This window comes from Alosa pseudoharengus, unplaced genomic scaffold, assembly GCF_046254945.1.
Source record: "Alosa pseudoharengus isolate Yale_2024_CS ecotype anadromous, Long Island Sound unplaced genomic scaffold, YU_APseudo_1.1 YU_APseudo_1.1_scf_6, whole genome shotgun sequence".
Classification (NCBI taxonomy): Eukaryota; Metazoa; Chordata; class Actinopteri; order Clupeiformes; family Clupeidae; genus Alosa; species Alosa pseudoharengus.
Genome location: NW_027468848.1, coordinates 4,893,629 through 4,965,132, shown reverse-complemented (window position 1 = coordinate 4,965,132; position 71,504 = coordinate 4,893,629). Strand labels below are relative to the sequence as shown.

Below are 71,504 nucleotides of genomic sequence, written 5' to 3'. Positions count from 1 at the left end.
TGGACAAGATCTACAGTCTACTTGAAAAACACAGGCTGGAAAGATTTTACAAACCATTCCTTGATATAGGGGTGAAGGATGAGAGTGACATTCTTGATATATCTGATGAAGACTTGAACAATATGGGTAAATCAAGTGTTTTATAGCCTATTGTTTGGCCGCCTCAAACGAAACGCATGCCTCTCAATAGAACGCACATAAGAAATAAAGGCCTAACCCGAATACAAGCCTGCCCCAAATAAAGGCCTGTGCTTTGCACAATTAAATAAAAGATCCCGGCCATAATTTGAAGATGTATGATAGTCTGTCTTCTTAACATTCCTCACCTGTTATCCAGACATGCATGAAAACATTTGAAAACAAAACTCAGCAATAGGTTATTTTGAGAATGATGACTTTCTCATCAGCATTACTAACCGTTAAAACAAGGCAGATATGATGAGACATTGCAACAATGTTTAAAGAGATACACTGTAAGGTTGGCTGCAAAGATTATGCAGACTGTTACGATTGACTGACACACATGTGTACGCACACACATTATCGAAATCACACGGCGTACACTTTATGCTATATAGTCTTTCTACATGGGTTTAGTTAATGATCAGCCTATAATATAATAAGACCACACTTTAGTAGTGGTTGGGTAAACATTTTAACAATTTAGCATCCCGACAGGCTTTTGTCGGGACTCAGGACGTGCAACTCAAAATCGGGACTGTTCCGGTTAATCCGGGACGTCTGTGTGCTAGTTGAATAACTTGCCTTTCCAGATTAAATGTCCATACTGGTTAAGAAAGGAGGCCAAAACAGTCTCTAAAATAAGGGTGGCTTCCTTAGTATAGCGTCCTTGAAAGTTTGCATGTTCATTTAAACTTACATCTTTTTTTCTCTCTCGCTCTTTTGGAGGTAGCCTCCCGAGCGTTTGCTCTGCTACCAGCGAGTGCCTCGACATTACCCAAAATGCTTGATTGCATTGCATTCTCCACATCTCTAGCTAAATTTAATCAGCATTTTTGTTCAGTGAATCTTTTGTAAATTGCTTTACAATTACCGTCAGGCCCTCCTTGGCTGCCTTCGTTATCGCCCAGCTCGCCTCAGCTGGCCACCATTCGCTCCTTCGTCTTCATTAATCTTTTTGGCCTCTATGTGTCCAGTTACATACAGTAGTCTATCTGTTCTTGGTCTTGGTCCTGGTCCTCTTGATGCGACTTATAGTCCGGAAAATACAGTAATCGTTCCTGCCTTGAAACCTAGGTCTAGAATCGTTGTGGAGACATGGAGAGGCTTGGTAGGTATTATAATAACCATTTTGAGAGCTGTGATGGCAAATAAAGATGTTTCCATTGATTATTTAAAAAGGGTAGGAGTAATTTTGGACACACCATTTTTTCATAAAAATGTTAAAAAAGTTGAAAACTCTTCTTTTTCTGATTCCATGTTTCTACCACATTGTCTTGCAACCTTTTGGCAGTGTCATTTTCAGTCAGAACAAACATATTGAATCAACATTAAATCAATATTTGCCAGGGGTAAGAATAATTTTGATCTTAACTGTATATATATACTGTTTTTTTGTTTTTTTTACAAGGTTTAAGTCAAGTGGAGAAGAACCGGTTTAAAAGCATGCTGGACACTATTAAAAGACTTGGAAAAGGTGCCACCCCTCTAATGCATGAAATGCAAGTGACGAAGTCAGTGGACGGGTTCAACCTGTTTTATTCATTCCCCAAGTGTCCTGAGTGCAGAGAATTAAGGGGTATGTGTGTGCTCTCCCATAATCTTAATCATAGCCAGAGAGAGTTAAGGGGTATGTGTGTGCTGTCCCATAATCTTAATCATAGCCAGAGAGAGTTAAGGGGTATGTGTGTGCTCTCCCATAATCTTAATCATAGCCAGTTTTTACTTTTTTTTCTGCTTTGCCTTCTTCTCCATCATCTTCTGCTGTCTGCCTCTTCTGTCATTGGAGTCTATGGCAGCCCCAGAGCCATATCAAAGGTTGTGACATTTCAGTCACGGATTGGGGACAGTTCTCTGATTCATTTTGTAATATCTGTACTATAGCAACACCAATTGCTTTGGTAATGGTTGGAGGCATGTAACTTTTGAACCATGTAGTTCAAAATGAGGTTACTATATTACTTACATTTATTGTTAAAATGTTCTTATTTACATGCTGTCACTTGTGTATTTACCAACTAACAATGTGAAATGTAACAGCAATTTTCTAAGCAGATATACTCGGAGCTATATAATCATGTTGGCAAAGCACTGCTACTTGGGCAAAACTCCCAAAAAGCCCCATTGGCGTGTTCCTTTAGTAAGAAACTTATCTGTCTTCATAACATCAGACCTGCTGATGAGAAGATTATAGAATGAAGTTAATTAATTGCATTTATTCCACTGCTTGGTTGAATTTCCCTTTCATATTAACAAGAACGATATTTATTTATAGTTATCGTTATCGTTCTTGGTGTGAATGGGCCTTTACCCTTTTTACTTTACTCTGTGCCCCTAAGACTAGCGTTATAAGCTAATTAGTGGTTTGCGTTAAAACTGCTCACATTCCATTAGCATGAAAACAGATAGATAGATAGATAGATACTTTATTGATCCCCAAGGGGAAATTCAAAAACATATGTGTTATTAACTCCTAGGTTCATTTTGCATTGTCCTTTAAGTTGTCCAGTTTTTCTCTTTGAAAACAAATTGACTATAACTTTAAATTTGGCTTTTTTTGTTTTAAGACTTGGATCCAGCACAGAACACTGTGGAAGATCTTATGCTCCGAATTGGTTATCAGGAGGGTGTAGGTAACAATATGGGTGTTTGCCTTTTCACTGCCGAGGGAATGCCACTCACTGATGATCCCTTTTTCAACACATGTAAGTACATATTTTTACAATGCAGACCTTGATTTAGCCAGTTTAAAGCAAGAGTGTAAATACAGTACGTTGATTCCAAAACATTAGTTCTGAAAATGACTAATATTATAATTATACTGTTATATTATGTTATTGGTATTGCCAATGGTTGTTGGCCAAATAGTTATTTTACGGATCAATATCGACAGGCCCGGCTCTGGGTATTGGCAAATGCTAAGGGTGCTCCATCCACAGAGGACGCCCAAAATGACAGGGAACTATTTTTACACATAAAACGATTCGTTAACTGAAGTTAAAGTTAAAGTAAAATCTCGCCTAGGGCTCCAGTGCAGTCAGAGCCGGCTCTGAATATTGATATTGACCCAAAATTTTCCAATCGGTGCATCCCTGGTAAGGAATTACGATAGGTAAAGTAAATTCCAGACCTCACAAACACTTTGATTTTTTGTCTTATTTCCCTAGGTCTTTAACTAGAGCTCATCTACTGGTTCTAACTGATCTCTGATGCCATAGACGTTTCATTCAGGTTAAACTGAAAAACAAAAACAAAACATGTTAAGTTCACAACTTATTGGGGTGTTTTCTTTCTGGTTCTGGTTCTATTTCTGTTTGCTGCTGGAGTAAAGTGAAGAGAAAGACAAATCATATGGGGCATGCCACGACAAAATGAAACCAGTTCGACAAAATAATCAAAATGGGTTTATTGGATATTTATATTTATATTAAGGGGAACTTGGCAACTATTTCAACGTAATAAACCCGTTTAGAAATCATTTGGATGGTTAAATGACCGAATGCTGCGCATTAACTCATTTGGAATATTTGAAAGAGCTAGATATTCTGTCTTCTCATTTTGTAGACGAAAATTAAGACATTTTATCTTAGTTTTTTTTCCGTCAACAATAATGCATGTTAATATAGTTTTAGTCAGTGTTTCAGGACATTGGCGCAGTCTCGTCTTAGTCTTGTTTAAAACTACGACTATAAAGACAGCTAAAAACAGCAGACTTCAAACAACGTCGGGATTAAAATGCGCTTTCCGCCAGGTTTTGCGTCGCGAAAATAGGGCCCTATATCTCCATTAATGTTATTTAATTGTGCATTTCAGGTAATATCAATAAAATTCCAGTTGTGTTGGTTTGATTGAGTAAAGAGAAATAATCAAATAACAATACCCATTTACAGTTCTAATGAAATTACTTGGAGAACAAAATGTAAAACAACTTTGAAGAGTTTTGAACCAAAATCACCAAAGTATTTTAATATGCCTCTTCCTTTTGGAAGTTCCGGTTCCTTGTTCCGGGTCAGCAGTGGCACAACACACAAGACATTAAACACAAAACATTAAGCATGTCTACCAGGGTCCTGATTAGCTGATTTTGTTCATATTATTTAATTATTTGATTATTACCTTTTCAGGCTGATATTACCAAACAGTGATAATCATACTGAGCAGCAACATTAGCAAACATGGTATGTCTGTCTTTTTGAATTTCCACAGGGTCTTTAAATGACAGGCACTTAGAGAAAGGGGGTCATCTCTATGCCATATTCACACCCAAAGAGAATCTTCCACCACTGCAACCAGCTCAGCCAGTCACAGAACCCTCCGGGATGGACGCTGTGCGCTGTCACGTCATGCTGAGGGTATACAGACTTTAACACCTCTAATTTAAAGGAGTGATCCAGAGTTAAAAGAAACCCCAGTCTACAGGGTGGGTGGTAGCATAGTGGCTAAGGACCTGGGCTACCATGCAGTAACCTGAAAAGAAAAGTCCAATTCCCTGCCCTGGAGCAAGGCACTTAAAGGAACAGTATGTGAGAAATGTATTTCAATTAATCATAAAATGGCCCTGATATGTCACTAGACATTAAGAAATCATGTTCATTTCAAATACTCATATCACTGACAACAATAGTCCAGCCAGGATATTGTCATTTAGAAAGTGAGGTTGCAGCCCTCAACTGATGTTGATGTTGTGTTTTATCATGTCATGTGTTTTGGCCTGATGCGCCACCCTCTACCTATCGACTAATCACAAAGTCAGTTGTGTTTCGGCATCCGGGTTGGCAACCTCGAGTCAGGGGTGAAGGGGGAGGGGACATACCGCTCTACAGTAATTTGAAAGTGATTGCAGTACCAGTTTTGGCCACAATCTTACATATGGTTCCTTTAACCATAAGTTGCTCCAGGGACACTGGCCCTTGTAATATACTTGACATACTGTATGAGTTGCTTTGTATAAAACCGTCTGCTAAAGGAATAAATGCACATCTATTTGGTTCAATAGAGTTGAACCAAAGAGTTCAAACTTTTGTTTGGGAGCAAACATGTGTTAATTGGAGTACTTTTGAGCTAGAACATACACTCTTCATTTTTACCTTTAAACGTGCTATATGTAAGACATTTACTGTAATAAATCATAAAATGACCATAATATGCCATCAGAGATTAAGTAAACATGTTATTTGCAAATAGTGGCTTCACTGACAACAATGGTAGCGCCAGGATATTCACAATTCAAACTTTTATTGCAGCCTGCAAATACTGTTTTACTGTTTTATTGCAGCCTGCAAATAATGTTTTGAGTTTGTGTTTTGGCATGCTGCTCCACCCTCCGGCAATACCAATCAGTCGTAGCATTTAAACCTTTGGATTGCCAGATTAGCCTACTTAATGCTCTGAAATGTTTAGATTTTGGACTGCAATGTCCATTAGTGGTCGGTGTTTTGTCATGGGCATAGTCTTATGTGTATGTCTTTTCGGTGCAATCAAAAAGGTCCAATACAAGTGTCCAATAGTGTCCAGTAAAAGTGTCCAATAACATGTGTTAATAATTCAGGGTAATTATGAAGTTAAAGTAAACCTGGAAGACCATACATTGGCTGACCTGAAAAGAGGGCTGGCGTTTGAAAGTGGAATACCATCACATGTGCTTCAGTTAAGGTTTGTATCCTTAAATATTCATTCTTCATATTTATATTTGCACACACACACAGAGACATAAGTCAAATCAGTCATCAGGCACATCAGTGTGGCAAAGAGGAGTTCTGCAGTTTGATGATTCGAGAAATGCACCAAGGCGACTGAGAAAAACAAATAAGCTTGTTCAAGTCATTGCACTGTTCACACGCTCACCCCATATCTCCAGTTACAGTTTTTTCTCAGTCGCTTTGGTCCATTCCACGAATCATAATGCCCATTTGGCACAACAGTTAGTGCGTTTCTCAAAACAGTTAGTGCATTTCTCAAAACAGTTAGTGCAAACTGCACCATATAGAGGATAACCTGCAAAAGTGTGTACAATATCTTGCTCAGAATGCTTGCCAGATGAATTTCGTTCCGCCTAGCTCCACTCACATCCATCTGGGATCGGTTCCGTTGAGAGTGATTTCAGCACGGAATTGTATGGTAGAGCCAATCAGGACGCAGGGCGGGAGTTTCATAGATGTGACGTAGCGTAGAAGCGACTGTGAGACTGTTCTCAGCGTCACGGGTTGGCTTCGATGTGAGTGGTTGAAGTAGCACGTCAATGGTCCCAAATGGATGAGTGGAGCTAGGCGGAACGAAATTCATCTGGCAAGAGTCAGGTTACTTAGTTTATGCCTCAAATGAGAATATTTATGCCAATAAAACGGTGAGTTGAAGTGTAGAGGTGTACGCACATCTATATTGATTCTACAGGTGCTGAATACTAGAAATACTGAGTAAAACAAAAGAAAAGATATACTGTGTCTAAAGCTCCCAGTTTAATGGTGGGTGATACACAACATTTCAACCACTCAGGTCTTCGTCAGGTGTAAAAAGAATGATAATAAGTAAGTAAGTAATAATAAGTAATAAAACTGTGAGTGCCATCAAAATGACAAGTCATGATGCCATTGTTTGTGTCAAGATAGTCAAACTGTTTAGTGTTGTAGCAATGTAACAGTTTACTCTGTAAGTATTTTCTAATGAACAATGCACAAGGCAGCACTATTTTCTATTTAAAAACTACAAAGTTACACATTATGCATAAGGTGCTGCAATTTATTTAAAATGGGGAGAAACTGCTTCAATGATGAGCAGTGATAAGATGATATAGAGTTTGAACAAACAGTTTTGAGAATGACCTTTCTGATCTGAGAAATGTGCCAAAGCAACTGAGAAAAAACTGTAAATACCACAGACCTGTATCCAGACCTGCATTCTGCCTCCGGTTGCCTACCAATAGCTACGTCATCCAAACATATATGGAAGTGGCATATGTGCTATGATTTGTAGCTGACGTCCAATCTCTAATGGATGCATTAATACAATTTTTGACTGATGACGACCTCAATGTGTTTGCAACAGGGATCTACAATGGAGTAATGACACCTTGAAAGACATCGGGATAAATGAGGACTCTTTGGTGCATTTCTTCCTTTCTTCACTTAGTGAGGAGTGTCCGAATATTGAGCAGTTTCTCAAGGCGGACATCCAGCCCTCTGTGCAGCAGACTATGAAGGGCATGAGTTTCTTCTTTTCATCTTTATATTCCATCGTTAGTACTGTATTGCTTCATATTCCATCGTTAGCATTTTATTCCATCGTTAGTACTGTATTGCTTCATATTCCATCGTTAGTATTTTATTCCATCCTTAGTACTGTATTGCTTTTTATTCCATCGTTAGTACTGTATTGCTTCATATTCCATCGTTAGTATTTTATTCATCGTTAGTACTGTATTGCTTCATATTCCATCGTTAGTATTTTATTCATCGTTAGTACTGTATTGCTTTATATTCCATCGTTAGTACTGTATTGCAGCAGTTTTAGTCTACAGTACATGTTGATTTCAGTGGTAACATGTTAAGCCATATGTCATCTGTGTTGGCAGAGAATAAAACAAGTTGGAGGATTCCAGAATGTGGTGGCGTTTATCCGCAGACTCACTGGATGTCATGCACTGGCTCAGATTCTGTATCAGCTGATATGCAGGAATGAAATAGGGACCAAAGTGCAGAAGGTAATAAAATAACTAAGTAGTACTCTCTGTCAATATTTTGTATTGGGTATCAAGATATTATTATTAATATAATAATATAATTGCTAAATGCTTGTTATTGGTATGAAGTATTATTGAAAGGTGGCTCTTCTCTTCATTTTCCTGGTTAAATTTAACATGCTGGTATTTTAGCGGACTGGTGAGGCAGATTATACCAGGAATGCCATCAGTTTACCCCAGAGTGTCAAAAGATGTGTACCGGTACTCATTTGCCAGTGCAACTGAAAATGCACAATTCACTGATCAGCTAAATACACCTTTGTTTATATCAATGTAGTGCTGCTGCTATTGAATTACTGTTTAAAATTGTATGATTAATTGATTTTAAAACTGTATACTCTATCCATTTTAGATTGCTCTTGTGGAAGGGCTCTATATCCTCTTCAGAGAGCTATTACCAAATCGTTCGTCCAAATCATGTGATGTGATCATTGAAGATGGTGAAGTTTTTGAATACTCCCCTGAATGCTGGGGCTACTTGTTGTCTCAGTCTGAGGTAGGCTACTTGATTATATTAATATTAAATTATGTTTTTTAAACAAGGTTCGAGAGGAGCCCATAGGGTTGATTGACCCTCCCAGCCCCTCCCACCTCCTCCCCTGCTCCTCCCACCTCCTCCCCTGCTCCTCCCATGCTCCTCCCCTGCTCCTCCCACCTCCTCCCCTGCTCCTCCCACCTCCTCCCCTGCTCCTCCCCTGCTCCTCCCACCTCCTCCCCTGCTCCTCCCATCTCCTCCCCTGCTCCTCCCATATCCTCCCACTGCTCCTCCCATCTCCTCCCATGCTCCTCCCCTGCTCCTCCCACCTCCTCCCATCTCCTCCCCTGCTCCTCCCATCTCCTCCCATCTCCTCCCCTGCTCCTCCCACCTCCTCCCATCTCCTCCCACTGCTCCTCCCATCTCCTCCCATGCTCCTCCCACCTCCTCCCCTGTTCCTCCCACCTCCTCCCCTGCTCCTCCCATCTCCTCCCCTGCTCCGCCCACCTCCTCCCCTGCTCCTCCCATCTCCTCCCCTGCTCCTCCCACCTCCTCCCCTGCTCCTCCATTTCACTATCAGCTTTAAGCTCTAATTATCCCTTATCCATAGGGGGTGTCAGTGGACATCACTCGCATGTAATCTCCGCTATTACCATCCCAGGACTATGGCCAGCTAACAAGCCAAACTTGCTGCCAACTTGTGAACTGCAGCGCTTGGTGAAAAATTCATCACTGTTTTGGCTGTAAGATAACAAGGTGTAAGATAGGGCCCTATGTCTGTCACAACCATAGAATCAGCACAGAGTTTTCCGCGTTAACCCTCTCTGGTTTTCCCTCTCAAGACTACAGACGCCCAGGATTTGTGTGTATTTTAAACTCAGGGGTCATTTAGTGTGATTTCTTGCACAGAAAACTGCTATTTAGCTAACTAAATGATGTTCTTGTATTTGCATCTAGAGGGAGAGCATAGAGCATGAGAACTTTGCTCCAATGTCCTTGTGTTGTCTGAGCACAAGGATACGGTTTTCTGAACCTGTGCGGATTGCAAACCTTCCAGACATTTGTGAACGATCTACTGTTCTGCAGGCAGTAAACGGTAATATTTGTAACTTCAGTCCAATTTAATCTCTGCTCACTATTTGCTTCAGATTTGGAAAACAAACAAAACATTCCCTTCAGTTCACGCCTTAAATAAAAATATGAAATATAAATATAATATATAGGGCTGTCAAAATAACTGATTAATTTCGATTAATTAATTTGAGAAAAAATAACTGATTAAAAAAATTAGTGCAGATTAATCGATTCCGTATGACCTTTGACCCCGAGCCGTTCTAGTCAGTAAAAATTAGACTGTAAAATGAAGGAGAGAGAAGAAAACGTGCTGATTGGATCATTGATTGAACATTTACTCTTTAAAAAACGGCCTGATGGTGTTAAAGTGTTGAAAATAAAGTCCTCTGCAATGTCTGCAGCAAGGAATTTGCATATCACCGGAGTTCCTCAACTCTATAGTCGCACATCAATGCAAAGAAATAAGTGTTGACATTGAGGGGAGTGTTAATTTATTTTCATTGTGTCCCCTAGGTCAGGGGTCGGCAATTACGTTTGGACCCGGGCCAATTTTTTTTCAGACAATGGCATCGCGGGCCATAGCTTTTGTAATGGGGGGGGGGGGGGGGGGGGGGGGGGGTTATAGGCCTACTATTTAAATTATTAATTATTATATTATATTAAAATAAACATCATCTAACTTTTAAAATGCATTTAATTTAATTCCATTAAAAACGTTTATTTGCTTATGTGCGCTGTTTTTATGCCGCCTGCTGCATCTCCTGTCGTCTCTCATGAAACAGGCGACTTGCCTAGCAACTTGCCGTAACTAATGTGTAGGCTACAAATATTATTCTTTTGGATGACGTGTAAATGATTAGCTGAACATTGCTATATGCTAGTTATCGATGCAAAATGTCGTTGTCAAAAGCCTTGAAAAGAAAAATTGATTCAGAATGCAGGACCTACAAAGAAGAATGGAAGCAGAGGTATGTGTTGAGCCTGCCTGCATTTCTTAATGCCAAGCCTATTAATTTAACGTAACATAGGCTATTTTTGACCTTGCCCACTGGAAGAGGGAGACAGGACACTGTTGTTGTTTTTTTGCACAAGATTACGCGCACTCGCGTGCCAATACCGTTCCGACCTGTGCGTCATGGATAACTGCAAGGATGTTCCACCTGTTTTGTCACTTTAGTAGGACTATCATCTATACCTCAATAAATGTTTTGAAATTGATGGGATTGCTGTAGGCCTTTTTTTCTTTTTAAAAACATGGGGTTAAAAAAAAAATTCATTCAACAGCAAATTAACGTCATCTCGCGGGCCAGATAGAATAGATGGCGGGCCAAAATTGGCCCGCGGGCCACTATTTGCCGACCCCTGCCCTAGGTTATATCTGTGGCCTGAAATGCCTTGTATGTGAAAAAAAACGTCTTCCCGAAGCACTTTTGAACTTATTTCCTCAGCATATTAGGTCATATCATAGATTATTATGGCAATTATTTGAACAGTGAAAATAATAATAAAAGAGTTTTTGAACTTTAATGTCACTAATGCTGATTATTCAATGATTCATTTGAATTTAAATATGTAAAATACTTTCACAGCAAAACATATATATGTGATTAATTTAGATTAATTAATCACAGAGTATGTAATTAATTAGATTAATTTTTTTAATCGATTGACAGCCCTAATAATATAATGAATATCTATCAGAGCTATAGGGACCAGTTTGCCTGAATTTACATATGCTCATTCATATGATCAAGTCATTGCAAGACTTGGTTCGTGTTCTAATGAGATCAATCTCTCATGCATGTCTTTGCAGATGGGGAAAAAATGCCCAATTGCACACTTGAAGAAATGAGGAAGTCAATCAAGAAAGACACTTTCATGGAAAAAATCCTCCTCAGCATCCCACCCATGATGAAGACCTACCCGCTGTGGCTCTCCTATACACATGTGCCTGGCAGCAAGTAGGTTGATTGATCATTGATACACTCATGTGACTATTTTGTAGTCTATTTTGTAAGTTTGCAGATATTATATTTTGTAAAGACTGCAGATACTGCCCCAGTGAATAGTAAGGGACACAGTGCATTGCAGGAAATGCAACGAGTGGTGCTGAAACACTGGCATGTAATCCAGTCAGACCCTACATGCTCAAAAAGCCTTCAGGCCCCCTCAAGGATCATCTACAAGAGCTAGGCCACGCAACATCAGAGACTACTGTATGTAGTAAAAGCAGACTGCCCACCCGCAGCAACACCAAAACATCTCTTAAGCGATATTCCAGATGGAACTTACCCATGTAGATGCTGTGCACAGGACAGTTTCACACACAAATGTCACTCCTTTCTCACCATATAATTTTATATGGTAAAATCACATGTAGCACTACTAATGTGGTATATTTGTTCATTTTAACAAATTTAGACACCCACCCTCAACTCTGAGGTTCATAGGGATGGAACAGGTCAAAAACGGCCAAAGAGGAGGGAACATAGACAGTCAGCTTTTAAAAAGAGAGGCTTTTTGGATCTACTACCTGGGAACTTTGGCCCCAAGAGGGCTTAATGAAGATTTGATATCAGACCTTTTCTGTATTATAGACTGTGAACAGAAAGTCTAATAATGATTGAACTCTATTTTTTCAAATCTGCATTTGTGTAGGCCTATACTAGATATCTGTTTTTGTCTTGTATAAAGTTTTACTAATGTTTTTTAGTAATGTTTTTTCTAATGTTTTTCTTACATATTTGTTTGGCATTAGTCACGCCACAAGCTTGCCTGCCATACCTACAAGAGTTAATGACTGAGCTGGCTCCACCCCTGTAGGCCAGGTGATTTAGCCCATGTGCAATGCCTGTGTTTGCAGTGAATCTGAGGAAGACCAACAAGGTCGAAACGTAATTCTTGCCAAACCATGAGAAAAGAAAAGAAGTGTGCAGACTTTTCCCTAAAAAAAACGTTTGCATGTGTTTGTCCTGCACCTGGGACTGTGGACAAAATCTCTCTGCAAGTACACAAACCTTATTTCTGTTTATTTTGCAGCTTCAGGGTCCATCCAGAGAAGTCGTTTTCTCAGATGAAAGAGGATTTGGTGGCATATGCACACTTGCAGATTATTCCTCCATTGCAGCCATTACATGGTTTTGCCGAAGCACCGTGCTTGATGTATCTCTCGGAGAGTAAGTTGAACCTGCTGACTCCTCAGTTGGAGCTCAAGAATCTGATGAAAGTTATTAGCTGAATAAATGGTGATTTATCTTCACTGTATTAAAGGTTGGATTAGTGGTACTGCAGAAGTTAGTTGATATGTGAACTCAACAGCCAAACAGACTCCTACTTTTAATACTCCATGGGTTTGTGGGTGCGTACTAACGGCACTTGTCTCTGATTGGCTGCAATAGTGTTGTGTGTGTGTGTGAGTGCGCACTCTGTAGGAAAGGACAGTAAGGATGTATACTGAAAGGATCTCCACGTCCGGGGGTTGGGAGGGTGAGGCTGCTATTTCTAGTTTAGGTTTGATTTTTTTAATATTATGTACTAAAAATCCCACACATAGTTAGCCTGGCTAATGCCTGACCAGAGCCCATCATTGAGATGGGCTCTGAGAAGTACACATTAATTTTCTCGTATTTGATACGTGGTTTGCGAATGCCCAGAGCCGTTTATAAGGCGCTATAAATGTATATCAAATGAGTCTGTACGTAGCTCATAACCGCTTCGGTGTCATCATCGTCTTGCTGTCCCCCCTGCAAAAGTTTTGGGTTTGTGTATTTGTCATCTTCTACCTGCCATTGGTATGCTAAGAGGAAGTATTGGAGTATTCAAATATTCTTTTTCAAATAGTGATATCGGTTAAGATGGTTTTGGTTTGCTTAACATGGTATGCTGACAAATGAATACTACTTGTGTTATTTTGAAGGCATCATTTTTAAAATGTGCTTAAAATGTTTCAATATTTTGTATAACAAATGGGAAACATGCACTGATCGCTGATGTCTTCCATTTCCCGACACAGACAACCTTGGTGTGTATCCTCAGATCTCCAAGGGAGGCACGGTAGCTTTTCTTTTTAACAGTCTGACTGGGAAAGAAGAGGCAGTGAAGTTAAAGAAATTGGCAAAAGAGTAAGAATTAGATTTCTTTTTTCATAATTTTGTCTGTTGTAGTTGCCATATAATCATGAATCATTTGTTCAGTCAATCAAATATATTTAAAGATGTTATATTTAACTTTAATTTAAATGAACGTTTACTCAATATTTACTCCAATACCGCCTGTACTGTATGCAAGACGTGAATGCCTTAAACCATTTCCATAAAAACCCTTTAATAACATTTTCAGACTCGGGGATGTGAGGACGGACCTATCGGTGAGGACAACTAGAACCCCAAAAGAGGCAATCATGGTACTTTGGTATATGTCGTTTACTTGTGATATACTGCTGTACTGTAGTTGTGTGGAATATCATGTACAGAATGTAGAGGACGCATACTGTATGTCACTGTTCCCTCAGACACTGTAGGTTTAGATGGAAACTTAACCTTTAGTCTTTACTAAGACCTTCTGGGTAAACAAAGTAAGCAATACTCTGCATAAAATAAATTAAAAATAGAATGCATACATTTTTTTATGTCATCTCTCATATCACAATTATTAAAGGAGAATTCCATTCCTCATAGATGTTCAAAAGCCCCCATGTTTATACCCCCAGAGTGTAGCACTGTAGCTGCCATGTTTATACCCCCAGAGTGTAGCACTGCAGCAGCCCCAGAGTGTAGCACTGCAGCAGCCCCAGAGTGTAGCACTGCAGCAGCCCCAGAGTGTGTCACTGTAGCTGCCTGGCAGCTCTAGGTGTTGGCTGCAGCAACTCCAGTTAGGTAGCACCAATTGTTTTTGTTTTCTTTTCATTCCGACAGCACACAGGGAAACAGAGCTCTATGTGAAAAATTGCCGGAATTCTCCGTTAAATCAAACTTACAGTATGATTTGCATTAGGTTCTTTTGGATACAAGTCGTTCTATGAACGAAGAATGCTACTCGGACACCAAAATGAGAAAGCTTGATGCTGTGAAACAGCTGTTTGATGCTTTTGCAAACAGAAGCATGGCGTATGATTTCCCACATCTGATCAGTCTTGTGACTTTTGGGAGAGGAGTCAAAATCATGCACAGGTTTACAGAAAACCTGGAGAAGTTCAAGGTGAGCAACTTTTTGTCGGTTAAAGGGATCATAGAATGGATGAACGGAGTATTTTGTATTGTTCTGTTATGGTACCATAGAAGATATGCAATGATGGTACCATAGAAGGTATGCAATGACGGTACCAAAGAATTTATGCAATGATGGTACCATAAAAGGTATGCAATGATGGTACCATAGAAGAAATGATGGTACCATAGAAGGTATGCAATAATGGTCTTTAAAAAAACTGCTCAGATGTTATTTTACCAGCACATTTACAGCCCTATAATTAGGCTGGAGAATGAAACGGTCCGTTTTAGCGCCCCCTCATGGTTTTCTGGACATCCACATGAATAATTAATTGCCTTGCAGCCAATGACTAACCATTAGAGATCAACCAATTGATTGATCGGCTGATTTTTGGCGTTTTTTAATTAATTAGCATCGGTCGATGTCCGAGTGTAATAGGCAGATTAACAGTCAGACGCACCTGCGGACAGCCCAGTGTTGTTGCTGCTGTAGAACATGTGAGACCCAAGCTGCCCCTTGTGTCAACTAAATTATTATCAGATCCCATCCAGAACTTTTGGAAGAGTACACCAACGTTGTTCCTGGGAGAAAACGGCTTAAATTCGTATCTTTCAAAGCTCTAAATACTTAATTGGTTACCAATGCAATGTTTCTGTTCATAGAGAAAGAAAACGCAAATACAACCGTTGCTACTTTGGATAGGCTATTGATAGTGAGCCTTCAACCAGCTGTAGCTTAAAGGTAGGGATGGGTAGCCTATACCATCAACCACAGGGTTAGATTATTATAGACCATATTGATGAGCTCCGACATTGTCTATTCTGTTTTTGGTGTTAGACAATCTCTCTCCCAAGAATTACGAGTTTTAATGCTACTACATTAGGGTGACATAGACATACTGTATCTAGGCTATCTAGACATATCGAAGATACACAAAGTCTTAACTCTTAACTTGGGGTATAAGTGATACTACGTTATTTGACATATATGTAAAACTAGGCTTTCATCTCAGATCTGTGCGCATTCTTGGTGTTGGGATAATGTTGGCGAGTCGTGAAATGTGGAGACGCACAAGACCACCTATATTAAACGATTACTTCCGCATTTATGAGCGATAGCGTAATCTAGACTGCGGCCATTTTTAGTGTCTAGCCTATAATCATCATCAACATCAAATATATCGATTGTCATCACATGTTGTATGTTGCACGTCCATAGTGGCATATTTGCCCGCACAACACTGTGAAAGCGCCTGCGAGATCCAAAATGTTTGGAGAGGCGGAGCTCCACTTATATCACAGAATCTTAAAAGTGAGAACTTTTACACGATTAGTTTTACACGATTTGAGCTATAACTTAGCACATAACCTGTTCCCGACCAGGTTTGGTTGACAGCATAAGACACCAAGGTGATACATGGCGAACGCTAAAACAGAGCCACTTTCGTGTCACAGCATACCCTGGCTCAGAGCGTAACATACCTTGCAAACTCACTAATCAAGATTCGTAGTATAGGCTACAGATTTCCCAGAACTAAAACCGGGACACATACTGTACGTGCAAGCACATAGGTTTGCCATGAACATGTGCCACGTCAGACATAGACGTGGCACATCCACACGTCCACCACTCCCATTTAGTTTAGAGGATATTATAATGTGATTATTGCCGTCACAATGCTTTCAAATGCATTTCTCCCAACACTGGTTGCACATAATTAATATAATTAAAAAGATAAATGGTATTATTGGGTTATAATCATATGATTTGTGTAATGTTCTACTTTCTTTAGGCACATGTGCACAGTCTAAAGGCATCTGGGCCAACACCTCTATATGATGCATTGTCTCAAAGTGTTTCTGAGCTCAACAACATTAAAACAAAATTTCCTGAGTGCCGTCTACGTGTCATATGTTTAACAGATGGAAATGATGTTGGGTTAGTATTTATTTAGATGTTGTGAATCTTTTTCTAATGGGTCATTCCACGTCAATTCAACCAGGGCCCACGCACTTAGGTCTCAAAGAATTCTGAACCACAGGTTACTCTATACAACCACAGGTGGCACTGTGGTAACTTTATATAAAACATATTGAAAACATGGGGCTCAAAAAAAAGAGGCCGAACAAAATCGACACCCCCCTCCCCCTGTAAAACTGGCTGTATCTTGGAAAGTATTGATCTTACATAAAAGTAATTTTACAGTGTGTCTCCTGGGTAACATAGGTATCGTAACACCCCCAATTATCACCAACAATATGTTCAGAAATTCTAAAACAACGATATTTTTTAACACTTCAAAATAACATTTACTAACTGAACCTTACATTTTTCAGTAGCCATAGGTGTGTAGATTTGAACAAAATCTGGTTTGGTTCTTAACGGGAGCATTTACTGCCTGAAATATCCGATTTTGTTTACCACGCTCGGAGTTATAGTGCTGGCCTGATAGGTCGCCTATTTACACCATTTCAACGGCACATGAACGGTTAGACCGAGAATTCTCGTCATGAAATTCAAATTCCACTGGAGCTCCAAGCGGTTGTGTACACGCAGCCTTACAACACTGTTTACAGCTCTTCGAGTCACGGTAAAATGTCATTTTTGGTACATAGCTAATTTAGATACACCTATGTTGTGGGTGGTTGCGTTTCTTTAGGAGTCCGCTGTCTTGGTTTGTATAGAAATTGATATTACGTGACACATACACGCAAGACGGTGGAAATACGGGACCGGTGGAAATAGGGGGAGTTCCGATACACCTGGTAATTTTTTCAGAATTTTTTGAGACTTAAGTGCGTGGGCCCTGGTTGAATTGACGTGGAATGACCCTAATACAATTTCTAATACAATATTTACAATATTGTCATTGTGCTGAATTCTAAACATACATTTCTCATGATAGGTCAGAGACAACCCCTGTGTGTATTGCACGCATGTTGATGAGTGCCAACATCATTGTTGACAGCATCCTGGTCGGAAAAGCTGGTAACAACGTACTGCATGGGATCAGTAATGTAACAGGCCTGTATCCTGTCTTGTAAATCTGTGCAGTTTTCTCTCAAATTGTGTTTGAATGTTTGCTGTGTTCATAATGCATTAGGGAAGAGCTGTAATTTACCTTTCCCCTGTAGGAGGTTGCTGTTTTAAACCAGACACAAGTAAAACGGCTCTGAAACTCTTCGAAATGGAAACAGTCCTCTCTCTGGAAAGCAGAAAACTCAAGTATAAGTTACCACAATCCATCACATCTGTGGTAAATACCCTTTTGATCTGTTTAGAATATAGCATTAAGCTTTTAGGGAAATGGAACACACAATGGCCTCTGTGATCTTAAACAGAATCTAGAGAACATGGACATACTGTACATTAAATAGCATGTAACAATTGCAATAACAAGGGTAAATATGTAAAGTGCTAAAACTTTTTTGCAGAAGAAGTTGACAGGAATCTTTGCCACCCATGGCTACGATGTCACACCACAGGTGAAATTGCCCCCGGGAGTAGAGGATAAAGTGGTGGTGACTGAAGAGTAAGATCGTAGTTCATCTTTCTGTGATTCTGCTGTAACTGCTGTTAAATGTGGTGTGATGGCCTGCCTTAAACCTTCCTGCAAATCCCATGCTTATGCTGTAACTGCTGTTAAATGTGGTGTGATGGCCTGCCTTAAACCTTCCTGCAAATGCTATAACAGAACAAGTCAATAGTCCAGCATAGCTACTGTTCATTATTTTGTACGTCATTATTTTGTAATCGTAGTGCTCTGAAGAAAAAGATTCTGGAATCCAAAACGACACGCTTCATGGAGAAGGACCGACGCATCATGGAGGAGCTGAAAAGCCTGCACTGCGATCCCCATCCCTACTGTTCAGTCTTCCCCTCAGACACGGACTTCAGTAAGCCACGTTTAGATTCTTATCTTTCCCTCAGACAGACTTCAGTAAGCCACGTTTAGATTCTTATCTTCCCCTCAGACACGGACTTCAGTAAGCCACGTTTAGATTCTTATGTTTCCCTCACACACAGACTTCAGTAAGCCACGTTTAGATTCTTATCTTCCCCTCAGACAGACTTCAGTAAGCCACGTTTAGATTCTTATCTTCCCCTCAGACAGACTTCAGTAAGCCATGTTTAGATTCTTGCAAATAGGTGTATTGGACTCCACAAATCAAACATAAAAATATTGTCCTAATGCATAATTTTAGTTTCATACCAATTATGTGACCTCGCAGCGTTTTGGAAGATCCTGATGCAGGGCCCTCCTGACACTCCGTATGAGAACGGGGTTTTTGAACTCTACTGTCAGTTTGGTGACGCCTATCCAGTGAAACCACCTCTAGTGCGTTTCATCACACCTGTATCCTTCTTAGCAGCAGTCCTTTCTTCATGTCTGTCTGTTTATGTTTTTTTGTGTGTGTGTGTGTCAGAGCCGTGTTTTAGCGATCTGAAACGCCTGGCCAGAGACGAGACTCGAGGTTTAAGCTGTGTCCAGTCTAGTTATATGCGTGATGTGTGATCAGAGGCCAGGCGCATTGTTCAAAATGGTTGTTCTTTCCCCTTAACAGCAAGCAGCGCAACAACAAACAGCGCGTCAGTATTTTGACAGACATTTGAAGGAATCTGCTTGCACGGTTAGGTCTACTTTGTTTACAAATTTGTAAAACATTTTCTAGGCTTCAACTAGTGCTACAGCTGAAGGTAGAAAGAGCTGTTGGAGCCTATTGTAGCTGAGCTTAACAGCACCTAGGCTATAATATATCTGCCTAATGTAGCTTAACAGCACCTAGGCTATAATATACCTGCCTAATGTAGCTTAACAGCACCTAGGCTATAATATATCTGCCTAATGTAGCTTAAAGGAGAAGCTCGTTGTGATATTGACCTAAAGTGTGTTGAAACATGATACCGAGTGTGAACTTTTGTCTCATAGCTCATTTCGGCTTGTCCCCCGCACTCCGAAATCTGGCGCTAGTTAGCCGATGCTACCAACAGGTTTTCAATGGGGGTGCCTCGGGCATCTGGCTAGCCATGCAAATAAATCACTGTTTTACACCATTTACAAGGCTCAAAGTAGCTCCACAATTCATTGGTAGACTTCCGAGGGCCCTGACATTTAAAACAAGTTTACCGTTCACCGCCATCTTGAATTTAGTCACGATAAGTCGAGCGATGAGTACGAATGAACAGGTATGATAAGGGTATAATCATATGTTGACCAGATAAGTGGCTCAGATTCCAATAATAATTCTGTGGAAATGCATGGATTTCAGTTGCTTCCAGTAGCAGCAACTGGAATCCATGCATTTCCAAGGAATTATTTTTGGAATGTAATTTAGCCACAGAGCCACCTCACTGCTCTGGGTTAGTGTGTGCTTCACCTCACTGTGTGTTCACTGTGTGCTGTGAATGTTTCACTAATTCACGGATTGGGATAAATGCAGAGACCAAATTTCCCTCACGGGATCAAAAGGTATATATATACTTATAGACAAAGGAGGGTTCTCCGCGCTTCTGTCGTTTGACGACAATCCGGTGCAACCAGGCCAGGACAGATATTTTGGAGAAAAGGAGAGACGCTGGTGCAACTCAGATGTCTTCTTAATTTTCTTTATTCTTTTAGTAAAAGGTGCAAAACATCATTAACTTAGGACTCTGATGAAGATGTGACTACATCGAAACGTTAGCCATATATATACTTATACTTAGAAGGAACTAGCTATGGCAATTTAAAAACCATATAGTGATTAACGAGATGGTGAGCCCAGAAAGACAAATAAAAAATGCAGTCATAATCAAAATCCATGGTCCTAAAAGCGGCCGCTTCCATCAGATTGACACTTGATTGGTTATGGTTTGTTTATTGATCTACTTGGTCTGAAGGCATGCACACAAGATGCCACTCAAATGTCCTTAACAACTTTAAAGGTGTACCACTGCAATGTGAACAATGTTGGACGAATCTGCCACAACATATTTGATCGTAACTACTCTGCTAACATCACCATGAGGGAGATCCTGAATGCAGTGTACGGCCTCCTCATAGCACCAGAGCCTGATGATCCTTTAGACAGGTGAGTCCTCATAGCCCCAGAGCCCGATGATCCTTTAGACAGGTGAGTCCTCATAGCACCAGAGCCTGATGATCCTTTAGACAGGTGAGTCCTCATAGCCCCAGAGCCCGATGATCCTTTAGACAGGTGAGTCCTCATAGCCCCAGTGATCCTTTAGACAGGTGAATCCTCACAGCCCCAGAGATCCTTTAGACAGGTGAGTCCTCATATAGCCCCAGTGATCCTTTAGACAGGTGAGTCCTCATAGCCCCAGAGCTCGATGATCCTTTAGACAGGTGAGTACAGTTGGACACTCTGGTCACATTACAATAACACAATAACCAGTTTTCATAAATCTATTCACAAAATGTTGGTAGGTTTATCAATGGGATAGTTAAAGTAGAGCATAGATAGTACAGTACAGTACAGTATAGCACCAAAGGATATCTAATCACGCTAAAAACCATACATAACTGATTGTACTCAGTAGCCCCTTTTACACGGACACGTTTAATCTGATTCCAAATAGAGTAATGGCTCAATCGGAATAAAAATGCCTGTAGCGGTTACTTCACAAAGATAGAATGTTGACCCTCTGGCAGGAAAGACCGAATCAGTAACCTGCCAGCTTAGTTTGACACAACACTGCCCATCGGCGGATTCCCGCTCCACCAACCCGCTACCAAAACATACTAATGTATGGAGAATAAATCATTTCAGATGAATATACGCGTGAGTCACAAAATCTGACTTCACTTCATCTGTGAACATAGCAAAGCAAAAACATTGTGTGACAGGACAGCGAGGGGAGAACACACACAAGCCTAGGCTATGCTGTGAGTGTGGCGCTGATAGGAGACCAATGCATTTAGCTACGAAATGCATACATTTCTAATATTAGAAATGTTTAGTGGCATTTTGTGTTTTTTAAATGTTCCAACAGTAGGCCTAGTTTTTATACCATTGAAATGGGTCTGTTTGCCACATTTTACGACTGACAATTCTGGCCAATGTAACACTCTAGCCTTTCTAGTTGTCATTATAAGCAAAGCAATAAACATTACATTATGCATCACTGACGATGGACCTAACAGTGAGGTACGATTACTTGCGGTACGGTACTCAGACGAGGTTTGGGGGCGTGCCGTCATGTCATTTTGCTTAACTTGTTTTTTGGTCATCTTACTACTCTTAAAGCTGCAGTCGCCAAGTCTGACAGATTGAGGGGAAATTTTGAATGTTTACAACTCTCATGCCCCTCCCCCACTACCACGAGCACCCTCTCATGCCCCTCCCCCACTACCACGAGCACCCTCTCATGCCCCTCCCCCACTACCACCCTCTCATGCCCCTCCCCCACTACCACCCTCTCATGCCCCTCCCCCACTACCACGAGCACCCTCTCATGCCCCTCCCCCACTACCACGAACACCTCTCATGCCCCTCCCCCACTACCACGAGCACCCTCTCATGCCCCTCCCCCACTACCACGAGCACCCTCTCATGCCCCTCCCCCACTACCACCCTCTCATGCCCCTCCCCCACTACCACCCTCTCATGCCCCTCCCCCACTACCACCCTCTCATGCCCCTCCCCCACTGTACTCGTCAGTGTGCTCCAGACTTCACCAGACTGTGATTGACAGTCCGATCTCACACAGTCCTGCTCTGATTGGACCAGAAGAACCGGGAGCTGTGGATTTTTGCAAAACAAATAACAGGCTGTAGGTGGAAGTAGAAGTGCAGGTTTTTTTCTAAAACCGGTGAATATGATCAAAAAATCTTGCTAACTGCAGCTTTAACAAGATCCCTTTGGACAACTGGATCGCACCATTAGCTGACTTATAACATGTAGTAGGCTTGGAGTAGAGAGGTGGGGTGTTGATTAACACCTGTTGATGTCGACGAAGAGTTCAAAGTCCCCCTGGTAGTCTTATATCTCCTTCTTCACCTCTGATTTACATTACTAGTTACATAATCTCAGACGAAGCCTATTTTATACAGTCTATGGACGAAACACTGTGTCAATTTATGTAAAAAAATGAGTTTCCATTGCAGCAATACAACTAGGAGCTTCTAAATGATGAAATGCTTGTTCCGTGTAAACGCAGATTAAATGCAAATCAGATTATTTACCGGTCAGATTAATTTCAATCTGATTGAAATAAAAACATCCATGCAAATGTGGCTAGTGTAGGCTCTGAGGGGTAATTTGTTCACATCTTTGAATAATTTAGTGGTATGCATGATTAACTGAAAGAGATGTAATATCTTAAATTAACATTGTTGTTTCAGTGTCTTAGCAGAAGAATTCATTACCAGCCCCGACACATACAAAGAAAAGGCCCAGAAAAACACAGAAGCTATTGCAAAAGCAACAATGTATGACATGGAAAAGGTAAACATTGCATTCTCGCCCCACAGAATAAGTGTATAGCCATGTGTAGCAGGTATTTGGTGAGGATATATTTACTCTCTACAAACTGGACATCTTGAGACATTTTCATATTCTTATCCTAAATACGTCTGCAAACTCTCTCCTGTATCTCAAGAACCCTCTATTGTGTATGTTTTTACATTTTTCAATTGGCCCTTCCACCAGCACTTCTAAAATAGACTATAGACCCTTTCAAGAGAGTTCCATTATCAGCATCATAGTTGGCCCCACAAGACTTACTTTTTAACATTCCATATGTTATCTTAATGCAGAGGAAGTAGATTGGGGCCCAAATAGAATGTTCAAGCATTGTTTTTGTTTACCTTGTTGAAAGGGTCTATTCTTTGCTTACTTTTTGATACTTTTGGTTATGAGAGCTGCAGTGTGAATGTTTAACGTAACTAAATGTCTTTTAGAAATTGCTGGGAGCAGATACTCAAAGGGCATGTGTGCCTCCTTACTTCATATGCCCACTGACTAAGAAGATGTTTATTGAGCCAGTAAAGACAACACATGGGCAAATCTATGAGCGACGAGCAATAGAAGATCACCTGAAGCAGTAAGTTGGATACATCAAGTCACGTGTAACTGTTTTTAATTAATAACCAGATAATGTAAAGTATTTGTATGTGTGTTTTTAACAGAACCAGAACTGATCCACAATCTGGTGCCCCTCTTGATGAATCAGGCCTGAAGCCAGATAAAGACCTGAAACGCCTGCTGAAAAAGTATCGAGCTGAACAACTTAAGGAGACATGAAAAACCAATACTGTTGATGGTCATTTAAGGGTCATCCCAATAATAATAACAGAAAATAAGTGCCTTTAACTTACATTCACATTCAACATGAATAATGAAAACCCTAAACTTAGAGCTGACATTTATACACATTTAACACAAATAAACAAAAATGTGATAATTTAATCACACATACAAATGGTGATAACTGAACACATGGATCATAATAACTTGTTTGTCAGCATTCTTGGGTAGTGTGGTAGACACATGTATGACATTCATTGAATCTGTAACTTTACTTACCGTTTGCCAGTTCTCTTATGAAAGAAAAAATGCCTTTATATTTTCTTCCACTTTTCCCTTTTTTAATTACAGTGTGAAGTAGCCTGTAGTGACCTATAGAATTACCAGTTTTGCAATGACCTTATTGCATAATCTTGCAGTTTGCGATTGATATATATAAATCATCTATATATACTTTATATTCTTAAAAGTGTTTTTCTAAAAGACGCTGCAGGCTATTGGAGTGACTAGTCAGAGAGTTTGATAGACTTTATGCTTTCCCGTGTAGGTTAGATTCTGAACTTGAATTCCTTAAATGGTGGTTTAAGACATGTAGATTGCAGATTGTTATTTACATTATTGTTTTACCTTTTTGACAACATTGGGTGGTGGGAAGTATAAGCTTGTAGCAGACATAGGGTTAAGATTGTATATGTGCCTGTGTTGTTCACTTTTCCACATAGACCCCTATGGGACATATGGCTGCAGCATGCCTGTGTTGTTAGCGTTCCCCAATTCTCTGAAAAAAAAATTTAACAAGTTTTTTACACCTTTCCTGTTTTAAAACTTTGCCTAATTGTGATGACCTTGTTGGGAAGTAGGAATGCAGTTAATTGCAGTTGCAGCGAGCTGCTTGCACAATCTTTACGCAAATAAAAATAGTTAAATTGGATCATCATTAGTCATCATAAATCATTAGTCACATAATATTTACAGACATCTTCCAAAAGTAATTTTCTGCATGACACTGCAGGCCAGTTCACTGCCCAGCCAAAGAGCTTGCCAAACATGCTTTTGTATTGTTAATCCTGTAGATTCTGAATCTTAATTCGTTAAATGGTGGTTTGGGATACAATATGTAGAAAAGGATTTGCATTTATCTAGCCTAGAAGTTTACCTTTTTTGTAAGCCTAATTTTTTTTCCACATTCGTATTAACCAAAAAAATATAATTCTTTAATGAATGCTCAGCCTACTCAAATGATATTATGTGGTTGGGGACTTGTAATGTTTTGGTTAATGGAGATAAATAAATTCACTTTAATGCTAACATAATGAGTCATTTATGCCGCAGACAGTAAGGGTGACTTTTACATTATATTTTTTAAAATCTATTGTACAAAACAAAATGACTACAGATATGTAGTTTTCAACTTGGCCTGTTCACTGGTATTGGAAATATATCCAACAACCCTGTTCAGCATCCATGTTTTGCTACAATGGTGGAACAAATTTCCCTAACAGAGAAAGAAATGGCAAGGTGTAAACTGGTTCCTGTTTGTGACGAGCCACATAAGACCGACTGACTTCTAGAGACCAATGAGGAAGCATAAAACAAGACAGGATCAGTATTCACAGAGGTGATTTGTTTACACTAGTTAATGGGGTGATGGGTGTTCAGATCAATTATAATCAAAACTGAAAGGTACCGTCCACAACACTAGCAAAATGTGAATTTTAGCTCAACAGCCCATCTCTTTTCTGGGCTTCTGTAGCAAAGTGTTGACTGGCTGGAATTCTGGGTTTGGTCTGAGTCTGCTTGAGCCAGCGAGGGTTTTTCTCCAGTGCATTCACTGAATGGACAGCTAGAGCACTGTTAGGGGCAAATCTGAAACTGACCAGATGTGATATTAGTGGATAAAAAATCATGCACTGAACGTTTAAAAAGTTATGTTTGTGGGCTTTTTAACTTTTGTGTTGCTGCACTACGGCTCCCACCACAAACTGAACCTTTAACATTCTAGGTGTTTTGGTGTGTGTGTCTGATCACTCATCACACATCATGGCAAAGCGTTTCTGCAGGGCATCATAGCTGTGACCCATCTTGTCTGAGATGATGACCCAGTTTGTCCCATGCAGCATGCGCAGCTTCTTCAAGGCCTCGTTCTCATCTTCTGTAAACCTGGGTAGAGGATGAGAGACACAGAACCATTACACACATGAACCAAACTTCAGTTAACAGGATCCATGCAGCATAGCGTGCACACACACACACACACACACACACCTACTAAACCACACTGCTGCTCACAAGCTGGTGGGGCAACTTTAAGTCACCTGAGCCGATATTAAAATGTAGCCTATGTCTGAGCACATTTCAACAGAAATCGTCATTGAGTTGCTTTAAGCTTTAAAAAGAGTTGTGAAAAGCTGGTGGTTACCCCAGGTAATTATCCTCCTTGATGCACAACTTCCTGGCCTGTGAGAATATAGGCATCCAGGGAAAAGGTAGCCTACCCAGCACCTGTTCAGGTAATCAGGGAACTCTACTGCACTGCAAGCTGGACTGTTGTAGGCCTTTACAGAATGACAACTCAACAAGGCCTGCTGTTTTAATGTTCAATCTGCATGACAGCAGTGTGTACATTCTTACACAAACAAACACATGACTCTCAGAAAAGCAAGACACATTACATACATCCACATTAACTATGAATTGAAAAATCTTTACAAAGTCGCATCTTATCGCCACTTAACGGCCTGGAGGAGGTGTCGGTCATGTCACAGTCAGGATAATACTTTTAATTACTACGGCGTGTTTTTTAATTAGAGAGAATTTGGCCTTTGAACATTTTTAATCAGAAATATGGGACAGACACTTTGGATGGTGTTTAGGCCACAAACATTTAAAGGCAATCAATTTGCTTTTGGAGCACGGGACTACTTTTCAGATCAGTGCACGAGACGGGAGGGAGCACCAAGGCGCTGCTGAAGACTTTCATGAACCCCTCTGCATTTGTATTCTGGTGACATAAAGCTCTTGTGCATTTTCTCCATCTCACTTAAATACACCGATACGCCATTTTTAAGAACCTCAAGACCTCGAGCGAAGAAACGTGTGTGAAGCCAGTTTTTCCTGTAACGTTCACTGCAAAACAGCAAACTGCCTGAATCAGGTAAGAAAATATTCAATAGCCTACTACTATTTCCACAACGCCATAGTCAGACATATTAGATGTACACATATAAAGAGATTAAATCGTCTTTCAATAGACAAGCTTAATCAGAATTTGTTAAACTAACCTTAGGCTACCCAACCTAGCTGTATAAGGCCTATACTACTGCAATGTTTTACCACTGGGGCATAGCTAATGTAGCCTAACCTACAAAAGAATAACATGAAATAACTTACAATTTACTTTATTTTGCGAATACAGTCATTTCTTTGTGTATGTAGAAGCTATGAGTGATCGTTGACACATGCACTAATACTTTGAATATGCTATCGAAATTAGCCTAACATTACTCGTAGGCCTAACTTTGTTCTCGTGCTGTTACCATGAAGCAGAAAGGTAGCGCAACTTTTTACGACCTGTAGGCCTACCTGTAACGTTCCCAACCTGTGGCTGGGCTACTATTTCTATCTCGAAGTTTGATGGCTTCAGCCCATTTTTCTCAAACCAGGGAATGAGTGAAGAGCCTCGCTTGAGTTTCCGCCAAAGTGTTCTGCGTCCATGTTTCTGGAATCAATTATTGTCATTCACATGTTTCATAAATGATGACGACTATTGGTGCAAAAAAAGGATCTTAGTTGGAAAGAACAAGAAGGTCTACTAGGACCTACTACGAAGGTCACAATAAAGAGGTTCACAAATAAGGATGGATTTAGGCCATATGTTACTCATAGGATTGGATTTAGAAAGCTAATTTTAAGAATATTCAGGCAGAGAGGGTTAAAGCAGAGCTATTAGGGTCTAATCAAGGATCTTTGATTCAGGCTAGACGAATTGAGGGTACAGGTTGTTTGGGTCAAAGATCAAGGTTGCATAGGGTCATATAATTGCTCAAACACATTGTTTACGTAATATCTCCTAGAGATTTTTACTCCTATTGACGTACATATTCATCATACATTTTAAATGATTACTTAAGGTCAAAGGGTCACCTCACTGTACCATTTCCAGGAAATAAAAGTAACTGTTATGTCCACAGTATTTTTTATTTCTAAGACACCTTTTTTGTATATGAACTGGCCCAGTAGCTGGATCAAACTGTATTGAGGCAACATGCAGCTCTGCCACCCCTGCCCTACTGAATCCAACACGATTATAGGCACAAGCATGCACAACACCCCGTGTCTGTTTAAATTATGAACTAAATGTGTTGTAACCTGTTGTTTCTGTGGTATCAGGTGAACGAAGTCGGCTAATCCAGATGTTCTAAGTGCCAAGGTACAGTGTCAAAACACTGTTATCTACTCCCTCATTCACTCACTACTATACCTTAGACAAATCTGCTAGGCTCAGTAGAGGGAATCAAACATTGGCCTTATTCTAAAATGTGCACATGTCAATTTGTAGTGGATTTCAAAGTGCAGTTACAGTTGAATATTTGAACACATCCCACACATGAACAGATCCCATTCAGTGGATTTGAGGGTTTGGCTGCATTGTGGATTGTATCCACCTAAGAGGCAAAACTTTTGTATTGTTGCAGCTCTAATTTGTGAGAACTTTTTCAAATTGAAGAGCCTCAGACAGTCCATGGTATACCAGTGCCACACAAACTGATGGGCACCCTGACCCTGCATTTTTGCAAAAATAAATATATTTTTTCTTTTAGCCTTTTTTCATGTGCCTTTTATAACTGTATAATTTCTTTCAGATGGACAAGATTTACCGGCTACTGGAAAAGCATCGACTAGAAAGATTTTACAAACCATTCCTCGACTTAGGAGTGCAGGATGAAAGGGACTTCCTTGATGGGATCGGTGATGACGACCTAAACAGTATTGGTAAATCATTTAATCATTGTAAGAAACTGAAATGAGATGGCCTAATCAAAAAGCAAAGGAGAAGGATCAGAGAAAAATGACAAAAGCCAGCACTGGAAAAATATATAGCCTAATTGCATCTTTAAAAATGTCTTGTTTACCATCTCATGATTTCCTCCCTATATTTTTCACAAGGTTTAACTCAAGTGGAGAAAAACCGGTATCAAACCATGCTGGATGTCATTAAAAGGCTTGGAAACGGTGCAGAAATGACTGTCACAAAGTCAGTGGAAGGATTCAATCTGTTCTATTCATTTCCCAAGTGTCCCAAGGCCAGAGAGCTAAGCGGTATGTGCTTTCCCAGCCAGAGATGTTTTCATCAAGTAACCATTCCTGAGTTACCAGGCCAGGGGAGTATTCCAAGTATGTGGTTTAGTAACAAACCTGGTTAAGTTAACTCCAATTAAGTGGTAAACCTCCTAATAGAAGAGCTGTATGGCTTTATTCTCCCACAAAACAATGCCATAGGGCTCTTGTTGTTGGAGGTTTACCACTTACTCAGAGTTAACTTTGCTCAGGTTTCTCACTAAACCATGTACTTGGAATACACCCCAGAACTTTCTAAAGATCTAAACCTCCACTTTTCCACCGCCATCTACTGAAATGGCTGATGAAGCTCCTTTACAGAGGGTTAAAGATGCATTCAGTAGCACTATAGACTCATAAATAACACTATAAACTTTAAAGTTTTAAATACACTTTTCCTGATGGTGGAAAGTCTGTTATCTGAAACAATTTAATTAATGAAATTGTAGAAGTTAATGTAGATGTGATGGATGGAAGTCTCCAAACATTTTAATAACATGACAACTTGGTCCTACCATGACTTTAACCTTCACATATCTATTCATTTATTTATGTTCATGTAGACTTGGATCCAGCACAAAACACTGTGGAAGATCTTATGCTCCGAATTGGTTATCAGGAGGGTGTTGGTAACAATATGGGTGTTTGCCTTTTCACCGCCGAGGGAATGCCACTCACTGACGATCCCTTTTTCAACACATGTAAGAAGTGATTTTTCCATTGCTGCTCTTGGGTTTATTTAATTTAAAACAAACATAGCATAAATAAACAGCTCTGTTTTTCAAGTAACATTTATTCTGAATTGTGTGGAATACTTTTGATTCAATTTAAGAGAAAGATGTCATTATCAAGTTGGTAAAGGGGTTGTTTTAGGCCTGTTTGTGAGGCCTTTTCGGACTGTCTGATTTTAAAGTAGGTTTTTCAGAAACTAAAAAAAGTAATACACATTCTCTCCACTAAACATTGTCAAGCTTTGTGCCTGCCTGCCTAGCTTGCAAGCAAGTTCATTAAGGAGGGCACTGAGTCCTCTTCATTATGCGCACACACTCTAGGGGCAGACAGAACCTGTGAAAGCCTAACAAGACAAATAGTATATTATGCGCAAAGTGTGTACAACAAGCTGCAACAAATTCTTCTCTGCAGAGCCAGAGTCTTAAGCCTGGTTTGTTTTTTCAAACTTTTTGTTTGTCATTTGTCTGATTAGCATGATGAAATTGTGCCGTTGCAGCCCCTCCAGATGTTGGTGGCTGAGGGATTTTGATTTTTCAAATCCTTTAAAATCTACGTTCTGGCCTATATCAATTCTAAAGCAGATATCTTGTGATGAAAATGCCTAAACATATGATTCTGTATGGGTAATTCAGACATTAATTTGAAGAATGCTACACTTGGAGAATTCACCCTTCGCTAAGCCACACCCGAAAACCGCCACAGGCCAATCGTGGCTTAGCAACCCGTCACTAGGCACGGGAGGTCTGACAAGCTTTTCGAGTTTTGCCATGTTAACCTGTGGAGACTGAAGGCCTGTGGGTCATGAAGGGCTCTTATTTGGATGTGTGGTGCCCTAACCCACATAAAGACACAGTAAAATAACAAGTTACATTATAGAAACAAAATATAATTGGGAACACATCTTGTTCTAACTATTAAAAAATGGCATATTGCATGATATTTCCATAACCGCGAGATACACGCTTCACGATAACGGCAAGAAGTTGTTAACAGACGTTCACCAAGATGTATAGCCCATCAGCAATCTATTAAAGATAACACCTATTTAAACTACCATTCATGATATGTTGTCAAATATTGAAGTTGTGGGAAGTACATAGCTTAAATGGTATGTTTCTTTCGTCCCCCATGCCTGTTCCATTCATTCTGGCCAGGAGAGTCGAATGAAACAAAACGCACATTCGACTTCTGCTTAAATAACTCATGAACGGTTTTGTTCAGAGATGAAATTCCAACTGTATTTGACAGAGGACAGATGTAGGTTGCTAGTGACAAAATATTAGCTTTCAATGTGGTACGATGTCTTTGTAAATTACATTTAATTGAAAAGTCCCGATTCTCCCCCTATGTAATAGACGTGCAGGGTGCTAAAGCTTGTCAGGCATAGCAACAGTAACTAAGGAGGGCGGGACTTAGCGAAGGGTGAATTGTTGTCAGTAAGCAGTGCTTTAATCCTTCAAACTGCTAATTTGTTGTGAATTGTGTAAGCTGCTTGGACCCCGATGATTGCAGCTTGTAGCTATTTCTACAGTATTACAGTATTTCCTGCTTACTTATCTTAGTCATTGTTCCTGATGAGCAGGGGCACAAAAACATGTCTGCTTCCGCAACACTGTTTCCTTTTCACTTCGAGTGTGTGATTTCTGTTTGGCTGCTTTTTTGACCTGCTTAAAGGGTGTGTATGGACATCAATGCTCCAAAGTCCCAGAAGTTCTGCATACATACTCCTCTCGTATTCCAACAGGGTCATTACATGACCGGCACATAGAGAAAGGGAGTCATCTCTATGCCATATTCACACCCAAAGAGAATCTGAAGTCTCCATCACCGCAAACACAGCCAGCCTGGAACAGCACAGGGGTGGACACCGTGCGCTGTCACATTATGCTGAGGGTACATTCTTGATCTTCACATTTATTATAAAATAGAACTCTTATCAGGTCTGTATCTCCTTTATGTCAACATTATGTTTTACAAGCAGATCATTTGCTATTGATTCAGGGTAACTATGAAATCAGTGTAGACTTGGAAAGTCATACATTGGCCGATCTGAGAAATGGACTGGCTCACGCAAGTGGAATATCGCGTCATGTGCTGCATTTAAGGTGATTTCAATTTAACATTCCTTAAATGCCTTTACATTAATCCTTACTATGTGTCGTCACTCTTTTGTAAGTCTACATTTGCAATTATGTCCGTGCATCAAATGTTGTTATTTGTATTTTAAATAATTATTTTACTGATTTTGGAACAGGGATATACCATGGAGCTCTGACCCACTGAAAGACATTGGGATAAATGAGGACTCCCTGGTGCATTTTTCTCTATCCTCGTTTAGTCAGGATTGTCCAAGTTTTGATGATTTTTTCATGGCTGACATCGAGCCTTCTGTTCAGCAGACTACAAAGGGCATAAGTGTCTTCTTGTCAACTTTATACTCCGTTGTACGTAACCCACAAACATTTAACAATTTAAACTGACTTGAGATTGGCTTTTTTAAGCTTACATGTTCATTTTAGTGGTAATATGGTAAAGCATATATCACCTGTGTTTACAGAGGATGAAAGAACATGGAGGAAAAAACAAACATTTGGTGGCGTATATCCGCAGACTCACTGGATGTCATGCTTTGGCTCAGATTCTGCATCAGCTGATCTGCAGGAATGAGATAGGGACCAAAGTGCAGAAGGTAATAAATACAATATGGACTCCTTTCTCTGTGTATTTTGTATTGGGTGTAGATCAGCTGATCACACCTTTGTGTAGTTTAATGCAAAAGCTATACTAACGGCTCCCACACACAGCTGCGTTCCGTCAATGCATGCCAGTGGGTGTTCCCGACGGTAGCTATGCAAATGACTTGAAGTAAAACCGTAATGTGATTGGTTGGTGCCGTCCGTAGATTGGCTTGATTCAATCAAATTACGGTTATACTTCAAGTCATTTGCATAGCTACCGTCGGGAACACCCACTGGCATGCGTTGACGGAACGCAACTGTGTGTAGGTGCCCTTAGTAAAAGAAATGGTTAAATTATATGATTTAAAATCGGTATATCCCTTTTTAGATTGCCCTTGTGGAAGGACTGTACATCCTTTTCAGAGAGCTGTTACCCAGTCGCACGTCACAAGCATGCGACATGATCATTGAAGACTGTGAGGTTTTTGAGTACTCAGCTGAATGCTGGGGCTATCTCTTCTCCCAGTCCGAGGTACTCTTTCCCTCCGACACTGGGGCACTCACTCACACAGTCACCACGGACTTAACACACTGTTTTCCCTCATCATTCACCTTTCTGCATCTGTGTCTCAGGGTGTGTATTGGAGTGTCAGGGACCTCTAAATTGTGGAATAAAGGTGCCATTTATTGCATAAAAGCTGCTGAGTGCTTTTCTTTGTATTTGCATCTAGGAGGAGAGCATCGAGTACGAGAACTTTGCTCCGATCTTCTTGATTTGCTCCACCACAGGGAAACGGTTTTCTGAACCTGTGCGAATTGCAAACCTCCCAGACATCTGTGAACGATCTGCTGTTCTGCTGGCAATAGAAGGTAATGATAAAAGCAAATATAATCAAAATCAAAACATTCCTCCTCGCCTTTTAGAGCTCCATTGTATTCTAAACAGCTTCAAGGGCTCATGAACAAATGAAGATCACACCGTAAGCCAAAATACTCAGGTATGTTGGCAAAACGCATACGCAAGCATCAGGCTACATTTAAGCACAGTGTGGGAGAGACTGTCAGTCTTGTGTTGGCCTGTCACACCAATCGTAACACTAATAGAATCACCGTCCAGAGTGCAACTCCATAGTCTGTAGACTGACTGATGCCAAATGGAAATATGTATGACTGATGGCACATCAAGCAGCTAGGACGTCCCAGCACGTTAATTTGAGATCGTCGTTGGTGTTCTTAAAGTATATTTTTTTGGGGCTTTTTATGGCTTTAATGATAGGACAGTGGAGAATGACAGGAAGTGAGTGGGAGAGGGAGTCGGGGTGGGATCCGGAAAGGACCACGGGGCGGGAATTGAACCGAGGTCGTCGGCGTATGGTGCAGGTGCCCCAGCCAGTTGCGCCACAGCTGGGGCCATCGTTGATGTTCTTATCAGATCAATCTCTCTATGCATTTATCTCTTTACAGATGGGGAAAAAATGCCCAACTACAGTCTGGAGGACATGAGACAAGCAATCAAGAAAGACACTACGATGGAAAAAATCCTCCTCAGCATCCCACCCATGATGAGGACGTACCCGCTGTGGCTCTTGTTTGGACATGTGCCTGGCAGCAAGTAGGTTGATTTTGCTGTTTTGCATGGCCTTGTCTGTTTTGCAGACAGTGGATGGCTGTTAAAAAGATGAGATAAAGGATAGTATATAGTACAGCAGTCATCGGTTTTTATTTATGATTTATGATATTATGGTGTGGATGTATTTGACCATTGTAACAAGATCTGTGGTTTATTATAAGTGATCAAAGACCTTCTGTTGCAGCAAGTTGTGTGTAACAGACAGACACAAGGAGTTGCAGCTTTATTCAATGATCAGCAGTTGAAACTATGCTTAAAGACTATCTTGCATGATATTCTCAGGGTCCCTGCAATATAAATGGTACTGACGGTAGTTTTGAGAACATGCCGGGACCCAGTAAGCCTATGACATTCTCTATTCCTGTATTGACAAGAAATAGAAGACAAGTGCATCGAGCTTACAGGGTAAACCAGTCAAATCTCCTACCCATACTACAACAACCTCAGATTGCCCCCGTGGATCATATTTCCTCAACACTTACAGCAAAACTAGCACTTCTAAATATCAGTGTTTGCACAGGATCAGTGTTTGCATATTTAACATTTTTCATACTCCTTGCAACACCAACCTCCAAAACGCCAAAGCTGCTGTCATTATGTTCTGAGGACACAAGTTGCCTACTTTGTATCAACAACAGTCAATAACAGTTTAACTGATGTGTTAATGACTAAATTTCTTCCCTAACAATTTGACAACAGCTAGTTCTGGAGTAGGCTATTTAACTTGCCCGCTTGCTTGCGAGACTCAGTGGCTGCGCAGTTTGCACCCTCTTCCTTATTTGGGTTTTGGGTTGCAGGTTTTATGAAAAAAGGGTTGAAATTGAAAGTAGATGATTGTGTATGTGTAGCAGAGGTGGGACCAAGTCACTGTTTGGCAAGTCACAAGTAAGTCCCAAGTCTTAGCAGTCAAGTCCAAGTCAAGTCCCAAGTAAATACAGAGAAGGGCAAGTAGAGTCCAAGTCCAAGTCACATCAAAGCCAAGTCGAGTCCAAGTCCAAGTCCCAATCTTTTTCAAGTCCTGAACAAGTCATCAGGTACTCTTCACTTAATAATGCCATTATTAGACTATCGATCATAATTTTAGCACTTCCATCTAATCCACAGTAGTTTTTGTTTATAAATACAGATTAAAATATGTTCAATGTTTCCGTCTTGTAATCTTTTACGACATATGCATGTGCATACCTGTGTAATATACACATGTGCATACCTGAGTAATCTGTAAACGGATAGCTACATAACACTCAGCACAGCTGCAAATATATATATTGTTTTTCCAAATTGCGGAGCCCACTGTAAGGATGAGTAATAATTTGACTGACGGCAGTTCACTGCGCTAGGCCACAGATTTGCCTGCAAACAATTTATTAGGCTGTCTGGCAGTGGCGACTCATAAGGGAAGCCAAGGTCAACACTTTTATATTATTTAAAATATAATAATGACAGTAATTTTGTTTTAAAGTATTCATTTCTACTACACATTTGATGCTGTTTATCTCATTTGTAAATGGTGCACTGTCACTTTAAGCCCATTGTGTCATTGTGTGCCACTGTCCACACGTTCTCATAATGATCTTTTTTTACCAGCTCCGTTCAAATATAGCCTATGGCTAGTCCACAAGCTCAAACATTGTTTGTGCCACATGTATAGCACAATATTAACAATGATAAGCATGATATTAAGTTGGCACAAACAGCTTTCATTCCCTTGGAAAGAGAAGCATGTATGACATGATGCTTGCTTGACATTTTCTGTTTGCAATTAAAAGTGAATTATGAGCGCGGTAGCCAGTAGCCACCTAGCTACAGTAGCTGAGTGAAATGCGTTTCAATCGGCATATCATGTGCTTCATGTAAATAAATTATTGAATACTTCAAGACTCACCAGTTCCATTACACAAGGCAAAGACAACTCTTCATAATATTCTTGTCCACTTTCCAAATCACAGTGAGTGCAGCTATGTCATAGTGACCTGGATCTCATAGTTTATAACAGTACAGTAGGCTAGGGAGAACAGGATAAATTAACAATCTCCTCTAATCTCGTATTTGTTGCCTTCACGATTTCCTTTTATATGTTTCTTATATTTAAAAGAAGATATCAATCATCATCAACAATGACAAGCCAGCTGGAACCTACTCATTTTCTCTCCCTCTCGTGCGTGCTTAGATGCGTTCTCAATTAAATGCAGTATAGGCTAGAATAAGTTCAAATTGGATCTTAATGGAGAGGACTCGAAAAGTATCAACTTTATGTAACATGCTGTTGGTGCTTTTTGACATTAAACGTTCTCTAACAAGAGTGCAAATCAGTTTGCAGTAAAGCTACTAGTGATTGGCTAAATGTTGGTCCTTCCTCTGTCTCTTGGTCCCCTACAAACAGTGCGTAACGCGTGTGGGGGTAGTGGCAGTACTGTACTGTGCTCTGGCTGCTTGTCTCCGCTATTTATTTTTTTTTAGTCGCGGGAAAGCGTCTGTGGGGTGACTGGTCCACGATCAGGAAATTTAGTTTTTGATTCGAGACATGTCAAGTCATCACAAGTCAAAGAGGCAAAGTCCGAGTCAAGTCTCAAGTGAATAGTATTCAAGTCCAAGTCGAGTCGCAAGTCATGGCGAATTTTATCAAGTCAAGTCTGAAGTCATTAAAATCATGACTCGAGTCTGACTCGAGTCCAAGTCATGTGACTCGAGTCCACATGTCTGATGTGTAGGGTGTATATCATACACAATCTGGCAAACTGGGAAATGTCAGACTAACAGAACAAATGAGTGGATCCGTGATTTTAAAAATGACGTTTGATGGTCATGCAAATTACGGGAGTTTTCCGGGAGAAATAACAAAACGGGAGGGTGCTGGGAGATGACCTTGAAATACGGGAGAAACCCGGGCAAAAGGGGAGTGTTGGCAGGTATGCTTCTGGGTGGTGGATGTGCGTAGTGCATGAGGGGCATGTCGATTCTGATTGGTGAGCTTCACAGTCAGTCAGGGGTGCTGTGGGCTGTGGGCGTGCTCACCACATTTGGAATATTGAGTCAAATTCATATGGGACCCCTAACCCTAACCGAGAACATAGGACCCCTAACCCTAACCGAGAACATAGGACCCCTAACCCGAGCGGGGAACATAGGACCCAGGGAACATGGGGATGACCCCCTCTGAGGCACTGTATGAAATATGAAATCCCTCGGTACAGGTATCCACCTACACACCATATCTCTTTTAGGCAACCTCAGCAAACACATTTTATTTCTGTTTCACTCACAGCTTTAGGATCAATCCAGAGAAGTCCTTTTCTCAGATGAAGGAGGATTTGGATTCGTATCCGTTCTTGCAAGTCACTCCCCCATTGCAACATGCTTGCATTCAAGCACCTAGCCTTATGTATCTCTCAGACAGTAAGTTACACATGTTGACTCATTGACTTGATTCTTGAGCTAGAACTGATATGAACTGATATGATGATTCTTGAGATAAAACGGAGGATTGATTCTTGAGCTAGAACATTTGTATTGATTGCTGTGTGTGCCATGTATTCCATTTCCCAACGCAGACAACCTTGGTGTGTGTGCTCAGCCCTCCAAGGGAGGCGTGAACATTTTCCTTTACAATTGCCTCTCTGGGAAACAAGAGGCAGTGGATTTACATAAACTGGCAGAAAGGTACGTGTTAGTGAATCCTTCTGTTGAGATTTCAACAGTGAAGTTGTAAAACTGGCTTTGATACTGACAATGTTAATGCAAATAAGGATCCAGTTGCTAACATTTGGCTAAATAGCACTCATTACTAGCAGAATATCTATTCATATTAATAATGGCGACTTGAAAATGTTTGTGCGGACAAATAATTTGACTAACTGATCTCCATTAGAAACTTTCAGTGAACCTTTCGGGTACCTTTCAGGCTAGAACGTGGCTAGAATTCTTGTATGTTTATTCCAAGTAGAATCTTTTGAAGATATGTGTAGGACATGAATACCATAAACAATAAACATTATGAAACCTCTCATGACATTTTCAGACTAGGAGATAAAAGGACAGACCAATCAGTCAGGACAACTAAAACCCCAAAAGAGGCAATAATGGTAAGTTATTCCACTGCCGTATCTACAGTGCCAGTGTGAAGGGTATTCTGAAACTGGACATTTTTCCCCTAAATAAAAATCTGTTGTAATTAAAATGCCATTTCCTCTAGGTTCTTTTGGATACAAGTAGTTCTATGAGCGAAGAATGCTACTCAGCCACCAAAATGAGAAAGCTTGATGCTGTGAAACAGCTGTTTGATGCTTTTGCAAACAGAAGCATGGCGTATGACTTCCCACATCTGATCAGTCTTGTGACTTTTGGGACAGGAGTCAAAATTATGCACAGGTTTACAGAAAACCTGGAGAAGTTCAAGGTGAGCGATTTTTCAGATAGGGCCTCTTAAATAAGGTGTAAGAATATTATTATATTAGTCCAGTGGTTCTCAAATGGGGGTACGTGAAGGCACTCCAGGGGGTACGTGAGATTTAAAAATATACATATATTTAAAAAGTAGAATCCATGCAAAAATACTTTAAAAACAATTATTTAAATTAATATTTCAGGAAAATAGAAGTTATATTTCAGTAGGCTATTCAATTTTATTATCCTAAAAACCCAGAGTCCCCCCCATACCAGGATGGTTCAACCCAACCTGTCACATGCCACCCGCCATCACCTGTCAATCACTGTCAAAACTCAAACAATGGAGTCGTGGTTGAAGCGTAGCGGTGATTCTTGTGAAAACACGGAGGGACAAGGGGCAAAGAAGGCCAAACCAGAGCCGGCAAAATTCCGGCTGTATCTTGAAGAATATGTTTTATGGTTAGGGTGTACTTGGCTGAAAATTGGAAAAAAGGTTGAGAACCACTGCATTAGTCATCATCATCATCATCATCAAGGTGCATGGTTGTATCAGGGCGTTAATCATACGATTTGCATTCTTCTCTCAGGAACATGTTCACAGTCTTCAGGCAGATGGATGTACACCGCTATATGACGCATTAGCTAAAAGTGCTTCGGAGTTGAGCCAAATTAGAGCCAAATTTCCTGAGTGCCGTCTACGTGTCATTTGTTTAACAGATGGAAACGATGAAGGGTGAGTATTTCTTTAGGATTCTTCTGTATATTTGTTCGCAATATTGGGTCAGCTCTAAGATTTGAATTTAATTGGTTTCTCTTGATAGGTCAAACAGTACCGCTGTTCCTGTAGTGAACAAGTTGTTGAGTAACAGCATTGTGGTTGATGGCATCCTGGTAGGAGAGGTCGTTAACAATGCACTGCATGGGATCAGCAACATAACAGGCCTGTATTCTATATTGTCAAATAATTATTCTGAAATGGATTTCCTTCAAATTGTATCTAGTTTTTGCCGTGTCCACTATGCACTATTGCGGAGTCCACTATGCACTATTGCCGTGTACAGATACACTATTACCGTGTACACTATGCACTATTGCGGAGTCCACTATGCACTATTGCCGTGTACAGATACACTATTACCGTGTACACTATGCACTATTGCCGTGTACAGATACACTATTACCGTGTACACTATGCACTATTGCGGAGTCCACTATGCACTATTACCGTGTACACTATGCACTATTGCGGAGTCCACTATGCACTATTGCCGTGTCCACTATGCACTATTGCTGTGTATACTATGCACTATTACCGTGTACACTATGCACTATTGCTGTGTACACTATGCACTATTACCGTGTACACTATGCACCATTGTAGAACAACCATTTCCTTTCACTTGTAGGAGGATGCTGTTTTAAACCAGACTCAATCAAAACAGCTCTGAAGCTCTTTGAAATGGAAACAGTCCTGTCACTGGAAAGCAGGAAACTCAAGCCAAAATCTTCATCAGCTATCCAGACTGAGGTAAATAGCCTTTTTTTGCTATTGACATTATAGCATACAGTTGTGGTATGTCAGAAAGATGAAACGATATTCAAGCAGAGCTGCCATGATCATAGGATACCACGGAATCTGGAGAGCATGGACTTACGTTAAATAGCCTTAAACGTGTGACCATATGAAGTCTGGAACCATGTCATGTCTAAGTCCAAAGCCCTTTTTACAGGATGAGTTAACAAGAGTCTTTGCAACCCTCGGCTATGATGTGATGCCACAGGTGAACTTGCCCCCAGGAGTAGAGAGTAAAGTGGTGGTGACCGAGGAGTAAGATATTTATTTATTAATATTTCCGTCATTCTCCACAACTGTCTTTACTTTCTGTACAACCTTTGTGGTATTTGTATTACTTAAGTCAATTTGTAATCATAGTGCTCTGAAGAAAAAGATTCTGGAATCCAAAACGACACGCTTCATGGAGAAGGACCGACGCATCATGGAGGAGCTGAAAAGCCTGCACTGCGATCCCCATCCCTACTGTTCAGTCTTCCCCTCAGACACGGACTTCAGTAAGCCACGTTTAGATTCTTATCTTCCCCTCAGACAGACTTCAGTAAGCCACGTTTAGATTATTATCTTTCCCTCAGACAGACTTCAGTAAGCCACGTTTAGATTCTTATCTTCCCCTCAGACAGACTTCAGTAAGCCACGTTTAGATTCTTATCTTCCCCTCAGACAGACTTCAGTAAGCCACGTTTAGATTATTATCTTTCCCTCAGACAGACTTCAGTAAGCCACGTTTAGATTCTTATCTTCCCCTCAGACACGGACTTCAGTAAGCCACGTTTAGATTCTTATTAATTGGTGTTTTGGGCACTAGGCGAAATGTATATTGATTTTGTGACTTTGAAAACCCTCGCAGCGTTTTGGAAGATCCTGATGCAGGGCCCTCCTGACACTCCGTATGAGAACGGGGTTTTTGAACTCTACTGTCAGTTTGGTGACGCCTATCCAGTGAAACCACCTCTAGTGCGTTTCATCACACCCGTATCCTTCTGAAGTACAGATTTAAGCTATAACAATTCTACAACAACTATAAGCTATAACATTCTGCTATAGCAATGTAAGGAAATTGTTAACATGTATTTCTCGATCCCACCCCAACTCTCTCTCCTACTCCCTTCCTGTCAATCTCTTCACTGTCCTGTCCTATAAAGCCCAACAAATTTACTTTTAAAAAGTTTTCTTTCTCCTCTCCTCTTGAGTATAAGTTGTCTGTTTGACAGCGTTTGACAATTGTAGTTACGTACTATAGACCCTTTCAACAATAAAAACAAAAACAATGCTTGAACGTTCTATTTGGTTCCCAATCTACTTCCTCTGCATTAAGATAACATATGGAATGTTAAAACGGAAGCCAACTATGATGCTGATAATGGAATGTGGCCAACTATGATGCTGATAATGGAACTCTCTTGAAAGGGTCTGTAGGTTTTTAGATCTTACAAGGATACAAGGATACAAGGAAGTTTATTGTCACATGTATATAGTTACTGGAAGTAAGAAATGCAGTGAAATTATGTCTGGTGTCAGCCTATTTGTGCAGTAATGGGGGGGGGTAAAAAGTGCAGTAGAAGAGGGGTTTAGTAGATTAAGTGGCAAGGGCTGCTTAAGAAAGGTGGAGGAGGATTGGGATTGGGGGGGGGGGCACCAACAAGGAGTACCCAAGAGCAACAGGGGCAAGGAAAAATTCCCTTACCAAGGAAGAAACCTTGGGCAGATCCACGGCTCAAGGGGCTAACCCAACTGCCAGGGGTCTTGGTGTGTGTGTTGGGGGGATGACAGGGGAGATGGGATAGTGTGCTGTGTATGTGGGGAGAGGGCAGTGTGCAATGTGTGTGTTGGAGAAGCTTCCTCATGAGACAATGTGCTGTGTATTGGGGGGGGGGGGGGCAGTGTGCTGTAAGTATGTTGGGGATGTGTGTTGGAGAAGATCCTGAAGACAATGTGCTGTGTATGTAGGGGAGAGGGGGGAGCAGTGTACTGCAAGTATGGTGAAGGGACTTACTATTGCAAGCAGAGTACTGTATGTATGATGTATGTGAGTGATGACAGTGAAGATGTGTGTGTGGGCGGGAGGGGAGTGGAGCAGTGACTGTGTGTAGTGTGTGTGTGTGGGTAGGTGGGGGCGGTGTGCTGTAAGTATGTAGAGGATGTGTGTTGGAGAAGATCCTGAAGACAATGTGCTGTGTATGTAGGGGGGGGGGGGCAGTGCGCAGCAAGTATGTAGAGGAGGCTTACTGTAGCAAGCAGTGTGCTGTATGTATGTGAGGTGATGATAGTGATGATGTAAGTGTGTGTGTTTTTTTGTGTGTGTGTTGGGGATGGGGATGGGGGTGGGGGGGGGGGGGCAGAAAGGCTAGGCAATCAAGGATATGGGTAGATGGAGGAGAAATCAAAAAGAATAAATAAAAAGTTCTATGAAGATGTTCAAAAGTTGGAAAGTCGCGTGTGTGTGTGTGTTTTGACGTGTGATGAAATAAGAAAATAAATAAAAGGTCTGTAGCATAGGGGGATGAGGGATGTAAAAGTGCTAAAAGTCTTGTAGGTGTGTGTGTGTGGGGGGGGGGTCATGAGTGCTGAGGAGTGAATGAGTGCAAAGTCAGTATAGTGTGAGTTCAGAGTTCGAATGGCCTGGGGATAAAAACTTCTCCTGAGTCTCTCAGTTCTGGCTTTGTGACTACATAGGCATCTTCTTGATTTCAGCGGTAGGAATAATCCATTGTTAGGATGAGAAGAGTCCTTCAGAATCTTTTGGGGTCTTAGGAGTACTCTTCTGGAATAGATATCTTGTAGAGCAGGGAGTTGAGTTCTTATAGTACGTTCAGCTGAGCGCACTACTCTCTGCAGAGTACTACAATCTCTAACTGTGGAGTTCCCATACCAGGTGATGATGCTACCAGTTAGAACACTCTCAACCGCTGAAGTGTAGAAGGCCTTCATGATGGATGTAGAAACTTTGAATTTCCTTAGCTGACGAAGGAAGTAGAGTCGTTGTCTGGACTACTTCAGAACATATTGAGTGTTAACAGTCCATGTTAAGTCTTCAGTAGTGTGGACACCAAGGTATTTAAAACTTGTGACTCTCTCTACAGGTTGCCCGCTGATCATTAGTGGGGTGTAACTGTAGTTCTGCTGCTGCCTTCTGTAATCCACTACCATTTCCTTGGTTTTATTGATATTCAGTGTCAAGCTGTTAGATTGACACCACTGTGCCACCTCATCAACCTGATCCAAGTAGAGCTGTTCATTGTTGTTACTAATCAGGCCCAAGATCACTGTGTCATCTGCAAACTTGATGATGGAGGTATGACTACAGTTGGCTTTGCAGTCATGTGTGTAGATGTTGTACAGCAGTGGACTCAAAACACAGCCTTGGGGAGCACCAGTGCTGATGGCACCAGTGCTGATGGCAGATGTCAGATGTCAGACCCCCCACTCTAACCACTTGTGAACGGTTGGTGAGGAAGTCAAATATCCAGTGACACAGGATGGTGTTCAGTCCTAAGGCCTTCATCTTTGTGACCAAGGTGAGAGGTACTATCGTGTTGAATGCTGAACTAAAGTCAATGAACAGCATCCTCACATAATTCCCATTCCCCTCCTCCAGGTGAGTTAAGGTGGTGTGCATGAGGTTTGAGATGGCAGCCTCTGTAGACCTGTTGGCTCTGTAAGCAAATTGGAGGGGGTCGAAGGAGGCAGGGAGGGATGAGCAGATAATGTTTTTCACAAGCTTCTCAAAACACTTCATCACTGTAGACGTCAGGGCTACTGGGCGGTAGTCATTCAGACATGATGGACTTTTGTTTTTCGGTACTGGAACAATAACAGACTGCTTGAGGCAAGTAGGAACTGTCTCTTGAGCCAATGATGTGTTTAAGATATAAGTGAACACAGGAGCTAACTGAGCAGCGCAGGATTTCAAAACCCTGTTAGAAATTCCATCCGGTCCAGCAGCTTTTCTACAATTAACCCTCCTAAAGGCATTGCTCACATCGACCTCAGAGACACAGAAAGGTGCATCCTCATTTGCTTCACATGCTGCAGCTAGTGCAAGATAGTCTGTACTATATTACATGCATGGCTGACATGGTAGATGTCACAAGAGTATCCTTAACAACTTTAAAGGTGTACCACTGCAATGTGAACAATGTTGGACGAATCTGCCACAACATATTTGATCGTAACTACTCTGCTAATATCACCATGAGGGAGATCCTGAATGCAGTGTACGGCCTCCTCATAGCACCAGAGCCCGAAGATCCTTTAGACAGGTGAGTCCTCATAGCACCAGAGCCTGATGATCCTTTAGACAGGTGAGTCCTCATAGCCCCAGTGATCCTTTAGACAGGTGAGTCCTCATAGCCCCAGTGATCCTTTAGACAGGTGAGTACAGTTGGACACTCTGGTCGCATAGATTGCAGTAACGCGTTGTAGAGTAGAGCAGAGTACAGTATAGACCACCATCTATGTATTCACTTGGAAGACAGTACAGTATGTGTTGATTGTAATCCGTATTTGGTCAGTGGCGTCATTGTCCACATCTTTGTACAATTTAGTGGTATGAGCGATCTGAAATAAATGTAATGTCTTCATTGCTATTATTCCAGTGTCTTAGCAGAAGAGTTTATGTCCAGCCCTGACACGTACAAAGAAGAGGCCCAGAAAAACACAGAAGTCGCTGCCAAGACAACGATGTATGACATGGAAAAGGTACACCTCTTGGCCGTCTCCTGACCACATAGAAAAACGTTGTGTCCAGAATTTTTACAAACGTAACATGCAAAAACGTTCTCAGGAGAATGTGACTGCAATGGGACCAGGTTGATTTTATTACATCTTTTCTCTCCACAAACTACCATTTCACTCTTCACCTACTTCATGCGTGCAGCACATGGTCAAATTATTGTCCTGTAGCTCAAGCACCTTCCATTGATTTTACCTGTTGCTGTGACTAATTGTGTTGTCTTACATTGTGTGTTCCTGTTCTATTTACAATCGATGTGTCCTCCTGAGGGAAGACAATTTAACGTGCAGTCAAGGATTTTACGCGATTTTAAGCCCATACATTTTTTGTCATATTTAGCAATCAATGTAAACATGAACACAAACAAATGTGATTTCCTGCAAAATCCCTGACTGCACCTTTAGGTACTCCCTCTGCTGGGCACTTCAGTTTTGTATGGGCAAGCAACAGTGTGAATGTTTAACGTTTAACTGAATGTTTTTCAGAAACTGCTGGGTTCAGATGCTGAGCAGTCATTTGTGCCCCCTCACTTGATATGTCCGCTGACAAAGAAGATGTTTGTTGAGCCTGTAAAAACAACGTATGGCACTGCTTATGAACGACGAGCGATCGAAAATTACCTGAAGCAGTAAGTTGGATTTACACAATTAAGTCACTGGCACAGATAGGTTTATTCCTTTAAAGATACAATGAGATTGCTTGTGCTTTTCTTTGCTTGTTGTTTTGTATTAGGCAGATAAATGATGAGCATTTGTATTTCTAATAGAACCAAAACGGACCCAATCTCTGGCGCCGCTCTTGATGAAAACTGCCTGAAGCCAGATACAGACCTGAAACGCCTGGTGAAAAACTTTCGAGCTCGACAAATTCACATAACTCAGCACTTTTAACTTTTCTGTGAACAGTACTTTTTCTATCAACTATTTTTTTACTCTTTTATTTTGAATTGTAGGCTATTTGCCTGTGGTACACATGTAGAGCATTATAAATAGCCTAGCCTTTACTGTCAGAGTTTCTCAAATCTCTTATCAAGAAAAATGGCTTCTACCTGGGCCTGTTCCGCCTTTGCCTAATTGCAGCGTGATGGCCTTCTAGTGAAATACTTTTCCTGAGTTGTGAACCTACATCATCTTGTAGGCAGTTGAGTTCTGGAATCTTTACTCAAGTTTTGCAAATATCCTGGAATGTGATTTGCACAATAATGTTTTGTATGTTTAGGCCTGATGGATTCTGAAATGGAATTTATCAGTGGTTGAAATGAAGATAATTGTTTCATTTTTTTATTTAATTTCCTGATTTTGTGACTATTGCGTTTGGGTTTATTTGTGTTGTGTACTTTCTTTCCATATTCACGTTGAGCACTATAAGGTGACTCTTTGGAGTTGGATGTTTAGACTACTCTCCACTGTCTGGTTGGAAGATGATGTTGATAAATAAACTTTCTTTTATGCAAACATCACTTTGATACCACAGGTTGCATGCATTCTTTTACAGATAATTAATTGCTTGTTTACGCGTATCTGCTGATTCAAAAACTGATCTGGCACAGATGTAAATGCTTTCTGGGTAGTCTCCAAGAACTGGATTTGTCCTATGCAATCACTGTTTTATTTTGCTTTTTGCAGGATAACTAACTTTTATATAATTATGCAATACATAACTAAAAAAAAGTTATTAAATAAATAACTTTTACATAATTATTTTGCAATCCTTTGCCAAGTAGACAGAGTAGGCAGGCCTATGTGCAACAATTATATATCATATCCTATAATAATCACCCAATATAACTATTTTTTCTGTTTGGACCGCTAAAGTGGAAAGGAAATCAGAAAATTCCTCTAGGAATTCAGTATATAAGTAAGTATAATAACTATACTTTGTGCCATGGTCTGGCGTAGCGTACTCTGATCTGGGAACAGAACCCATGGATTGTTTGATGTGCGTTTCCATAACGACCAGCGGAGACATTAAAAGAGCGGAAGTGGCTTTTTATCAATCCTATCGCAGCGTAAACGTAGGCTACCTAAAACCTTGTTTTAACTTCTAAGCTGGTAAAGAAAAACATTGCATTAAATTACATCGACCGTGAGGTAGTTTAGAGATTGTCGTATTGACCCCATTGCATTATTTCTGGGACAACGTCGCCAAAGTCAGAGGACTGCACTCTGTAAGTGAACCTCACAACCGTTTTTATCGGGTAAAGAGACATTTTATTTTATCTAGAGACGTTTATTTTATCTACCTAGATATTTTGCTAACTCATTTTAATTTTTCCTATGTTGCTGGTATTTCAATGACAGACCAGAATTCCCTTGGCTAAATCATCTGGATTTTGGAAGTTTGCCAACAATGGAGAGTCCTCATATTGGTGTTGTCCGGGATTCCATGTTGACTAACCCACGTTTAATACGGGTAAGATTCACTTGAGTGGGCCTGTAGCAAAATTTATGTAAGCTAAACGTATTGCTGAAGCATAGAAATATCACTAGAGGGTACTGTTGCTCTCCAAGTGTGGAGTTGTGTGGGACATACTCTAGCAGGCCTACCATAGCAGCCTACTACAGGGGTGTGCTGGGATGAGCATCCAACACTGGAGGTTTCTCTAGGCCTAGGGCAGTGTTTCAAACTTTTTTTCTGGGGACCCACTTTTTAAAAATGACAGACTATCGCCACCCAACTCGTGACTGTGGTAGTTTACAAACTAGACCAGTGGTTCTCAAACTTTTTCTTTCATTCCCCACTTGTATCAAGGGGACATTCTCGAGCCCCACCTGTCCCTCATCGCTCTAAGAAAGTGGTAGGTCAAGCTTAAAATTGTCAAATTTATTGAAATAATGACAAGTCTTAAATATATCCTCTTCAACAGAGTTAAAATCAGCTGGTGCTGCAGAAATAATAATAAATAAATACATAACACACATATTTCTGTTTTCCAGCAACATATTAGGAAGCATAGGCCATTTTACAGCATTGTACAATATATTCAATGAAATACCAACATGCTGCATTAAATGGATCCATGATCCAGTCATACTGAGCACTGCTGGTTGGGAAATATTTTTGAAATAAACTTTGCAGGGATGTGATGCAGGCCTACTGTTTAATACATGGGATCACAAGAGTGCCTCCCAATCAGACGTTTCAGCGATTTCGCTCAGAAATCTCAAAGGCATAATACTGTCGCGATCGAGGCGCCTGTCCCATAGGCCTACTCAAGTTTTTTTGGTGAATGCAGTAGGCTAATCTTATTTGCTAGGTGAGGTAGGTGCTTGTCTTTGCCTTGTAACTGGACATTTAACTCAAATGTATCGCTAAGATATATCAAATATATCGCTAAGATAGGCCAGCTTCGTCAAGAAATGTTCATTAGTGAACGTGCTTGCAGATTCAAACATGCGCTCTTCCTCCAAGAAGAGGCAACTCGGAGCTCAAACACGCGCGACAGCACTTTACCTCGGGAAAGCCACCTTGCCTCGCTGTGAAACAGTACAGCCTTTTGGTCAGCTACCATCTATATCCCTGTGAATAACACAGTGCGTCCATTGCGCATCGGGTGCTACCTGGGCCCAGGCTACAGATAAAAAATAAATAAAATAAAAAACTCCTGTTTTTCACGTCAGTTCGCGCCTCACCTGGCATGTCTGGGTCGCGACGTGCGCGCACAGCGTTTGAAGCCCAATTCATGCGTCCAGCAAATTGAGACTGTGTCACGCATAATCAATGCTTGCTCAAAAAAAAGTTGGTCGCAATGTTTGAATGATGTTTGTATTCACTGGAAATCATACGGACCTAGCAGTAGTCTACAAATAGGCTACCAAACAGGTTACCTATCATTACCACACAAAGCAGGCCTACATTTCATTGCTGTGGACTGATCTGTTATCGGAGATTTCATTAGCCATATTTGAAAGAGTGTTAACGTTACCTTCACTAACGTTAACGTTATCCACTGCGGTAGCCTACGTTAGTGGTGGCTATGCCCAAAGCTCATACAACAAAATAAAGTCTGTTATTTACAAATACAGTGTTATTTTATTCCATACAACAAAGTAATTGCGGAGGAGGTCAAACCTAAATGTGGCTTTATCATACAACATTACAGCGAAGGTTAACGTGGGGTTGTTTCGCTCCAAGGCCTTTTGGTGCTGTTAATTGGTGGTGGTGTTTGGGTAGGTGAGTTTGATGTAGGCTACTATTATCTTGTTTTTGGAAGGTTAGCAAGGTCTGTCGTTTTCTTAGGGCGATGGATGGTATGCCGGCTGTCTTTCCTTCAGACAGCAGATGGCGCCAAATAGACGCTAGTCAAGAGTCTGCTAGAGCGCCAGCAGGTTGCAGTGAATTACCTCTCGCAGCTGACCACATGGGGATGAAGCGTCTCTGAATTCGCTTTCCAAATTAAGCTTGGTTTGGAACACAACAGTACGTCATGAGGCAAATTTCCCAGCATGCAATTTTATTATTCTGTCATATTGATTACTGTTCATTGGTCCTTGTTGACTAGATTTGAGAACTTTGGTTTCTAATCAGTCAAGAACCTGTTTGGTGTATTAGATTATGGTTATGGTTATGGTTATGGTTATGGATTTAGCAGACGCCTTTGTCCAAAGCGACATATAAATACAAAACAACATAATAATATTTAAAAATGAACAGGGAACAGATTAAAATCTAGGTCAAATATAGTAAGGAGAATAGTTGTAGTACACAATAATATCAATTCAATCAATAGCCTAATAAAAAAGCAATGTAAAAAAGGGGAAAGGCAATAATAAAAACAATAATGTCAATTCAATCAATAATATAAAACAATAACATGCTAAGACTACATTAAGGAGAATATCAATAATAAACAATAATGTCAAATTAATTAACAGCCCAATTAAAATAAAACAACATTATATAAACCATAACACATAAGCGCTTAAACAACTAAGTATATGTTGAATAGGAATGTCTTTAGACCCCTCTTAAACGACCCAAAACTACCACAGGAACGGAGACCACTGGGCAGTTCATTCCACCAACATGGAACCACTGAAGAAAAGAGTCTGGAATTAGACCCAGTTTTTATGACTTTTATGAGATTTTATGAATTTTATGAGATTATGTTAGATGTTAGATGTGAAATGGAGAAGGTTGTGTTTGTGTGTGTGTGTGTGTGTGTGTGTGTGTGTGTGTTAATACGCAGATGAACTCTGGGGTTACCACTAAGCTGTATCAGCCACTGTTTAAAATCCCTAAAGCACACAGGAGTGCCACAGAGAAAACAAAAGTTTACATAGGAGAGGGCAATTCACTCTCTCTTTCACAGACACACACACACACACACACACACACACCAAATGTTTTGTGATTCTCCCTATTTCTCTCTTTCATATTCAAATTTCAAATGAACTTTTTGGGGACAACTGTTGACTATCACAAAGTGACCAAAGCGCAGATGTGTCAAACACTATCCAGACAGATATACAAATGCCTGACAAATAGATAGAAAGAATACCAGACAAAAGAAGGACAAAGGATTGGCCACTTTCCACTGTGACCATGGATGCATATTGTGCCACCAGCATAGTGACCTGTCATTATGGAATATTCATATATTAACAACAAGAAGACCTAATTCATAGAAGATCAATTATACAGTGTCTTTAAAAAGTATTCACCCCCCCCCTTGGATATTTCACAATTTATTTCTTTAATAAATTTAATCTTTTTTCAATTTAATTTTGTTACAATAATTTACAAAAATACCCTCTTTAATGTCAAAGTGAAAGCAAATTTCTACAAAGTAATGTTAATTCATTACAATTATATAATGCAAAATAAGCGATTGAGCAAAATAGGTAATAAGTGACCTAAGTAATAATATGACCATAAGTAATAATATGACCTAAATCAACAGCAGTCCAGCCAATTGGTGCTAATAGTCTTACAACTGAAATGGAGATCGCCTGAGTGCAGTGAATGTGTATAGTATAGTAATATAGACACCTGTGAATGTGTATAGTTAGTATAGTAATATAGACACCTGTGTCTGGAAGGTCCAGTCACTCAATCAGTATTCCTGGCTATAATTCCACCGTGTAGACAAAATAACACCCCAAACAGCTCTAAGAAAAGGTTATGGAAAAGCATAAGTGAAGGGAAGGATACAAAAAAAAGTTTCCTTGGAGTTCAGTGAAATAGATAGATAGATACTTAGATACTTTATTGATCCCCAAGGGGAATGTAAGGAATATGGTAAATGTAAATATCTGCCTAGAGGAGGCAGGCCCCACAAACTGAGTGACCGCTCAAGAAGAATAATGGTAGAGAAGGCCACCAAGGCACCTATGACAACTCTGAAGAAGTTAAAAGCTTCAACAGCTGAGATGGCAGAAACTATGCATACGGCCACCCTTGCCCAATTTTTTTACCAGGCAGAGCTCTATGGATGAGTGGCAAAGCGCTTATTAAATCTGGACTAAATTTCACCCAAAGACAAGTGGGAGACTCAAAGGTCAAATGGAAAAAGGTTTGTTGGTATGATGAGACCAAAATCAAAATCAAGCTTTTTGGTCATCAGACTTGATGATATTTTTGGCGGACACCAAACACTGCACATCATCAATCCTGTAGAAAATCTGTGGCTGGACTTAAAAAGGGCTTTTCACACCCGATCCCCTTGAAAATGGAGTAAAATTGCAGTATCCAGGTGTGCAAGCCTTGAGACCTATCCACGCAGACTACATGCTTTAATTGTGGCCAAAGGTGCATCTACTCAATGCTGACTTGAAGGGGGTGAATATTTATGCAATCGCTTATTTTTTATCATATACTGTATTTCTAATTAATTAACATTACTTTGTAGAATTTGTTTTCACTTTGACATTAAAGAGGGGATTTTTGTAAATTATTGTAAAAAAGGTCAAGCTTGATCAAGATTCAATTTATAAAAACAGTAAAAGTGGAAATATCCAAGGGGGAGTATACTGTTTATAGGTTAAAAAAAAATACAAAATAAAAGATGAAGCTTGCTATAATGTAAAAACTTAAGAAAGAAAACAGAGGAACTTAACATGCATTGACATGCAGTGACTTGGACATTTCCCTGGTGTTTTAAAGTGAACAGCACTTGTTTATTGCTATTATAAAAAATGTTTTGAAAAAAAATATTATTAGAGTAATATAAAGTCATTCACTTACATTTGATGTGAAAATAATGGTAGGTTTTTGGGTTATATATGTTTAAAGTATTCATAAAGAGTTTAGCAGACATAGGCCTAGGCTAAGGGATTATTTCTTGCACAGAAGTTGCTCTTAGTGTCTACATTTGTCAGGTACCAGGGGGTACCAGCACATGAAGTCTCAGTCGTATCTTAATCAGTTTGTTTTTTCATTCATTCTGGTTTGGTCATCTTCCTTTTCCTTTGTCCTCTTTGATGTGCATCGGCTGCAGTATCTTAACGTGCTCAGGGTGTGATGTGCATCGGCTGCAGTATCTTAACGTGTTCAGGGTGTGATGTGCATCGGCTGCAATATCGCGTCTCTAGTCCTAGGCTTGTATGTTAAAAAAAAAAATGAAATAGTCGAAATGGCTCAAGCATCTGCTAAAGAAATCTTAGACCCTACTCTCTCTCTCTCTTCTGTGTGTTTGTGTATGTGTCAGTGTGTGTGTGCGTGTGTGAATACTCTGCTCCGTTGACCCCAGCCCTAGCCTCTGCTGCCCTCTCCCTCGTCTGGGGACGCTCTTGTTGCGGAGGTCGCTGCCTGTTAATAAAGCTGCTCTTGTTGCGGAGGTCCCTGCCTGTTAATAAAGCCACAAAGCAGACAGACTGCCAGTAAATGAGAGCATCCAACACAAAAGGCCACCAGAGCAGCACTAAATTAGCCCAGAAAGAGAGCTTTAACAGCCGCTAATCTGCTTCTGATTGCCCCTTTCAGCCCATTGTGTCTCCACTCTCTGCGCTCGGGAGTAAAAAGCCGGGAGAGGAGAGGTGTTGGCCAGAGTGCTCTGAACACGTCGTCTCTGGACGGCCTAAATGATTCCATGAGCAGATTAAAATGGCTAAGCGGATTAGGGAGCCGCCCAGGAGCACACAGAAGCTCCCAACACACAACAGCAGCACGGCGGCCTTCTCTCCTCAGCCAGTGGGGAGGTGCACACAGAGATACTGACACACACACACACACACACACACACACACACACACACACACATTCAGGCTTATGGTGACTCGGCAAGTAGCCACACAGACACATGTAGGCAAGTAGCATGGCATCATTGTGCTCCTTCATAGCACAGACTACCCACCATAACCGTCAGCTTTAATCTGTTCACATATTGGCCTGTGATAAAGCTGTGACAGTGTCAGTGCTCTGGTAGGAAGTATGCCTAATCAGTATGTAGTGTTCCAATGAGAATCTGACGGGGATCCTGAGGTACATGTGAAGGGTGTGGTTGGTCAGTCGAAGAGCCTGGTGTCCCGATGAGAGACTGTGATTGATCAGAACTAATGCTACGTTTACACGAGGCCGGCTATTTTCATAAACAGACATTTCACCCTCTCCGTTTTCAAAAATAACATTGTGCACACCTGTCAGTTTTCAGAAAAGTTTTCCTTTACACTAACCCAGGTATATGCCTCCAAGAGCATGCCAAACCTGTACGTGGCAGTGTAACGAGAAGCTCAAGCCCATGTTAGCCAATCAGAATCCCGAAAATATCAACAACAGCAACGAATCACTTACTCTTTCACTTTTGAACTGACTAAAAATCTCTGCCTCGTCACATCATCTCCGTTTCTACCTCTTTGGACGCAAACGAACAAACAGAGTTTTCCCAAAAAAACCATCAGCCCGGAGTTTTTAAAAACTCTGTTTGCGGGGGGATAAAACCTCCGTTTGCGTCTAAATGACAGGGTCAAACGCAGAAAAACATCACCGGTTGCATCGTTTCGTTTCCGTCGTCTAAACTGGGCCTAAGTGATCAGTGTTCCTTTTGGAGGTTCTCCCATTCAGTGTTCTGGTGAGAAGCTAGAGTAACTCAGTGTTCTGGTGAGAAGCTAGTGTTCTGGTGAGAAGCTAGAGTAACTCAGTGTTCTGGTGAGAAGCTAGTGTTCTGGTGAGAAGCTAGAGTAACTCAGTGTTCTGGTGAGAAGCTAGAGTAACTCAACTCTGTGATTGGTTTACAACTGGTCAATGTTCAGCTGAGAGGCTGTGATTGGGCATTGTTCAGGTGACAGGCTGTCATTGGTCCTTGTTGAGGTAAAAGATTGTGATCAGTCTCCGGACTTCATGATTCACTCTGGCAGCGATCAGCTGTTTCATCCTGTGCTCAGTGTCCTTGCGTGGAGTGGAGCAGTCTGGCTTAATTACCCCACGCTCGGCGCCCCTTTACCCCGCCCTTCAGCTGTCAATCATGTGGCGCTGGTGACGTAGAAGAGGGAGCGTAGAGCGAACAGGAAGTGGACTCCTGGGGCGGCCCCTCAGCATCCTGCTGAATGGGATCACAGAGCGGCGCTCAGCTGTCAGCAGCAGTCTCAGACGGACGAGAGTCAACACAGTGAACCTGTCAAAGCACCTCACAGAGAGTCAAGACAGAGTGAACCTGTCAAAGCACCTCACAGAGGGGCTGAGACAGATGAGAGGAGGAGTGGAGGGAGAGAGAGAGAGAGAGAGAAGAAAGAGTGTAAGACTGCTATGCTGCCATGGCACCTCATGGAGGTCAGCACATGCCCATATGTATATATAAGTATAAGTGATCCGGTGAGGGAAATTTGGTCTCTGCATTTATCCCAATCCGTGAATTAGTGAAACACACTCAGCACACAGTGAACACACAGTGAGGTGAAGCACACACTAATCCCAGCGCAGTGAGCTGCCTGCATCAACAGCGGCGCTCGGGGAGCAGTGAGGGGTTAGGTGCCTTGCTCAAGGAGAGAGAGATGGAGGAGAGAGAGACGGAGGAGAGAGAGATGAGGAGAGAGAGATGGAGGAGAGAGAGACGGAGGAGAGAGAGATGGAGGGCGCGTGTAAACGGAGCTAATCTGTGAGTTTACCTCAGAGCGGAGTTCAAACTGAAGAAAGAGAGGAGACAGAGAGAAAGAGTAAACATTCTGGGTGTGTGTGTGTGTGTGTGTGTGAAACCGTGCCTGCCTGTCAGAGTCCGTTACTGAGGTGTTGCTCACCCACTTAAAGGGAAGCGAGCGGATGGGGGGGGGGCAGTGAAACAGCACCAACCTGTCATTGCTCCTCTACAACAGCTTCAAACACTGATGAGACAAGAGACAGAAGTGTGTGTGTGTGTGTGTGTGTGAGTGAGAAAGCCAATCTGTCAATGAGCCTGACTGATGTGTTCAAACACTGCTGATTTCTCCATGCGGTGACGATCCGCTCCTAACCATCATCAGGGTATTGCTTTGAATATTTTATGCTAATGCTATCGTTTTAAGATTAAGAGTAATTAGCATGCGTGGCGGACGCACGTGTGTGTGTGTGTGTGTGTGTGTGTCTTTCATGTGTGTGTGTGAAGAGAAGGCGCAGGCACGGGTCTCTGACGAGAGACATCTGTCAGGTAGAGAGACGCCACAGGCCCTGAAGCTGATTGGTGCGCTGTGCTACATGACGATGATGATGATGATGGTGATGAAGATGAGTGTGAAAGCTGTCACTCATCAGAGAGCGTACTGTACAGCCCAGTACAGCGGATTACAGCAGCCGCAGTGGGCCAGGAGAGGAGAAACACACACACACACACACGTACACACACACACACACACACACATATCTACACCATACACGCATGGTCACAGGAGATAGCCGTGTATGATTCCGAACGCATAGAGGATTCCAGTACGCCTACAGACCCAGGAGAGGAGAAACACACACACACACACACACACACACACACAGCTTTGTAGTCCACACTGCTTCAGCAGAAACAGGTTGAGGGACTTTGTTGTTTTAGTTGTGCGCTGGTGCTAACTAATGTTTGTTTGTTATTTATTTGTTTTGTTTGTTGTGTTTCATGACACATTTTTCCGAGACGTACTGTACTGCATTTATTTAGAGTGTCTTCACACTCTTACTTACTTTGTGTGGTATGTGTGTGTGTGTGTGTGTGTGTGTGTGTGTGTGTGTGTGTGTGTGTGTGTGTGTGTGTGTGTGTGTGTGTGATACAGCCCTCCCTGGGAAGGTCCAAGTCAAAAGGTCTGGCGTGCCCAGGACCAGATTTTGTATACGGGATGGTGACCACCATTCAAGATGGAGGTGTAGCTGAAGGTAACACATACACATTCACACATGCATGCACAATCACACACACGCACGCACGCACACACACGCACAATCACACACACGCACGCACACGCACACACATGCATGCACGCTCACACACATGCACACACACATACACTTATCTTCTCTCTCTTCTACTCTCCTTTTTCTCTCTTCTCTCTCTCCTCTCCCTCCCTCAACTCACCTCTCCTTTTTCCACTCACCTCTCTTCCTCTCCTCTCTTCCTCACCTCTCTCCTCTCTTCTCTTCTCCTCCTCTCTTCCTCACCTCTCCCCTTTCTTCCTCTCTTCTTCTCCTCCTCTCTTCCTCACCTCTCCTCTCCTCCTCTCCTCTCCTCTCTTCTCTTTTCCTCTCTTCCTCACCTCTCTTCTCTCCTCCTCTCTTCTCTTCTCCTCCTCACCTCTCCCCTTTCTCCTCCTCCTCTCCTCTCCTCCTCTTCTCTTCTCCTCCTCTCTTCCTCACCTCTCTCCTCTCCTCCTCTCTTCTCTACCTCTCCTCTCCTCCTCTCTTCCTCACCTCTCTCCTCTCCTCCTCTCTTCTCCTCCTCTCCTCTCTTCCTCACCTCTCCCCTTTCTTCCTCTCTTTCTCACCTCTCTCCTCCTCTCTTCTCCTCCTCTCCTCCTCTTCTCTCCTCCTCTCCTCCTCTCCTCTCCTCCTCTTCTCTTCTCCTCCTCTCCTCTCCTCTCCTCCTCTATTCTCTCCTCCTCTTCTCTCCTCCTCTCCTCCTCTCCTCTCCTCCTCTCTTCTCCTCCTCTCCTCTGGTGTTCTCCATCTCATCTCTGCCCCTGGTCTCTCTCCCTCCTCAGCCATCTCTAATTGGCACTGCCCGTCAGCTGAGGGCCAGCGTTCTGGCGCCCCCCACAGGCCGGAGAGGGACTTTGTGTGTCTGAACCGTGAGGGGGTGAAGTCGGGCGTGGTCACGGCCAAGGAGCTGCGGCAGTACCGGGACACGCATGACATCAGGCGCCCGCCGCCCGCCCGTGGAGTCACCCGCCGCTCCATGCCAACCCTCGTGCCCCCTGACCTAACCTTTGGCATCTCCACACGGTCAGCCATGCACGCACGCACACACACACACGCACGCACACACACACGCACACGCACGCACACACACGCACACACGCACACACGCACACACGCACGCACGCACACACACACACGCACGCACACACACACGCACACACGCACGCACGCACACACACGCACGCACGCACGCACACACACACACGCACGCACACACACATGTGTGCGCGCACACACACACTAGCACTCACTCACACTCACTCACACACACACACACACACACACACTCACACTCACACACACTCACTCACTCACACTCGCACACACTCACACACTCACTCTCAGTGGGACGGCTACGCACACACTGTAACAGCCAGTGCTCCTATCATTGATGCCAATTAATCAGCCTGATTGCCAGTCCATAAACATACACACACAGTTGGACATCTAGGAGCGAGCGCGCGCACGCACGCACACACACACACACACACACACACACACACACACACAGAGTGAGAGGGCTATCCATACATGCATACACACACACACACACACACACACACACAGTGAGACAGCTACGGGCACACACACATACAGTGAGAGTGCTATCCACACACACACACACACACACACAGTGAGACATCAACATGTACGCGCACTCACACACACAGTTGGACAGTTGCATGCATGCACAAGCACACACACACACACACACACACATTGTTCTTGCTGGAGCTATGGACTGGTATCTGTGGCATTTCTGTATCCTCTTGCTTGCACACACACACACACACACACACTTGAAGTTTCTCTCTCTGAAGTGTACATGCCTCTCTCCTGGGAATGCTCCTTTGTTCGTGAGTGTGTGTGTGTGTGTGTGTGTGTGTGGGACAGGCCATGTTATCATGTTATTTATAGGTTTAAAGAAAATGAGAAGTCCTTGAATTAATAAATTCACAAGTGGAGCTACAAGAAGAAATGCCAGCACTTATTCCCTTCCACACTGATCCACGCTGATGCTCTGAACACACACACACACACACACACATAGATGAGAGTACCACAGGCACCTGTTCACACACACACACACACACACTGCTGCCTCTGAATGAGTTGGACAGCAAATCAAGACCAGTGTGTGTTTCAGGATAAGGTCAAATGTGTGCATTATAAAAGAGGGTGAAGTGTGCCTGCGTGTTTTAAGGGACAGATGTGTATAGTAAAAAGGAAGTATGTCACAATAAAAGTGTACATTTAAATATGTCAATGAAAAACCTGCTACAGTGAGCTGAAACTGAGTGTGTATTTTAAAGTGTTGTGTTTAGTCTTGCCTGGTAGAGGGATGTTTATATATGTGGTGTGTGTGAGAGAGAAACTACTAACCCATGCGTTTGTGTGTAAACTACTGACCCATGCGTGTGTGTAAACTACTGACCCATGCTGTGTGTGTGGACTACTGACCCATGCTGTGAGTGTAGACTACTGACCCATGCTGTGTGTGTGTAAACTACTGACCCATGCTGTGTGTGTGTAAACTACTGACCCATGCTGTGTGTGTAGACTACTGACCCATGCTGTGTGTGTGTAGACTACTGACCCATGCTGTGTGTGTAGACTACTGACCCATGCTGTGTGTGTGTAAGCTACTGACCCATGCTGTGTGTGTGTGTGTAGACTACTGACCCATGCTGTGTGTGTAGACTACTGACCCATGCTGTGTGTGTGTGTAGACTACTGACCTATGCTGTGTGTGTGTTTAAACTACTGATCCATGTGTGTGTGTAGACTACTGACCTATGCTGTGTGTGTGTGTGTAAACTACTGACCCATGTGTGTGTGTAGACTACTGACCCAGTGAGGAAAAGCAACCGAGAGAGAACAGAATCATACAGACAGCATGGAGGAGAGAGAGCGAGAGAAGAGAGGAGAGAGGAGAGAGAGAAAGGAGAGATAGAGAGGAGAGAGAGGAGAGGGAGAAGAACAGAAAGGGTGGAGTGGAGAGAGGGAGGAGAGGAGAGGGAGGAGGAGAGGAGAGAGGGGGAGGAGAGGGAGATGTTCAGATGTGCTTTAAGGTGCAGTATGTTTTGGTTTGCTGTACTCCTGTTGTTATGTGATCACTTAAAGAAATGAATGTCATTATGAGAGCACCATGAGGTCAGAGTGAGTGTTGTGTAGAGTGTACTACTGTGTGTGTCTGCTCTTATGCACTACTGTGTGTGTCTGCTCTTATGCACTACTGTGTGTGTGTCTGCATGGATGCACTACTGTGTGTGTCTGCTCTTATGCACTACTGTGTGTGTGCTCTTATGCACTACTGTGTGTGTGTCTGCTCTTATGCACTACTGTGTGTGTCTGCTCTTATGCACTACTGTGTGTGTGTCTGCTCTTATGCACTACTGTGTGTGTCTGCTCTTATGCACTACTGTGTGTGTGTCTGCTCTTATGCACTACTGTGTGTGTCTGCTCTTATGCACTACTGTGTGTGTGTCTGCTCTTATGCACTACTGTGTGTGTGTGCTCTTATGCACTACTGTGTGTGTCTGCTCTTATGCACTACTGTGTGTGTCTGCTCTTATGCACTACTGTGTGTGTGTCTGCTCTTATGCACTACTGTGTGTGTGTCTGCTCTTATGCACTACTGTGTGTGTCTGCTCTTATGCACTACTGTGTGTGTGCTCTTATGCACTACTGTGTGTGTCTGCTCTTATGCACTACTGTGTGTGTCTGCTCTTATGCACTACTGTGTGTGTCTGCATGGACTAAGTGATGGGGGCGTGGTCATGCCTACATTAACTCCTCCCCCTCGACAGGCCGTCCACGCCCATCGGGGAGCTCCTGCAGCAGCAGTACCGCCAGCGCTGGATACAGCAGCAGCTCCACACACACGCCACACTGCAGGGCCAACACCACAAGGTGTGTGTGTGTGTGTGTGTGTGTGTGTGTGTGTGTGTGTGTGTGTGTGTGTGTGTGTGTGTGTGTGTGTGTGTGTGTGTGTGCGATACAGCAGCAGCTCAACACACACGCCGCACTGCTGGGGCAACACCACAAGGTGTGTGTGTGTGTGTGTGTGTGTGTAAGATGTATGTGTGTGTGTGAGTTTAAGTAAGGAGTATAATATGTACAGTATATGGTGTTCCTCCAACTGAACAGGTTGAGTCAGACAGTGGCACCAGATCAGCGTTTTCTTTCTGGCTGAACTTTAAGTTACTTTGGATGAAATCATCTGCTCAATAATTCAAACTAAGTAAGGTAACTTAATGAATGTGTGTGTGTGTGTGTGTGCGTGTGTGTGCGCGTGGGCGTGTGTGTGTGTGTGTAGAGGCAGCTGGGGAGGATCCAGGACACTCGGACGTCAACGCTGCGGAAGAGTCGACCCACCGGTGTGAGCGCCCCTTTGTGGAAGCTGCCTCGATTCCAGCAGGTCAGCTCACCTGTGTTTGTGTGTATGGGTGTGTTTGTGTGTGTGTATGCGTGTATTTGTGTGTGTGTGTGTGTGTGTGTGTATGCGTGTGTTTCATTTGAGAGATGCACTCCTGTATGTACAGTATGTCTTCTGTGTTCTTTAGTGTATGTATGTGTAGTGTATGTTTAGTTATATGTATATATGTGTGTGTGTGTGTAATGGAGTGAATTGTGACTATATAACCAGCTGTTGTTGAACTGAGACACACACACACACACACACACACACAGCAGGTTATGTGGTGTTGTCAGTGGTCACAGCCAAAGTCCTTTTAGGCAAGTCCCTCCACTCGGCAGCCATATACCAACGTTTTATGGGCACTCATCGGGCACAGTCTTTGGGTCGAACTGCGCGTGCGCAAGGCTTCACGACACCAATCTTGCTCCAGCGGCGAGATCACAGCACATGATTGGCACAATATCTTCACAACACACCATATGATTGGCTCAATGTATTCACCTGTCGACGTTTTGCCGAGGAAGGGGTGGGATATATGTAGATAACGGCCATATTGGCGTGACAAACTAGCCCCATGCATTTCTATGGAGGATTTTTTGAGTGCTGTGTCTCCTCATTAGAAAGTCTCTGTCACAGCTGACGGGGTGTGTTGTGTTGTCAGTGGTGACAGCTGACGGGGTGTGTTGTGTTGTCAGTGGTCACAGCTGACGGGGTGTGTTGTGTTGTCAGGTGGGTCCAGCTCTGGACACGTTCAGGGATGCGGCGGCCAGACAGAGAGCCCTCAAAGCCCAGCAGGCTGATGCACCCCGAAGACCAGGAGCACTTGGACAGGGCACCAGCACCAAGGACTAGAACACACACACACACACACACACACACACACACACACACACAAAGAATCATACTCACACACCCATAATCACATGTTCAATCAGGAGCATACTTAGTGTGTACTATGAGACTGACTTTTCTGCTCAGCATTAGGTATTATGTACTCATGATTTAATCATTTTGCTTTCATTTCTAATTAGCGGTATCTTCTCTCACAATTAGGTTAGTTAAAGTCACAGTTATAGCATCTGATCACTGGCAAATTATCTGATTTGTGTTTGTGAAAATTCATAATTACTATACCTGACAAAAAAAAGAAGTTTTTCAGGACATCTTCAGTGTCTATTTCCGTTTCTCAGTCTTTTGAGGGGGGGGGGGGGGGGGGGGGGGGGTGGACGAAAAGCGCTGCTTATTGCACGTTTAAGTCCTTTAGTCTTTTGAGTCTTTTAACACAGGTGATTAAGTAATAAGCTCTGCGGGCTCAGCAAGTTAATCCTCTTTTAATCGAATGTCAGACAAAAGTGTGTGTGGGTGTTTCGGGTTGTATGCAAGCCGCCTGCCTCCGCCTCAAAACCGTTAGACAAATGACTAAGAGGAATGTGTTCACAAAGCATTCCTATTTAGTTTCCCACCTTGGATTTTCGAGCATGCCACATATATACAATCAATGCATAAATCATTATGTATTAGTGATCTGAATGATTGTCAGTAATAATTTGTTGATTGTTTTCTAGTAATAAAAAAGGTCAGACTCGCCTGTTAAAATAAACTACTTAATTGTTCATGCCTCTGTCTTGTTTATTCTTCTTATTTATTATTATTATTATTATTATTATTATTATTATTATTATTAGCTATGTATTTAGCTAGGCTACACTGTGCGACCCTGCATCCTTGCGGCGGATTGACATGTCATTCACCCAGTTGTGAAGCACAAAAAACAGTGAACACTTTTGTCACAAAAGTGTGTGGAAAATAAATGTGTGTGTGTGCGTGCGGGTGTGTGTGCGTGCGTGCGGGTGGGTGGGTGGGGGGTGTTCACTAGTATCCTCCTCCTCAATGGAGTCATCGACCTTAAAGCCGCCACCATCCAATTACAGCGAGGCGCGCTCGGTATCATGTTCAAATGACTGTTTTAAGACGGCACGGCGCGTCTGCCGGGGGACTCGTTAAAGGGTAGGTGTCCGCTAACTGACGGCGTGGAAGCCCGGAGGCTCGGTGATCATCTTTCGGATACTAGTTGTCGCTGAAGTCTGGTCTTCTGGTGGTTTGCTTTCCTACGGCATCTTTCTTGGCCCCCACAAAGGATTTAATCTTATCAGTCGTGAAGGAGAGGAAGCAGTTAGTGTTGTCCATGGTGCTGAAGTGGCTGCTCGGAACTTCTGCGTCCAGGTGCAGGAACTTTCTGCGAGAAATTCTGTAAGAACACGACTCTGTCACAGAGCAAGTAGGCTATATCCTGAAAATAGTAGTAGCTCATTTTTAAACTCTAATAGAAGACGCAAGTAGGTAAAAAAGTTTTTTTTTTACTTACCACCGAGTTACCTGACAGTGAATCTTCAGTGCAGAAAAATGATGCGTGTTTAACTTCGAGCTTAGTGGCTACTGTTTGCTTAGTCCGTAGTTGTTTAGATGTTTATTTGAGTGGTTGTTAGTTTTCGTTGTTGTTTGCGGAAGGCCTACATGTTTGTTTAATTATTTGTAAACCTCTGGACACTAGCGAAGATGGAGGTTTCTGCAAACGGCTCGAGTTTTGCCATTGAGTCCTTGCTCTCTCACAGGAGCGTGACTGTACTAACTTCCAGAGGTGGCAGCGCGGGTGGACAGTGCCGGTCCCCGGCGGCTCTGAGCCATGGGTCGGACCTGGAGTCGGAGTGCTCTTCGCTTCCCTCCCCGCGCAGGGACTCCGTGGAGGACACGGTGCAGAGACTTCCATCCTCACAAATCTCCCAGCCGAGGACTATGACTTCTTCCTTTCTTATCAGAGACATCTTGTCCGACTGCAAACCGCTAGCCACTTGCGCTCCCTACACCAGCGACGCACACCGAGCACACGAGGATGGCTTTCTGGATAAAGACCACGATTCCTCTTCAGATTGTGATTATAATGGTAAAGCAGTACGACATTGGTTACATTTGACCTCTCTCCCTCTCTGAAAAATGTGTTCGCCTATATAAATTCAGGAATTTATTTTTAGTTTTATATTCAGGTTTAACAACTATAGGCCTAGGAATCAACTAAGGAAAGTAAACATGCGAAATAATAAAAAAAATATTTTTAAACATTGCCTTATTTAATCGGCATGCAAAAATCAAATGAAATGCATCAAATTAGATAATGTGTCCATCAAATCTCAAAAAAGATACAGGCAAGGGCCTACAAGTTGGAAGTTCAGATCATGGTTGATAAGACTGCAAAAAAGGCAAGCGTTCGTTTAAATTTAAATAGCCTATGTAACACGTTGTGGAGTGACAGGCTTTAAAGAGTGAAATCTCTTTAATTCAGTGTATTCTTTCCTGGAACAGCAGTTTGGTTCGCCGTTCATCCGATTATTATCCGTCCGTTTATCTTGCAGTCTCGGTTCAGCGAGCCTCATCCCCTGTGTCTTAATTAAGGGGATTAAGCGCCACTCGCCGCTCGGATCACAATGACCGCTTGCTTTCCTCGGCGCATTTCGATATTTCTTGTGGATATCAATTACCCAATCAGACTGTAGCGGAGATGGAAACATTTGGTTAATTTAAAAGATATCGAATAATTAATTAGTTGACACCCTTGGCCTATTTTTGAAGTGATGTCTGCTTGGAGGAACAGAATGACTTTCAAGTAGACTAGGATAACGTATAGGCCAAAGATTTTTTTTACATTCCTTTTTTCTTGAAACTAGCAATTAAATACATGATTCTTTTGGCTTTCAGTTAGGGACGACACAGACCGGGAGATCTCGAGCAGTCGCGACAGCCCCACGGTACGCATGAAGAAGCCCCGGAAAGCGCGCACGGCTTTCACCGACCACCAGCTCGCGCAGTTGGAGAGGAGTTTCGAGCGGCAGAAGTACCTCAGCGTGCAGGACCGGATGGAGCTCGCGGCCACCCTCAGCTTGACGGACACACAAGTGAAGACGTGGTATCAGAACCGCAGGTGAGAGTCCAGTACACACACAAAGTTCCCATCAACAACCAGAATGAGCCATATAAAAGAAAGCATCAATGTAGGCTACAATATGGACAAGACAAAAATAACCGAATCAGAATATGAAAATAACTTGCTTGCAGTAAACTGCATTAGACTATGCTTACATTCAAATGGATATTTTTTGCATAAAACAAAGTGATAAATATTGAACATATTTTGCAACACAATGCACGTTTGTCTCTACCTCCTAATCCAGTGGCATGCAGTTTATTTTGCCACACGAAGTCTTTGTTATTTCTATGTAACATTATCACATCTAAGCCTAGACCAAATATTATGACACCAACAAGAAAAAAAACCCTGATGTAATATGGGCTAATTGACAATAATCAGTCCGACCCAGCTTTCAATTCAGAATTAGGCCTATCTGAATTCTGAACATGAATAATAAATTACTGCATGCTATTTTAATAATTCATCCCCACTTCTGTAATTACACAATCGCTATAACCATGAATTATTTAACAGTAAATTGGCTATTTGATGAGTGACGATTTGACGGATGACCGTCTGACACAGATCTCCTTCATAAATAAAATCTCGTTTGAAATTATCGTTTGAATGTTCTCACAACTAAGGGTGGTTTTAGGATCATGCATGAAGTGCATATGCTATATTTAGTTAGAAGAGCTAGGCTACATGTTTTTAATTTCAAAATAGCCTACATACCATGCAGCACAAAATAACACGTTTGCTGTTTGGTTGCAGGACGAAATGGAAAAGGCAGACTGCAGTTGGGCTCGAGCTGCTGGCCGAGGCGGGAAACTACTCGGCTCTACAGAGGATGTTCCCGTCACCATATTTCTACCCTCAAGGTCTGGTCTCCTCCCTAGACCCCGGCGCGAGCATGTACTTGTACCGGGGAGCCTCCGCGCCTCCTCCACCTCTTCAGCGCGCTCTGGTTCCGAGACTGTCCCTTCTCCACGAGCTTCAGGGCGGTGAAGCCCTGTCGGCCCCTCCCCATCTCGGGCCCCTGGCCACGGCTCTGCCCCGACCGACCCCACATCGCTGAACCAACAGAGACTGGACCCAGCCTTCCACGGTCAGGACTGAGTCGGTGACACCAGGACCATGGAGGTGCCCAATGCAAGGACTCAGATGAACCGTTGGTCCCGATCGCCCCCTCCTCTCAGGACAGACTCTGTGTGCTTTATAAACCTAGAGTCAGAACGCCACGGACTTTACATGGTCGTGAGGTTGTACATGATCAAACGAATGTAGCTTACATTATTTATTAAAACAGAAACAAGCCTCACGGTTGATACTCGTTTGTAAGCATTTCCCCACTCATACTTTCTTTGCAGCAAGATGCCCAAACGGACACTGGGTCTGTCTTCTAACGGCCTTCTCTGAGCTATTGGAGAGGTCTGTGCATGTAGTCAAATTGGCCTAGGCCCAGTCAGTGACCCACCTGCTTTTAAAACTTGAGTTGAGTTGAGGGGCAATTCATTTCCCAGAAGATAGGCCTACATTCATTTGGCAGCAGGCGTTATTTGGAATAGCCTAATATGAATCTATTAGCACATCGTTTTTATTTTTGCTTAACTGGGCTTTTCCTGTGGATTTCTCAATCAAAATAAACAAAGGGAGAATTTATATTATCGCAATATAGGCTAAATAGGTTTATCTGAAAGTCCGGCTATCTACTTATTCCGTGATTATAGGCCAGGCCTATAATTATTTCGTTTCAGCCATTGCAACCTTATCCTGTTTGTTACATCAGCATGTTTACCAGATATCTGTTGCGATTAAAAAAAAACGGTAGGCTAATAATAGAACGAAGCAAATCCATTCTTCAAAAGAATAGACACACATTTACACTGATTTGGACAGGCATGAACCGCTGCTTCAGTGGCCCTAATTTTTTTTATTTCATCAAACTCTGTAACAAAAGGCTAAACGCAGTTTTCAAACTCCCAACTTAACCACACCAACGTTATTGAGTAGAGGGCGCATAATGTTGAATTCAGAAATGTTTTCTGTTAAATAGGCCTAGCGTAGGTTATGCTATTATGTAGAGGTTATTTAGCCTACACAAAACAGTAATAGCCCAAAGCCTAGTGCAAAACAAGAGTAATCTGATTTTATATAGAGAAATAAATTGTAAAATGTTTACTTTTTTGAATAACGATAAGGATGTTGTAATGTAGGCTATTTAATGTGCAGAGTGGGTCGGGTAGTTTTAACTCGCTGAGTGGAACACAGCCCGTAGGCCTATGTTTGGCCAGGTGCCAATGCACTAAAACATGCAACAATGTTCCACAATTATCAACCAAACATATCAACACAATATCGTGCGGGCCTGATAAAATACGAAGGCAGCATAAAATGGCCATACAATATGATTAATATTTTATGAAGATGAATTCAGCCAAGCTGAAAATTGTATAAACCATGTCTGAAAGGTTCATATTACGTGTGAAAACCATTGTCCAACAAAGTCAAACAACACGATGTCAAACAACGTCTCAGTCCTCATCATTTATGCAGCTGACTGTTAAAAAGTAAAATTTAATATTTTACTGAATTTGTTAAGTGTTGGTCAGCGTGTTTTCCGGTGGTTGCGCGCGGGCAGCTGGTGGTCGAGGGCAGGAGTGACAGCTGTTCAACGACCGCGGGACCCCCCCCCCCCCCCCCACGCATGACCCCTGGCCTACCGCAACGTCTCGCTTAACGTCGCAAATTGCCCTCGAGTAATTAAACAAATTACCAATGGGCTCGGATACCTCACATACAGATAAATAAGTAAAACTCATCCACTCACAATGCGCGCGCTCCACGTCGTGCTAATTTCTCCGATTTCTCGCAGCGCTTGTCAGCGTGCTGCTGTTCACTAGCAGGTGGTGTAGGGGAAATAACCAAGAATCTGATTTGACTCTCCAAACCTCACGCCCACTCTGTTGCACCCCTGATTCAAAAACTTTAGTACCAAACTGTAAAGGGCAATTCCACGCAAAACTGTCACACCCATAGCCAACACAATGCCATGGTATTTAGTTGGCGTTATGGACATGACAGTTTTACGTGGAATTGCCCTAAAGGTTTGCTTTGATATGTAGCTTATTTTGGTAAGATGCACGCATACACACATAATATAATATTTGTAGAGGTTCAAATAGAAACCAAACATGAAACTGTTTTGGGAAATATTAAGAGATATTTTAGTTCACTGTAAAACAAACACTGGAAAACAATATAAATATCTACAGACATTTGTAGAAATATATTTCATCACATGTGCTGCCTTCTGAGTCCAAACTTTCAAGGCCATGATAACACCCCCCCCCCCCCCCTGCCCCACACACACACACACACACACACACAGCTGACCAGCACCCTATATGGGAGATGTGTGGGATACAACAGGTAAGTCTGTGTGTGTGTGTGTGTGCCTTGTGCTTCATCCCTCCAGCGTCTCCTCCTCTGTGGTCTTTCCTTTCCTCCTCCTCTTCCTCTTCTGGACGCTGGCGTCGGCTCCGTCCCCAAACTCAGAGCACAGCAGATGAGCCACACGCTTACGCTCACTCATGCCTGGCTTCCGCCTGGGGGGAAACCATCAATTATTATTATTATTATTATTATTATTATTACTACTACTACTACAACACACCTCTCAACACAAACACACACACCAGGTCACAGATACTACGGAGAGTCAGGTCAGACCAGCCGTGGCCTACTGGTTAGCGCTTCGGACTTGTAACCGAAAGGTTGCCGGTTCGAAGCCCGACCAGTAGGCATGGCTGAAGTGTCCTTGAGCAAGGCACCTAACCCTCTGTTGTTGTTGCAGGCAACTCGCCGGGATTAGTGTGTGCTTCACCTCACTGTATGCTGTGTGTGTTACACTAATTCACGGATTGGGATAAATGCAGAGACCAAATTTCCCTCACGGGATCCAAAGAGCATATATACTTACAGTATACTTACTTACTAGACAGAGCAAAGCTACACAGCGGGTAGGACTTAGTGCATAGTGTACTTAGTGCATAGTGTACTTAGTGCATAGTGTATACGTGTTCTGCACCTGTTTGTCATGACGTATATCACTGAATTTATGTGTGTGCGTGCGTGTATGTGAGAGTGTAAATGTGTGTGTGTGTGTGTGTACTGGGCTGTTTGGCCTCATCAGCTCATTAACAGGTTCATGTCTGGACATGGATGGAGAGTGTCCCTCAAACAGCCGTAATGAAGTCTCCACTGATGACAATCCCCCCCCCCCACACACACACACACACACACACAAACACACACACACACACACACACACACACACACACACAGGACAAAAGAACTGAGGACTAAAGGGAGATCTGTCACACTCACACTTTCCTGCGCACATGCCCAGGGATGTCCAGGTGTGGCTCACACACACACACGCACACACACATAGATAGACACACACACACACACACACACACACACACACACATGCCCAGGTGTGGCTCAAGGGTTCAGTGTGAGCTATATATGTGGCTGGGGTCTAGGGACAAACAGAGCCAAACAGACAGATCTGCTCTCTCCATAGTTAACTACACACCTTACCTCCACTTTAACATGCAAGTCAGATCTGTTCTCTAGTTAACTACACACCTTTACCTCCACTTTAGCATGCAAGTCAGACTCTCCGTAGTATCTGTGACCTGGTGTGTGTGTTTGTGTTGAGAGGTATGTTGTAGTAGTAGTAATAATAACAATAATAATAATAATAATTAGTTAACTACACACCTTACCTCCACTTTAACATGCAAGCCAGATCTGCTCTCTCCATAGTTAACTACACACCTTACCTCCACTTTAACATGCAAGCCAGATCTGTTCTCTAGTTAACTACACACCTTACCTCCACTTTAACATGCAAGCCAGATCTGCTCTCTCCATAGTTAACTACACACCTTACCTCCACTTTAACATGCAAGCCAGATCTGTTCTCTAGTTAACTACACACCTTACCTCCACTTTAGCATGCAAGCCAGACCTGCTCTCTCCATAGTTAACTACACACCTTACCTCCACTTTAACATTCACTGACTGGCACCTTGTTTTACCTTGCATTTACAGCCAGTGTGAATAAAAACCTGTTGAGATGTTCTGACGCACGCACACACACACGCACCGTGTTTTTGAGACAGGTCCTGAACTAATGAGCAGTGCAGCCCCCTGCTGAGCTGACCACACACACACACACACACACACACACTAGCCAACCCCCACACAGATGCTGGTCTGAGGACTCAAGTTGTGGCATGAATGCTGACCACTGGGAGGTCACTAATAAAACACTCACCTGAGGACACACACACACACACACACGAAATTATGCCTTGACCGCAAAAGGGCATCTAACAACCACATAAAATACGTTATGGGTTGACCAGTAACGATCCCCTGACCAAATAACTTAACCCCTGTGTGTGTGTGTGTGTGTGTTAGGGGTGTCATGATTCTCCAAATCCTCAATTCCATTTCATTTTCGATTTTAAAGTCAGGATTCGATTCGATTTTCGATCTTTCTTTAAAATATTACTATTAATGCATTGCTTATGTTATTTACTTTATTTTGGCCTTTTCCTTTTCTGGTTCGTGGGGCCTTTATTTTGAAACCACTTTTTATTTTAAAACGTTCCAACAGCGAGGTTGTAATGTAAACAGAACAAACATTAGGTAAACAGAGACGTGAACATAGTGAAATGAAACACATGAATGATAATTTGTAGGGATGCACGACATATCGGCGGCCGATATATTATTAGCCGATAAGTGAAAAAATTTAAATATCATTATCGGTCCGATAACAGAATTCTGGCCGATAATTTGCAAGTCCTAATTTAGGCCTACGTAAGGTCCGTCTGGCTACACTGAGCTACTTGAGCTTGGTTGGCTATACTTTTTCCTCAATATAATGTCAGCGGTGTGAATGTATTTCACCACTCTAACAAAATCTGTGGATATGCGTTTTTTTGGGAATCTGTGCATCTCAAAATCCTCTCGTGAATGATCCGCCATTTAACCTTAACAGAGTGGAGCTCAGCCCCATCTAGATCCGTCTTGTGCTGGTGTGTTTGCACTTTACCACGCTGGTCGGGGAAACAAATAAACAAACTTAGTGGGACAAGTACATAAGTAGGCCCAGTTCTAAGTTGTGTTTTAGTGTTATATTTGCATTACTTTAGCTTGGGTTTTGTATTATTACCTAGAAATATCCTAACCATTCGTGCTTCAGTTCCAGACAGGTCATCATAATAAGTTATTAAAACCTTCGGGGCTAACGCCTTTCATTTCTGCTGCAGCAGGTTGTGCGAAACAGAGTAGACGGACATAAGATACAGTCTGAGGAGTTGCAGCTTTATTCAATTACCCGCAGTTGAAACTAAACCTAAGTTTCCCTCACAAACACTGATTTGGTCGCTATACTGTAGCTTATTCCAAGCTGAACCGTTTATGAGCGTTTAGTCCTAAATGAAAACGATTCAAACTCTCTAGCCACTCACTCACAATTCACTGACGTCAGGTTCACTTAAAGGAGCCACACATACTGTAGGGCTAGGCTACTGTTATGTTTTTGACTGCCGTACTATTGAGGACTATTATGAGTTCTGTCCATCATTTGGTGGTAGGTAAAATTACTGCAATAAAATTATGCTTATTAAATGCTTTCCCCAAATCACTTTTCACAATTTTTTTTCAAGAGTAATATTATCGGTTATCGTATCGGTATCGGCCACAACAAACCAATAAATATCGGTTATCGTTATCGGCCCTAAAATT

General features: G+C 42.0%; 5 protein-coding genes and 2 long non-coding RNA genes across 7 annotated transcripts in view; 6 read left to right on the top strand and 1 right to left on the bottom strand.

The window, feature by feature from the left end:
• Nucleotides 1–14,624: 14,624 nt before the first annotated feature.
• LOC143106447 (ubiquitin-conjugating enzyme E2 E3-like) lies at nucleotides 14,625–23,917 on the top strand. The gene is made up of 8 exons (XM_076270718.1): nucleotides 14,625–14,660; nucleotides 18,107–18,204; nucleotides 18,432–18,568; nucleotides 18,905–19,029; nucleotides 20,598–20,743; nucleotides 23,017–23,119; nucleotides 23,575–23,717; nucleotides 23,803–23,917. The coding sequence occupies exons 1-8, from the start codon at nucleotides 14,625–14,627 to the stop codon at nucleotides 23,915–23,917; spliced, it is 903 nt and encodes a 300-aa protein (XP_076126833.1).
• A 14,392-nt stretch (nucleotides 23,918–38,309) lies between these two features.
• On the top strand, nucleotides 38,310–39,647 carry LOC143106480 (uncharacterized). Its single transcript, XR_012983689.1, has 4 exons — nucleotides 38,310–38,379; nucleotides 38,490–38,693; nucleotides 39,271–39,416; nucleotides 39,505–39,647. It is a non-coding gene; the product is annotated as an uncharacterized LOC143106480 (long non-coding RNA).
• A 446-nt stretch (nucleotides 39,648–40,093) lies between these two features.
• Nucleotides 40,094–44,522, top strand: LOC143106446 (uncharacterized). The gene is made up of 5 exons (XM_076270716.1): nucleotides 40,094–40,211; nucleotides 40,414–40,511; nucleotides 40,617–40,753; nucleotides 41,107–41,231; nucleotides 44,373–44,522. The coding sequence occupies exons 1-5, from the start codon at nucleotides 40,143–40,145 to the stop codon at nucleotides 44,520–44,522; spliced, it is 579 nt and encodes a 192-aa protein (XP_076126831.1). The 5' UTR covers nucleotides 40,094–40,142.
• A 327-nt stretch (nucleotides 44,523–44,849) lies between these two features.
• LOC143106340 (uncharacterized) lies at nucleotides 44,850–45,838 on the top strand. Its single transcript, XR_012983661.1, has 3 exons — nucleotides 44,850–44,957; nucleotides 45,477–45,619; nucleotides 45,758–45,838. It is a non-coding gene; the product is annotated as an uncharacterized LOC143106340 (long non-coding RNA).
• Nucleotides 45,839–47,302: 1,464 nt separating this feature from the next.
• On the top strand, nucleotides 47,303–61,596 carry cfap77 (cilia and flagella associated protein 77). Its single transcript, XM_076270503.1, has 6 exons — nucleotides 47,303–47,403; nucleotides 56,154–56,253; nucleotides 57,075–57,315; nucleotides 60,102–60,204; nucleotides 60,611–60,712; nucleotides 61,442–61,596. The coding sequence occupies exons 1-6, from the start codon at nucleotides 47,341–47,343 to the stop codon at nucleotides 61,562–61,564; spliced, it is 732 nt and encodes a 243-aa protein (XP_076126618.1). The 5' UTR covers nucleotides 47,303–47,340; the 3' UTR covers nucleotides 61,565–61,596.
• Nucleotides 61,597–63,268: 1,672 nt separating this feature from the next.
• Nucleotides 63,269–65,751, top strand: barhl1a (BarH-like homeobox 1a). Its single transcript, XM_076270619.1, has 3 exons — nucleotides 63,269–63,653; nucleotides 64,463–64,685; nucleotides 65,448–65,751. Exons 1-3 carry the CDS (start codon nucleotides 63,269–63,271, stop codon nucleotides 65,749–65,751), a joined length of 912 nt encoding a protein of 303 aa, XP_076126734.1.
• A 2,291-nt stretch (nucleotides 65,752–68,042) lies between these two features.
• Nucleotides 68,043–71,504, bottom strand: part of ddx31 (DEAD (Asp-Glu-Ala-Asp) box polypeptide 31) — a 13,998-nt gene continuing 10,536 nt past the window's right edge. Inside the window, exon 21 of the mRNA XM_076270390.1 lies at nucleotides 68,043–68,281. Coding sequence (XP_076126505.1) covers nucleotides 68,140–68,281 — 142 coding nt within the window. The 3' untranslated portion in view covers nucleotides 68,043–68,139. The remainder of the gene's footprint in view (nucleotides 68,282–71,504) is intronic.

Coding starts and splice junctions, on each gene's coding strand:
- LOC143106447 (XM_076270718.1), top strand. CDS start 14,625: ATGCACAGGTTTACAGAAAACCTGGAGAAGTTCAAG. Junction 18,205..18,431: donor AAAGTGGTGGTGACTGAAGA/GTAAGATCGTAG, acceptor TTGTAATCGTAG/TGCTCTGAAGAAAAAGATTC. Junction 19,030..20,597: donor TAGTGCGTTTCATCACACCT/GTATCCTTCTTA, acceptor ACAACTTTAAAG/GTGTACCACTGCAATGTGAA.
- LOC143106446 (XM_076270716.1), top strand. CDS start 40,143: ATGGAAACAGTCCTGTCACTGGAAAGCAGGAAACTCAAGCCAAAATCT. Junction 40,754..41,106: donor CCCCTCAGACACGGACTTCA/GTAAGCCACGTT, acceptor AAACCCTCGCAG/CGTTTTGGAAGATCCTGATG. Junction 41,232..44,372: donor TAGTGCGTTTCATCACACCC/GTATCCTTCTGA, acceptor ACAACTTTAAAG/GTGTACCACTGCAATGTGAA.
- cfap77 (XM_076270503.1), top strand. CDS start 47,341: ATGGAGAGTCCTCATATTGGTGTTGTCCGGGATTCCATGTTGACTAAC. Junction 47,404..56,153: donor CTAACCCACGTTTAATACGG/GTAAGATTCACT, acceptor TGTGTGATACAG/CCCTCCCTGGGAAGGTCCAA. Junction 57,316..60,101: donor ACCTTTGGCATCTCCACACG/GTCAGCCATGCA, acceptor CCCCCTCGACAG/GCCGTCCACGCCCATCGGGG.
- barhl1a (XM_076270619.1), top strand. CDS start 63,269: ATGGAGGTTTCTGCAAACGGCTCGAGTTTTGCCATTGAGTCCTTGCTC. Junction 63,654..64,462: donor TTCAGATTGTGATTATAATG/GTAAAGCAGTAC, acceptor TTTGGCTTTCAG/TTAGGGACGACACAGACCGG. Junction 64,686..65,447: donor ACGTGGTATCAGAACCGCAG/GTGAGAGTCCAG, acceptor GTTTGGTTGCAG/GACGAAATGGAAAAGGCAGA.